This window comes from Paralichthys olivaceus, chromosome 17 (genome assembly GCF_024713975.1).
Source record: "Paralichthys olivaceus isolate ysfri-2021 chromosome 17, ASM2471397v2, whole genome shotgun sequence".
Classification (NCBI taxonomy): Eukaryota; Metazoa; Chordata; class Actinopteri; order Pleuronectiformes; family Paralichthyidae; genus Paralichthys; species Paralichthys olivaceus.
In genome coordinates this window covers 10,074,453-10,145,126 of record NC_091109.1, presented here as the reverse complement: position 1 = coordinate 10,145,126, position 70,674 = coordinate 10,074,453, and the positions used below count along the sequence as shown (strand labels likewise).

At 39.4% G+C, this 70,674-nt stretch overlaps 4 protein-coding genes across 8 annotated transcripts; 2 read left to right on the top strand and 2 right to left on the bottom strand.

Annotated features, from left to right (window-relative positions):
* Positions 1-321: 321 nt before the first annotated feature.
* On the bottom strand, positions 322-11,355 carry LOC109629521 (agouti-signaling protein-like). Its single transcript, XM_069513047.1, has 3 exons — positions 11,075-11,355; positions 1,359-1,429; positions 322-1,119 (listed from the first exon to the last, which is right to left on the bottom strand). The coding sequence occupies exons 1-3, from the start codon at positions 11,199-11,201 to the stop codon at positions 913-915; spliced, it is 405 nt and encodes a 134-aa protein (XP_069369148.1). The 5' UTR covers positions 11,202-11,355; the 3' UTR covers positions 322-912.
* A 22,339-nt stretch (positions 11,356-33,694) lies between these two features.
* Positions 33,695-52,505, bottom strand: snx16 (sorting nexin 16). 4 transcript variants are annotated; one of them, XM_020087779.2, is made up of 9 exons: positions 52,321-52,505; positions 50,133-50,651; positions 49,438-49,524; positions 45,783-45,931; positions 44,764-44,833; positions 42,653-42,789; positions 42,329-42,451; positions 38,093-38,135; positions 33,695-36,304 (listed from the first exon to the last, which is right to left on the bottom strand). In XM_020087779.2, the coding sequence occupies exons 2-8, from the start codon at positions 50,502-50,504 to the stop codon at positions 38,117-38,119; spliced, it is 957 nt and encodes a 318-aa protein (XP_019943338.1). In that variant the 5' UTR covers positions 50,505-50,651; positions 52,321-52,505; the 3' UTR covers positions 33,695-36,304; positions 38,093-38,116. The 4 variants fall into 4 exon arrangements, with proteins under 4 accessions (XP_019943338.1, XP_019943337.1, XP_069368839.1 ...); XM_069512739.1 differs by having other exon boundaries at positions 34,819-36,304; positions 38,093-38,132; positions 52,321-52,504; XM_020087778.2 differs by lacking the exon at positions 38,093-38,135 and having other exon boundaries at positions 52,321-52,504.
* A 3,049-nt stretch (positions 52,506-55,554) lies between these two features.
* LOC109629782 (leukocyte elastase inhibitor-like) lies at positions 55,555-63,024 on the top strand. Of its 2 annotated transcripts, none has more exons than XM_020087685.2 (10): positions 55,555-55,695; positions 56,980-57,161; positions 58,264-58,407; positions 59,050-59,190; positions 59,573-59,690; positions 60,232-60,374; positions 61,152-61,229; positions 61,929-62,018; positions 62,100-62,280; positions 62,375-63,024. In XM_020087685.2, the coding sequence occupies exons 2-10, from the start codon at positions 56,985-56,987 to the stop codon at positions 62,599-62,601; spliced, it is 1,299 nt and encodes a 432-aa protein (XP_019943244.2). In that variant the 5' UTR covers positions 55,555-55,695; positions 56,980-56,984; the 3' UTR covers positions 62,602-63,024. The 2 variants fall into 2 exon arrangements, with proteins under 2 accessions (XP_019943244.2, XP_069368591.1); XM_069512490.1 differs by having other exon boundaries at positions 59,029-59,190.
* A 574-nt stretch (positions 63,025-63,598) lies between these two features.
* On the top strand, positions 63,599-69,885 carry LOC109629783 (leukocyte elastase inhibitor-like). Its single transcript, XM_069512493.1, has 10 exons — positions 63,599-63,709; positions 64,142-64,323; positions 65,807-65,896; positions 66,422-66,562; positions 67,103-67,220; positions 67,993-68,135; positions 68,723-68,800; positions 68,980-69,069; positions 69,151-69,331; positions 69,475-69,885. The coding sequence occupies exons 2-10, from the start codon at positions 64,147-64,149 to the stop codon at positions 69,702-69,704; spliced, it is 1,248 nt and encodes a 415-aa protein (XP_069368594.1). The 5' UTR covers positions 63,599-63,709; positions 64,142-64,146; the 3' UTR covers positions 69,705-69,885.
* Positions 69,886-70,674: the final 789 nt, after the last annotated feature.

The window sequence follows — 70,674 nt, the reverse complement described above, 5'->3', positions numbered from 1 at the left end:
GTCAGTCTCTAATGAATGAATGAATGCACATAGTTGCACACACATTTACAGGTTCAATGTGTAGGATTAAGTGGCATCTAGTGGTAAAGTTTCTGATGGCAACCAAATGACTCACCCTCTCCTTGCCCTTTCCTTCAAAGTATTTATATACTTTACTATATTTAAACTATATGTATTAATAAGTATAGGAGCAGGTGACAAAAAATGTGAGAGATCCTCTGGAGAGCCAGTTTGTCCATTCTGGGCTACTGTAAAAACATGGCAGTGTGAAATGGCGGGCCATGGAAGACGACTTCTCCTGAAATAAACATTGAGACTCCATTTTTAAGTTTGTGAAAAAAGGATTCTTAGTTTCAAGTGATTGCACACTCTGATGAAAAGTTATTAAAATATATACAATAGATCCTACACACTGCACCTTTAAAAAATACACTTCATTTAAACCTAAAATTACTTCTTCTTTTTAAAACATCAGGACAACAAAATAGTTTCATGAATAAATACAGATACATGTACATGCATATCAATTCATTTGTTAAATATTTAAGACCAGACTATATTTCAATTGAACACATGATTGAATACATTCATAACATACATTTAAGAAACAGTGACTATTCAGCTCCACTTTGTACATCAAACTGCACAACAACTATACCATTACCCTTAAGTATTTTAACTGTAAGTTTCACTCCTGTGGGGCAGAAGCTGGAATAACACATGTTCATATTTTTGGCTCATGCATACTGTACATGCACCTAACACTGACTTTACCAGTAACCTAATGATAAGCAGTTTGCTTCCCAGTCTAAAGGTAGAGAGTTCAACAACTGCCTCTTCCTTATGTCACCAAAGCATCCAAAACGCTCCCAATCTGCCGGGACCTCCATCACTGCTGCACGCTGCTCTGTTTTATGTTTTCTTCACCGAGTTTCTTCTCCGGCAGAAGCAGATGGTGTTGAAGAAGCGGCAGTGGCACATGGTTTGTGGCTCACAGCAGCCAGACTGGGGTAAGCAGCTTTGTCCGAGCTGAGAGCACATGGGCTTCACAGGTCTGGGTACCACTTTAGATGGAGGAGGAAGGCCATGTTGAGAAATGTGAACCACTCTCACACGTTTCTGGAAGGTGATGAGAACAGAGATAGGGGGAGAGAGAGAGCGAACATCAACCTCAACTTCAAAGACAGGAGAGGCAAAGTGATGTATTCTCACCTTTTCCTTTCAACAACAACTTTTTTTATTGAAGGTGACACAGGCACAATTTTTTGAATGTGTTATAGTAACACATTTATTGTAGGAGGCACCATTTTCGTCATGCACATGAACAATAGAAGATGAACTGAAGCCCACCAGCTTACCGGCACACTCTGCCGTTCATACTGCCCCCTCCTCGCGAACAACGGCTTCTGTCTGACGGGTTTCGAAGACCCTGTTGAAAAAACATCAACACTATGTGGTTAGGTAAAAGAATGACAGAAAATGGTCTTATCTTCAGTCACCATTAGTTTGTATCTTATATATATCTTTACATGATACACATGCGGCTCACACATGTTGATTCTGTCAGACGATGTCATAATTACAAATTCATGATTACAGCAGAGCAGTGAATGCTGGGTAACAGGTCATCATAATGCGTCCGCGTTTCAGTTACTGTTTCATACTTGTTGTGTCGATTGTCGACAGAAACAGAAAAACATGTTAATGAGAAGCTTTATTTTGAAGTTGTCTGTATGAAAATACTGAAAGAGAGTAGGAGAGAAGCAAAAAGAGAAATTAATGATACTAGACAGGACGAATATGACGCAATGGCACCTTGAAAATGTTATTCAACGTATAACTTCATGTAGTGAGATTTAGAACTTCAAGGAGCTATAATATGACTATTACGTAATCATAAGACAACAAAACATACATTTATTTCTAAGTAGATTTATGTCCCTTCCTTCTCTGACCTCCAGAGGTCCTCATGCGTTGAAATACTGGCCACCAGGCACTGATACATTGTGTGTGTGTGTGTGTGTGTGTGTGTCTGTGTCTGTGTGTTGTGGGGGGTTTTGTGTCAAGATAATGAATTTGCCCACAGGCAGCCATCTCTAGAGCAGAGAGAGACAGGAGGTGCCCAAGGGCCTTGCTGCTGGTTGTCAGGCTTTATTACCTCAAATTTATTGCATTGTCAAATGTTTGATGGATAAATTCCAAGTGTTTAAGTGCCACAATAAATAATTAATTAAGAGGTGCAGTTAACAGGGAAGGTCGGCTTTGAGCAGTATATTTAAAGGAGTTTTCCTCACTGCTTATTTCCCCGAAAAAGTTATTTCTTTATTATTGTAATATCATGACTTATTTTAAATCATTAAAGTGTGACTTAATCTTTGCAATATTACAACTTTTGTAACAACTTAATGTAATCTAATAACTTTATAACTTCTTTCTCAATTACTTTATTTGTATATTATGACTTTCCTCTCAAGTAAAACTCAATTCTTACTAAATACTAAAATTGCAACTTTATTCTCCTAATATTTTGACTTTATTCTTGTAACATTACAACTAACGACTTTATTCTGGTTATTTTAAGAATTGACTCTTTCTCAGAATTAGTTTTCTTCACTATTAACCGTCTAAACATTTGGACAACTGGAATTCCAAACAATTGGAAATTGGACTAAAATATTTCACAGTGTGATCCAACCAGTGGCCCGTCATGGTGGTTAAGTCTGTGGTCCACTCAGTCAGGATTACACCCAGATGGAACTAGAAATTAGGTCTATATTAAGCGTTCCAAAAAAGCAAACATTACCCCCAGGGTAGAATTAGGTATTTATCCACTCACTGGATATCAACAAGAATGATTTGGCTACATCTCATATTGAGGCCCACTGAGAGCTCAGACACTCCAGATCCAGAAACTGAACCCCCCAGAGAGTCTCCTCTGTGAGCTGGTGCTTAGACTTACTGATCAAATATCACTAGTGCTGTTCAACCTCAGACCAACATTGCTTTCCAACCACTAATCAGAGGAAACCTTGATATTATATTTTCAAAAGATGCCGATCTCCATCACTAAATCAAAACCAAACGCAAAACAAACTTAATTGCCATCTGTCCCTAAACCATGAATATAAATTGGCGTCTCTTTACTGTCAGAGATATGGAACAGACACAGATCTGGACCAGATACAGACTCATGACCACAGTCTAACCATAAAGGAAGGATGACACAAGTCCTGGCTACCAACAGGGGAAAGAGTCTGTGGTCACTGCATGACAACTGAGGTAGAGACAGGGACACACGTTGTCTTCAAATGTAGCGGAGTGGAAAACTTTCTGAAACATGTTTTGTTAATCCTGATCTTCGGAGGACTTACATTGATTCATGGAGACTTATAACCTTAACCATATTGACTATACTTCCCTAATTCTAACCTGAACCCTACGTTACCTTAACCTTAAAACATGTGTCCAATTTAGAATTTAATAATTTATGTTTTTGGAACTTTTTACCCAAATGTACTTCTGCAACTAAGTGTATATAACAGAATTATAACTTCGCTTACATAACACAGTAGTAAATCTGGATTTTTTGTTTGTGTGTGTGTGTATTTTGTGTGTGTGTGTGTGTGTATTTTGTGTGTGTGTGTGTGTGTATTTTGTGTGTGTGTGTGTGTGCAAGGCAGAGTATATACGATTAACTTTTGGAGCAGATCAGTAAAAAGTCAAAGGTCAACAATGATACGGTCCGAAAAACCTATTTTCACCTTAAATAATTGGGCTACAGACACAATCTAAAGCTTATATTGATCCAAAAATTATTCCCCATCATATGATACGTGACATAATGAATAAAGTGAGGAAATGACATGCACAGTTAAAAAAAAAGCATCTGTTGAGGCATGTCTGAACCCTATAGGACTATAGACTTGACCAAAAGGTTAAATAGATTACAAATCTATGATCATATGGTAGGAATGACATCATCATGACATAACTATGCAGTCACACTTTCAAGTTCAAACATATTCATACTAAATTCCATTTCAAGTACTTATGTCAGGTAATAATGGCATAATGTCCACCACCTCAGCCATGTTGAAGACTTAAGATGGAAAAGCATCATGCAGGACACCCTCAGGTCTGATCAGGAGTCCAAAATGAATTTCCTTCACATCTGGGGTTTCACTATGATTCTAAAACCAATAGATAGACTTAATCCTAATTTACATAATTCTAATAACTGTTTGCTGTCCTGGCTCCCAAATGGTGGAACAAGTTCCCAATTGACATCAGTCCACACATCTCTTCCGACTACACCTTGGTTAAGAAGATGATGTCAGTCGTCAACTCTGGTGTTTACATAAAATAAATACATTTAAAAAAAGTTTACTTGCACTTATATATTGCACTTTTGCATTATTTAAAGCTAATGTAATTACATGATTCATGCTGTTCTGGGTTTGCACCCTCATGGTTTAATGCACTTATTGTAAGTCGCTTTGGATAAAGGGTCACCTAAATGATCTGTAATGTAATAAAAAGAACATGTGATACAGTTGTGGTCAGGATATGGACAACAAACTGACTTTGGAAAGAGTTCAAACTGACCAGTAACAATTTGTGCAGACGTTTAAAGAACTTAAAAGAAACATGTACAATAGTATCACTCTATAAAAAATTACCTATCAACAGTTAATTCAAAACTGGTTTCTGTCTTATCATTACTAAAGAACATATTTTCTATCCATCTCCAGTCAGTTGTTCTTCTGTTCTGGCTTGTTTCTCATAAATGTTGCTTTCAGACATGCACTGAACCCCGAACTTTCTCCTGAAATTATCTGGAGGGGCTGTATGTGAAAATGTCTGAGTCAGTTGCACTGAACATTTTCTGGATCCTTTTCTGGATCCTTTCCTTTTCTGGATCAGCTTCCTGTAGAAGCTGACGATGAAGTCAACTTGGAAAGAAGATACGATTTGAGAGCTTTTGGTGACAAGAAGTGACGCTGATGTCCACGTACTGTAGAGAAAAATATGGGATTTCCACAGCAGAATTCACATGTTATTGCCTTCTGCATGCTGATATTTCCCTTTCGCTGGTATGTTACAGACATTTTCCTGTTGCTGTGAATGTGTCTGACCTGGACAATCTCCTGCTGCGTTCTGAAACAGCTGCTATGTACAGCTCTAACACACCTGGCAATGAGGCATTAGCCAGGCGTGACTGAGCAGACCATATAAACACAGAAACAGGTGAGGGTGCAAAAAGGTTTTTATTTGGCCCTTAATTGTTCAGCAGTACATGATGGACGATCTGAAGAAGTCTGCTTCTGTAATGGCAAAGATATAAAACCATGATCACAAGGCCACAGAGCCAATGAAAAAGTGAAATGGAATAACCGATCAATAATCCTTTTTGGAATTTTCACACATGCAAGCGGAAATTAAATAAAGCATTTTTACAATTTCAGTTTCATCTTTACACTCTCATTTTTCATATTTACTGGTGCCAGATAGTGAGCAAGCAGCTGTGGTGTGGAGAGAGCCAGAGAGAGAGCAGCAGGGGTCAAGCAAGATAGAGAATGAATAGCAGTAGGAATGAAGAAATTGCAATGTTCAATTAAATTTCTTTATGTCATTTTACTTAGTGAATTATATTTAGATTTATTTTATTTTAATTGAAAGTGCAGCACTGGGCAAAACAAAGAGAGAGGGAAACTTAAATTAAAAAACAATCCCTTATACTTTTGTTTCCATTGTATTTGTATAAATCTACAAAATATATGTTGATTGTTAAATTATCCTTCTTTTATCTAAAAACCAAACTTAAAAAAAACAATTTGAGCGATAAGAACTACTATAAAAAGGGGACATGGTTTATTACCTATACTGCAACCCGCCACCAGGGGGCAAAAATATGTCTTGCCTTTATTATTGGGAGTCATCATGTCCCCCATCTTTATATACAGACACTGGTTCTCAAATTCATGTCTGCTCTGGAATTGATTAATTGTGTATTTAGTTAACACTTAGATAACGCTAGCTCATAAACAAGCCCATAGTTTAAAGACAAACATTTTTTTGTTCAAGTTGACATTACACACATTGATTGTATATTCTAAATAAACACCTACACTAACATATCTAGACACCAGTGCTTTATCAAGGCAAAAACTATTTGATCATCTAACGACACATATACAAAGGCTCTATCAAATATGAATATTTATACTCACCATCTGTTTGCCTTTGTGGAACACAGCAGGAAATGTCATGTCCTCTAGTTTCCTTACGAACTCCGTCCACCTCACCTCATCCCTCTGCCGCTGGAAGTAGTCCACGTTTATTTGTATAGTGCCATAGCAGTTCTACGGCCTCACCCTTTGTTGATAACTGGTCCGAACCCTCACCTCTTCCCCTTTTTCTTTTTTTTTTACACTTGTAACTTGTGAGTTAGATTAACTTTGACAACCCAAACAAAAATCAAAGGGAGTCAAGACAATGGACGATGGACTAACTTGAACTTTTGAAAACTTATAAAGTTTAATATCCAAAATGTGTCACAACAAGTGAAGCTGAAGAAGAAAAAACACAATCACAAGACCATTGCAAAATTTTACCACTCTACTCCAAATAATCCGAGAAACCACGAAGGATACTTTGCAACATGCAGGCCATTCATGTAAATAGTAAAAGTTTTCCAGTGATTCCAAAAATTAATATCTGTGCACTTTCTTGCAGCCAGATGTTAATTCTCAATATAATAGAGTTTTATAACATGTAATTTTATCCGGCACTGCATCCTGCATTACATGCTTATTTCAAACAAGATCTTATTAAACATAGCTGGGAGACAAGAAAGAAACACTTTTTAACAGGGGGCCTGTTGTGATTTTCCTTATTTTCTGTCATATATAATGAGTGTCACATGTGCCTATTAAGCATGACCAAATTTCAAATAAGGTGAACCTATGAAAAAAGAATCACTGGAAGACAAATCTCAGGCACCATGTCAAGTTTTTGTTCCTACTCTCTTTATCTGGTCATTTGCTCTGGATTAAACTCTTTCTCACGTTCTCACTATCCTTGAGTTGTATTATAGGCATTTAATGTGCTCCGGCGTTCGAATAACTGATAGTGCAGGATGACATTTTACTTGAAACCTTGGCTTTTTCAATTCCTGATAATAGATGTTTTCCACTTTAGTCGGCATTTTAGCTCGTTTTACACAAGTACGACTATTAACAGGAGCATATATAGGGATGTTTTATACACGCTTCTCAATTTAAAGACTGAATGGACCATTATGTCAGATTTTAAGTAGGTAATGCGTCATAATATTCACCAAACACAGATGTTCTGCTGTAACCTTTGTTGCTGCAGATGTTCGCTCTCTCCACTCCAGATTCAGGCTCCAACACGTACGGATGGATTTGAATCGGTTCAAGTTTCTGTTTAGCAACTAGTTACTGAGTTTTACATTTTGCTTTCAGATTCTTCATGCCTCCTTCAGACCACACACATCCTCATCTGCATCAGTCACATGTTTGCAGTGAAGGTGCTTAAGTTGTCATAAAAACTCAAAAGGTGTTTAGTTTGTCCAATCTGGACTAATTAAAAAACATGGCGGCCTCTGTAGAGAGGGTCCCCTCGATGTACATATAAAGAGGCTTTTCTGGGGTAAAGAAAACTAAAATTCATACAATTCAGATGAAATGAACTAGTGAAAACATCATGAGGAGTATTCTACATGAAATGTCTGCCAATAGTTCCCTTTCACCTAAATTACACACTGGACCTTTAACTATATAGCCTGGTTCAGTCAGAGGCTCAGCTGCCGTGTTGCATAACAGAAAGTCTAAGATAAATAAGAACACTGTGAATCATGTACAGCTATGAGATTAAAAATCTACACAGCTGGAAATAAGCACAGCAGGTCCCCTTAAGCCTTTAACATATTTTAGCTGTCTATTTTCCCAAAATGGATTTATTTAATTTCCTTGAAATGTATGGGAATTCCATGTGTATTAAAAAATGTAAAGACCTTATACTACTAATCTTTTCTTTTCAACATTCTTTTTCATAACGAATTTTGTACATACCAGCCCTTGAGCTGAATAATGCCACAACGTAAAAATATATAATCACAGTGTCAGACTCACACCTTACTACCAAAGCCGACCCACCATTACCCACGCCCACACCCTCAGGCCCAGAGCCTTCAGCCTTGCGAATGAAATGAATTGAAAAATAAAATATAAATGAGGGAGGATGACAACAACTCTAACACAAAAATGTCTGACACACGAGTTGGAATCATTACTTATTTGAAAATAAAAGGAGTTTATGGACTCCAGAAATGTTTGAAAACCCCCCAGAGAAAATATGAGATATAAACCTTCCAGTGATGGTGTACAGCCATCTAGTTGTGAGATGATGTTTCACATGGAGGTACTTGAAAAAGTGAATGTGAAGTAGCTCATACTGGGAGAACTGATCATAAAATATATGTTTAAAATGTTTTTACAGCCCTCTGTAAACCACATAGGTCTGCGATGACAACTATAAGGGTTTAAGTAAAGTGGGATTTATGTGAGAATTAGGGGTTTCAAAGACTTATCAAGTAGTCGACTATCAAAATGTCGAAAAATGCTATCTCGCAACATAAGTAGATTCAAAGGTAAATATTGACACAATCTCAACTTAAAGGGTTTCTATTGAGCCGGTTTTTCATTGGGTTCATGAAATTTGCAAGTTACAGCTTGTATTGCAATTGTTAGATTGCAACACACCTAGAAATACATACAAAAGAATTTGATCATAATTAATTGAATTATGAAGCAGTTTGATCTCATAGTTACGTGGACTATGGACTGCATTGGAAAACACCTCAAAAGGAAGCCGACAGCCACAAGACCACCTATGTAAATAGAAAAGTTAGACAATCGATGTCCTGAGAAGTCAATGTTTTGACTTGACAGATAAAGAGGTACTTCTTGGCACAGCTTTGTTCAGAAACAAGGAAGCTTACGAGACACAATAGAATGTTTATCAAGCCTGAACCAAAGTGATGTTTTTTCCATGTCTGAGAAAAGACTGAATATTTACAACAGAAACGATGCACAGGTGGCAGAATACGAAGAGCACACACACCGACACCAACAAACACCAACATCTGCAGCCATCTGTTTTACTCTAATGCATCCAAACCAGTTTTAGGTGGGATTAGCCTAGACTAGTTTGTTTGAATCCCACTGCTTGATGACATCAGAAATGAATCCAGGAAATCTTAAAACAAATTAAGCATTTTGACATTCCTTGATTTTGCGAAAGATGTGTGGACCAAGAACCAGAGAGAGAGCCCTGGGAAATCAGAAAATTGGTCTGTAAAGTAAGAGTGTTAACATACCATGGACATAGACCTGGTCTGTAGCTGAGTGGCGCAGTGATTCAGCATCGCAAATCAAGCAGCTCTAGTCCAATGATGTTGAGCAGTATTTGACTGACAGTACTCTAGTCCAATAAGGGTACACCAAGGGGGTGGGGGCAATCACAATCTATAGGGTGGGTGTTAAGGCAGCGGGCCCCCTTCCACCACCACTTTAGATCGTCCGTGCCCCTTAAATCAGTAAGATTTGAAATTAAATAAGAACAGAACAAAACAGAACAAAAGAGTAAAGGCAAAAGAGTATTATAGCCATTTCTGCACTATTACACAATTACACCAGTACTCAGACGCCATTACTACCAATACCAGTACTTTACATCAAGACTCTGTAGTCATAACTATCTACATTATTAAATAAAGACTCAGCACTCATTACTAGATTATGGCATTTCACACAGCAGACAGTCTGACATGTTGCAGCAGGAAAAGCACAGGTGTAAATAGTGATTTGCTGGCAGCGATGAATAGAACAAAGTAATGTTTTATGTTATCAGGAGAACCAGGGACGGGTCAAAGTGTCTGCTGTGAAAAAGGGTCTAATACTTCAGTACTCAGTATTCTCGGGTCAGACCACACCCATCTGAAAACTTTGGATCTCAACTACACACCTGAGAAGTTTTGTGGATTTATCTTGCACAGTTGTAAAGCACAACTCAGTGACAACCTGTGTCCGCAGAGCACAGACAGACAGTGAAACAAAGAGACGTATAAACACCTGCCAAAGTCAAAACCACCCCTGTGGTAGTTCCCACTACAGTAAGTGTTTCCAGGACCCATACACATACAAACACACAAACATGGTGAAAGAAATACCAGCGCAGCCATCTTGACTGGTAATAAGCAGTTGGTGAGGCTGAGAGTACACATTCAAAGAATGCCAAAAATGATGAAATTTAGCTCAGAGGGAACAAACTTCAGAAGTTCATAACTGCAAGTTATTGGAGTAGAGCTGTAGGATATTGAAAGGTTTCATGAATTTCGCGGAACCTTTTCAAGTCAATCCATGGCATGAATGTTGAAGTCAAAGGTGAGTTGCTATGGAACGACCCAAATGGTAATGGAGCAGTTATACTTTACAATGTATAGATCCAGTAGACTTTTAAGAGTTGAGGAACAAATCATATACTGTATGTGTCCCTGCAGCATGACAAAGGTATATACAGTACCACGATGATGCAAATTATAGATTTTATTATTTTTCATTTAAGATGAGCCTAACCATTGGCTATCAACCCCACCCACAGTCCAACCTCAGGCATTTGCAACGTATTGTACATATTGTACAAATAGAGGAGGTCTCTATGGGCCCACTGTATAGTCATCACAACACAGGATTTTAGGATCTATTTGAAACATATTTAAGAACAAGATCAACTCTTAATCAAAAACTACGTTTCATCTCATATTTATATAATATGTATAATGTTTTATTATCTATATAATATATTTATAATATAGCTTTTTAATCTTGCAATTTAATTTGAATTTGCAGATTTGGAGAAATTTGATGTGAAGAAAGTAACATAATATATACACGACAGGTAAAAATACAACATAGTAGTTTTGAATATCGATCAGCATGAGCCATAAACAAAGAGTGCCAGTGATCCACTGGAACCATTAAACACTCACCTGTGCTCTGAGTGGTCTCGGCCTTGCGGCTGGATGCGGTTTGTTGCAGCTCTTTGCGGTCGAACAGTCCGGCGTGGACCAGAGCCACATGCACGAGGACGCACAGACACAGGAGCGACACCTTCATCCTCACTTTGTCTCTCTCCTCCGGTGCCACAAGACGAGTGCAGCTGGTGGGGGGAGTGAGTGTGTTGTGTCGGTACACGGGGTCTGAAATTCTACTTGTTAGTCTGATGTCCTGTTCTCTGTCGCTGCTTCTCACTCCACTCCGACTTTAATTTATTTGAGAGGCAGGCTTACACATGTAGGAGTGAGTGCACGCCCCTCTTTGTCTTCACGCCTCTCAGCATCATAAACACCAGTGACCTACATGGTTTTTTTTCACACGCATTCTAACAATTTGTTTCATACAGTGGACTTTGTGTATTTCAGAGAAAGCAGTTATAAGATAAGATAATATAAGATACTTTATCAGTCCCACAATGGGTACATTTGCAGTATTACAGCAAGAGTCAAAAATGCATCAGCAAGTAATAAGTAACATGCTATACTTAAATGTAAGGAATATAGAAAATATATAGAAAAAATATGAATGTAATTAAACAAATGTATTCAGTGTAAATACAGGAAAAATATATGCAGTCTGTGAATGGATTGTACATGAACCATTGATATTACACAGACAGATGAATAGAGCACAGTGAATATTGCACAGTTGAGAGTGCAGTCCATGATGGTGGTGCATGTAGTTTTTACTAAGAGCAGAGCAACTAACTGTGACACCTAACTGTGATACCTCTCCTTTACGGTGAATCACTCTGTTGCTGAAGGAGCTGCCCAGTGCTGTGATGGTGTCCTGCAGGGGGTGGGACTGTTTGTCCAGAAGAGAAGCCATCATCTTCCTCTATCCCACCACCGCCACTGGGTCAAGTGGTTATCCCAGGATCAAGCTGGCCCTCCTAATCAGTCTGTCCAGTCTCTTCCTGTGGAAGAAATTTGTATGCATATACATATTTACATACATGCATACATATACACATACATACATACATACATGTTCAGTGTATATTCAATTTCACAGCCTTATATACAATATATCCAGTGCATCATTTACATATGCATTCATTACTAACTAATGCACAGCTCATAATGAATTCATGTGACTAAAGCATTTTACTAATGCTCATAATTGATTAATATAAATCAACTGATTAATTTGTGAATTAATGAATTCCATATCAACATCTAGCATTAGTTAAGCCTTTAAGTGCATATGTTAATTATCCAAAGTTGGTTGAAGCCATACATTTCAACAACCAGGTCTCTGCACCCGCAGATGTTCCTGGAGCAGATCAGGTGGCATGTCCGCTATTTTGTTAATGTGAAAGGAATATTCCTCAATGAAGGGTCTACGTTTCAGTAGTAAAAGCTATCCTTCTGATTCTGATGTTGGCGCACAGAGCAACTAACTGGCCCTTCAAACACTTTCTCTGACATCGTAGTCACAGTTTAACTTCCCCTGACCTCAGAACATGAAGAGACCGTAACAAATCATCAGCTACTGACTTATTACAACAGATACTGATTATGACTTCACGAGTAGTCGATGTCAGATGTCAGGACAGCCATTACTTCACAGTAAAAAAAATACCTTGATCATTGATGACTGGCGTTGAAGTTTGTTGAAGCCATTTCCAAACCCATTTCTGAACCAAAGGAAAAAAAATACAGAGTTCAAACACGTAAAATAAGAAGGGAAATTATTTGTAAATAAACCGTAATAATGACAACAATAAAGAAAACTGCATAAAGGTGAAAGACAGAACAAGAAAAAAAATGAAAGTAAGCCTGCACACAAAAAGAGAGAGAGAGTAGAATCATACAAATGTTTAAGCACTCAGTCATGTATTCCTATGACAGAGTGCTGGGTGGCTGCATTCAGTCGTTATCCCAGTAGTGGAATGAGTTATAAATAGAATCCATATTTTTACTGACCTCAGCCTTCTTCAATCCTCTGGGTAAATTGAAATGTTTTCTAGTTTCAGATGAAGCATGACATCCTACATCCACCTGGGATGGGATCAGGGTTTAGAATCTTTACAGTTCAACAGGTTCATCAAACAAGTAAAGGTGATGATATGACCAGATGTTGACCTGGGTGCATACTCAGGTTTACTATAGTCTGGCTAAACATTGCAGATGTCAGATGATCTGGCTCAACTAATGTGTTGTAGGTTTCTCATGATCAGAACATTTGAACTAACGTGGCTGTGCTGATGTACATTGCATTTGCATTTAGAGATGGTTGCCATACTGGTAGGTCGGCTCAACTACCTCCACATCAAAACGTTTTCATTTTATTATTGCATTTCCAATCTAAACGTTCCCCGTCCAGATAAGCATTTTAGCTCCGTTTCAGAAAAAGTCTTTGTCCATGCTAACACACCAGAAAATGCATGACCATTCATGTACACTGCTCATTTGTGTTCAGGAGTAACATGAAGCACACTTAGATTCCGAAAATACATTGAACGAGAAACAGCAATGGTGAAGAGTAAAAGCAGGGATTTATTTTCTTGGATGATGACACAGTGGAGCTGTTATTGACAGTAAAGTTGCTTTCAGATATTCACCTGAACTCCAGATGATCTCCTGAAATTATCCAGAGGGGATGAGAATGTAAATGTGCAAGTCAGTTGCAGTGAACATCTCTTATCAGCTCCTTTGTAAAAAAAAACTCCAGATGATGTCAGAGTGAGCTTATGTGAGATAACAGAAGGAGATACTGCAGAGAACACACAAACAGAGAATCAACTGCTGTGTTCTTCATATTTGAAAGGCAAACTAGGCACTTAAGTTTCTCATCCAACTCCACAGGTGAGAAAATGATTGCACATTTGATTGACTTGTGTTGCAGGGCTACCTTGTTGCTCTTTGAATTTTTTTATTGGCCAGATGCTTTGCCAAGTTGGACGTATTTCCCTTGGTCTGCGTAGGTTTCCGTCATCTCGTACAGAAGGGCTTTGTGTTGTCTTTGACCGTCTTACATTTGCTTCTTCAATTAAACTGTGGATGGTCTGCAGGAGAGCTCATATTAGGAGCCGTGTCTCTCATCTTGTTGTCGCCGGAAAATCTAAAACAGTCTGTACTAGCTCCATGCCTGCAGGGAGTGGAACCAGAGCACAGTGCACACACAGAGACACACACTGCCCTGCTGTTGCACATTGACGGAACTCATAGGAAATACGGCTGTTAAACACTATTATTTTTAGGGCACCAATACCAGTAAAATGGGATATTTATTATTTTTAAAGTCAGGGTATTGCAGTATTTTTCTAGTGTCTACTCTATAATCCTTTGTCACCCAGCCAGTTAGTCCATTCACTGACTTTTTTCTGTTCCCTGTCATCAAAGTGTCTCAACAGTAAACATGTACTGTGGTCTCTCTCAAGATCCTGGGTGTGGGCCCCACTGTGGGGATCCACACGCCACTGCTTTGAAAGGAGGTGTAGCCCATGGCAGCTAATGTGCCTCTATAATCTCTCCATCCATCAGTGGACACACATGTCTGAATACTAGTAAAACAATATTTTCCTGTCCTCTTTCGAGGTCTTGGGACTGGGACTCATCCCTCACTCAAAGAAAACCACAAACCCCTTCATCTTTATGGTGTAGCTCTCCTCCTTTGGCCATACTGTCCCAAGAGTTACAGTAAACTATCTTACATAGTTGATCTTCAAACAATTTCTTGACACAAAAGATAAACCCAGTGGCAATAAGGAACTAAAAAGATGTTAATAATAGCTTTCAAATTAACATTTACATTTTAATCACAAATACAGGTTGGCCTTGGCACAGATTCATCTGCCCTACAGCAGGAATGGGGATGTATAAAGTGCTGCTCACGTCATCACGAAATTTGTATTTATTTTAAAGAGGAGATTAACTGAACCTTTGTTGACAATGAGCAAAATTAATTATCTTCAACAGAAAATTCACCTTTTGTCAAATAAATTGGAGATGTTCTAACATTTTTGTTGTTTGCAAAATACAACAGTACATATGGCACTTCAAAAGCAAAACAGGTCTTGTGCTAAAAACAAATGTACAAACCTGAAGCATAATTTAATGCCCAGGGAAGCAGGAACAAATTAAAAAAAAGAACAACAAACACAATTAAAGGCAAAATAATATAAGTGGGTCTCGAGATGTGTCTTAAAAGGAAACCAGAGACTCGGCCTGTCTGATGGCCTCTGGCAAGATATTCCAGAAACAAGGAGCTGCTTCAGAAAAATTCCTTGTCTGTAATGTTTTTTCCACACATAACACATAGCTGACATGTTATGGTGGGAGGATCTAAGGGGTAAGGTGGTGCTCTGAGGTGAACTGTTCTCAGATATAAATGATGTAGGATTGATATTATGGAGAGATTAGTACATGATTCAGATGCAACGATGTGTCCCATGACAGACAGGAGCTTGAGGTAGATGAAGTTAGAGTTTGGATATGACAATTGAATTTAGCTGCCTCTTGAAACTATCAAGAACACCATCCAGGCTCTTAGCACTTTCTCTGATGTAGAGAGAAAGGTCTGGGGAAATAACGATGATATAATGTAAGGGTCCAAAAAGTAATTCTTGTCCTCAAGTAACTGAAGGGACAGCATGTGCCAACCAGTCTTTAATAATGTAACTGAGTTATATCAGTTTGATCTTTAGGACTGAGAGGAAGTGGCCTGCATAGGGGTGAATGGAGATGTTATTAGTTTGGATGATTCTTTCCTATGGCAGCATGTTAAGAAAGAAAAAATCATATATTATAAGAAAGTAGAAGTGGACATGTCAGCTTTGGCAGGTGGAATTCAGAAACCCACTGAAAGCCACAAAGCAGTGTGTTAGTCTATGTGACAAACACTGTAGGCTATTTTCAGCTTTCTGGACATTATGTACAGATATAGGTAAATGCAATGTTAATGAGTTTTTCTTTAATCCTTAACTTTTCAGCAGCAGCCTTGCACCTTTTGTGCAGATAGTCTCACATGCTTACTAATCCCAACTAACTCCGACTTTACGAGTGTTTCACTCAATGTGACTGAAATTAGATTTAAGCAAATTAGAACATGTTTTACATTTTTACAGCATCTTTTTTATTTCTTTCAGACAACTTTGATGTGATCACTGTGCTGAAAGAAATCAAAAAGTAATTTCACATAGACTGCTGGCTGAACTCAAACCAATCACCAGCTTAAGAAAGGCCAGTGATGTCCTGGGCCGAACAGACTGACATTTTATGCATTTGAATTAAGAAGATCACATTTTCAATGCAGTGTCCTGCTGCCTACGCCATTGAAAATTAGCATGTGAAAGAAAAATATGATTTGGGTGCGGCACAGAGCGACTGAGTTCAGACATTGCCGTTGGAAAGATTCACAGGTTCACTATGCTCCAACAATAATAATAATTATTAAATCAATGTAGAAAACATTGAGCTGCAGCTTTAATTTTTAACCGGTTATGAGTGTTGCTGTCGTCAGTAAAAATAACAAACATAATCGGCAGTTATCGGCATATTGTCTGTCACTAATTAAACTTGGCTGCAGTCAGTTTGTGTGCTCTCTGCACACTGTTGTCAGTACTTGTCAGAGTTTGAGAGACAAGAACCTTCACTCTGTAACAACAGTGTACAACCAGGAATAAACTGTGATTCTCCAGTCACTACAAAGTGAGAGCCACAACCTCGAGTATTTAAATCAACAAGTTAAAAACAATGAAGTGTGGGAGAGTAAGTTACAAAATCTACAACTGAGATTTAATACAGCAGATATAGAGGCTGTCAAATCTAAATCTAAATTTAAATCATGTAAATATTATCATAAGATCAGTCTACAGATTAATATCACAAACGTCTGTTTGTGACAAACTGTTCATCTAATTGGCTTTATACTTGGCATGACTATTGTAAATTGCCTAAAGAAGTGCAGTAGTGAGTTTGGAACAACTTTGACATGTGATACATTCAATAATAATAAAATATGAATAAACAGGAGTCAGATTCACAGAGTAGCAGTCTGTGGACTGAGTTGAACATGTTTTCTTCTAAGACCTCAGATAAACTACAGCAGTGGTAAACAACTGGGACAAACCGCAAACCAGATCATATTGAGAATTCAATTATTTTTATTATACCATATCAGACTGACGCACAGATACAGACTGTTTGGCAATTTGTCTTCAAAGTAATAGCAAAACCTTTGCTTTATTCTCTCAGTGCTTCATACTGAGCAGAACTGCAGAGCTTTAATATTGAAAGGTTCTGAATTTAGGTCTGAAGATTATGTCGGTTGCCTAACAGACCTCTGAAATAACCAACATTTCCCCTTGAAAACCTTAATTTGCTCTGATTCACTACCAACATCCCAAACTGCCCCACAGTGACACCAGTGTCTCCAGTCTCCCCCGGATGTGAATCTATGCAGTGGGGCTTGCTTGCCTGTTTCCTCCTGAACAAATGAGAGTGGGTGAGTTCACTTACTGTGGTCAGACCAGCCATGGGTTCTCTCTGTCAAAAACCAGAGGGTCACAGTGGAGATGATGGTGAGCACAACTTTCTCACCGAATACAATGACCGGCTCCTCTCTGGTGGAATATTCGGTCACTGTCCTTATCTACCCTAATGGAATATGGGGCAGATGAAACGTTTTATTGTAAGTCTAAAGGTACAATAAAAATTGAGCTGGTCCCCAGGAAGCAGTCTTCATTTTTCTATAATTTTTCTACCCACTCCTCCTCCTGGCCTTGTCTCTTTTTATCAGGACACTATTGTCTCATTTGCTCTTTCCTGAGAATTGCTGGTGGCCAATATTTCATGTTTGTATTTGTGAATAATGATTTCAACTTAAAATATAGATGCAACAAGTAAATATATTCTCCAGATAATCACTGTGGACAGATCTGGTTCCACACCATTTGGTCCTTGGAGACATCATTCAATATAATCTATCTGCAGATACAGTATAATTCAGCCATTGTATTGTTCTCTCCCTCCTGGTGCTGTTTTTGTTTCATCCAACAAATGCCTGCATCCCTCTTGTCTATCAATGTTTTAAGAACATCTCTGTCACAACCAAATATCCCTTGTCTTTCATTAACTCATCTTTGGAATCCCTCCGACAGTCTTCTCCAAGATGGCTCTGAGGGACGTGTACCACCTGGTTCGTTTACAGATAAAACCCTTTTTTTCTCTCAGGAAACTCCAGGAACACTCCCTCCATGTCTTTCAAGTGCAGCAAAGGCTCCCAGACAATAAGTAATTAATCAAAGCTGAGAGGTGTGAATTCCGTCCCCAGTGCAGAATTTAACTTTCTGGAGTGTATCATGTAGAGCGGGCTGGTGAAGTCGGGCAATGGTGAAGTGGCCAAGACCATAGTTCAAGCAGTTTCTTTGCCAGATATTAGCACTGTTTCATTTGAGATGAGAGTCGATTCCCGGGCTTGCTCCTCAACTCCTTTTTCCTGGACCCCTGAGGCTGCATTCACTGAACTAAAGAAATGCTTCACAGCGTCTCCTGTTTTTGTCCAGTTGGATCTCATCCATCAGTTTATTGTGGGGGTGGTTTACATTGGGATGGGAGCAGTGCTCTCCCAATACTCCATCCCTGACAAGAATCTCCATCCCCATTCCTTCTTTTCTCATCCTCCTCTAAGCACAACTTTAATTTGGATAATCTGAGTGTGCTGGATGTAGTGGCAGCAAAACTCACTTTGAGGGAGACATCTTAACTCACGTCAAGCTTGCTGGGGCATGTTCTATGGTTGATTTCATTTCACTCAGACCCACTGTCTGAAATTGTTAAACCTGAAGCGCCAGTGCATCCAAACACTGTCCTCCATCATGTGACATGGCTGCTGTATCCTGGGAGATTCAATCGGGTGAAAAGCTAATGCAACAATACCCAAGTGAAATCAAGTCTTTTTGCCTCTATCTGTTCTCATGCTCTCCACTGGGATGCACCTCTCGGTTCACCTGTCCCTCAGGAATGGGACGAACTTTGTTACTCCTAAAGCAACCTGGTGGTTTGCAGGATGTTCCTGGTCTCATATTGCAGTGGACCTCGTCTCTGGCCTGGCTGTGCAAACATTAAACAGAAGTAAACCCTTAAACTTCCTATTGTGGATTATTTCTTCATGTTTACTTTGTGGCTCCCCTAAACTCCAAACGGCCAGTGAGACTTCCAACCTTCTAGTTTATCACAAGGTTTTCTGATGTGGTGTCTGACTGTTGTCCTCAGTGAATCTCACAAGCTTGGAAATCCTTTTGTCAAGTCTGCTGAGCCTCTCCTCAGGTTTTCATCCCCAAACTGTGGACAATTGGAGAAAAGAAGATTAAGGAGGGTGATAAATTGAAACAGGTGGAGACCATAGAGTTTAAAGAGGAGAATACGTCTAAATGTATATGTAGTTATATAAATATATACACATGTATGAACACATGCTGTATAAACTGAATGAACACAATCATACATACACACTATATACTGCATATGGTATTTTCAAGTTAGTTCAAAGAATTGTTGAATAACTGTTATTTTTAAAAAGCACAGTCAGTCCATCACCGTGCTTCACTCAACACTAGGATTTCTAGTTTTTTCCATCCTTGATCAGAATGAGAACATAAAATCAACTGCCCATATATTCTAGGTCTGCTTGCTCCTCACCTGAAGTTTTTTTCATTTAGTATAATTGTATAATTATAGCCTGCAGGAGATTACATCACTGACATCTTTCACTTTAATATCTGTTGAAGACAGTATCTGTAGGACATGTCACAAGCGTGAAAAAGATGTATAGCCTATATGACTTTAATTACCATTACCATTACCAAATGTTATTTTAGAACAAAGTGGAGGCTACTTTGCAGTCATCATAGAAACCTCAACATATAATTATGTTAATACGTTTTTTTACATATTCACATATTTATTATTATGATGAGATACACAGCCCTATACAAACACACACACACGCACACACACACACACACACACACACACACACACACACACACACACACACAATATTGTTACAATATTGGCCCTGTAAGTATTTGGGCCATATTGAACCTTTGGGGAAGGATTTCATTGGGAAACAAATGCGTTGCCTCAGTTAATCAACAGGATAATTCTGCTCGACCAAAATAATCACGTCAGAGATTAATGTACTGTCGATTGAGACATTTTTTTCTCAGGGCATGAAGCAGCACAGCATTTTCAGGTTAACATTTTTGCCTTCAAGGGTTTTGCTTTGTCTGCTGTCCCACTGCACAGATTAAGCTTCCCTGGCACTCCCTCTGAACCAAGATACTCTGCTGCACCTGGTCCGATCCATCATTTAAGATGACATAAAACAAATATCACTATGAACAGTTTAAGCAGGATCCTGGGTGACAGACTGTGGGTTCATGTACAGTTAATGGAGTATTGTTTATATCATACAACATGGCTTTGTACTGATAATTACATTTCAGATAAGGTTTTCTCAAATTGCAGCCCCCTGCTTTTAATTTTCTGCCAAATTTCCAACATCACCTTGGCTTTTTAAATAATTTTTCCACTTTGTGATTTCAGGCTTTTTTCAGATGGTTTATAAACTGTGAGAGGTGAAGAAGCAGTATACACATGGATAACTTGTATTAGACTGCTGCTGTTCTGGTGCAGTGTGTCCATGTGGAGACTTAATGACTCCGTTTAGAACAGTGGCATCTTTAACCTTTGATTTGTCCCTTTTCTTCTCACTTGAGGAGCCTTGATATATGCTGTCGCAGGCTGTCCATTGTGATCGGTGCCAAAACCTAATGTGTGTTTCCCGTGGCCATTTCCCATCAATGGCCAATGGCTTTAAAAAGGGAGCAAGGATCCCTCAACTTGTGATGAATATCTGGAATTGATCTGCTTTACTGGAGCCATAGACAAAGAAAGATTTTTTATTTGGGGAGACTCAAGAATGTTTAAACTGGAGATGGCTGAGGAATCAGATGTGATGATTGAGGCTGCTTGATTTGGAAAGACGATGGATAAGGAGACCGGTGGTTCTTTGTCAGGGGCAGATTAGTTGGGGGCATCTAAAGTGGCACTTGAGAGGCTGTTGGAGATAAAGGAGGCTGGTGTAATTGCATGTGGTTGGAAGGGATATCAGATAACAACACTGTACACAGTACATCAGAGCCAGGACAGTGGGATGGCAGTTCTGAACTGTTAGGTTTATAAAGAACCAAATTGTGAAGCCCACCAGCAATCATCTGATGACCAAAAAGCATATCAGGGCAAGTAAGTTTTTTTTTTCTCTCTCTAGGTGGGAAATTGGTTTTCTCAGGAAGATTGAGTTGAAAAGATGACTTGAAAATGAATGGACTGAGGGAGAATAAAAACTCAATGTGGTAGTAATGTAGCATTTGGACACTGACTGCTGTGAAACCTCAAACAATCTCCAAGAGAGCAGGTAGAAAAGATAACAAATTTAATGTTGTGGGCATGTATGGCTTCCTGTCAACAGACTCACAGCTCTTATAAAGGATGTTTTTAATTTACCCAGGGAACATTCAACCATCAGTTACCAAAAAATAAAAAATAAAAAAATAAACTAAGTAAAGAAAATGATCGAGTGAATGATATTCAGACATTAGCATATATATAATTTCCAAAGTATTTGTCAAAAAAATATATTTTTAGTGTATATTTAAATGAGATTTAGTGAAACATTTGTATTTTGTTATGACAATGATTGTGTAACTACAACTTCCTCATGCTTGTTCTTCACCATGACTCCTGACGGGACAGATGTGAAAGAAAAGGAATTTACATTTATGGATTTGGAGCTCAGCCAATCAAAAAAGGGTTTCCATAAGTTCACAAGTATGTCACAAGAATAAAACAGATGTTTTGCTGTCTCTGTATTTATGTGGGTCACCTACATTGTTGTAAGGAATTGTGGGACAGCATCATCTCTGCGTATCCTAAGCATTTAAGCTAATTTTCTCAGTATTTAGATAGCAGCTCTTTATCATGTTTTCCACACACACATTGAACTCCGGACATTTTCCTGAAATTATCCACAGGTAAAATGCCTGGAAAATGTGCTAGTGAGCACATTTGAGGATAGAGTGGGTGTATGGATGACATTTCTAAAACTCAATGGAAACTAAAGTGAAAGATCACAAGTATCTCAGGAAAAAGAGGACCTATACATCGTGCAAGAAGTGACGAAGATATCAACTTGGAAAGAACCAAATAAAACCAGAGCTTTTGATGAACAAAAACACTGCTTTCCACTGAAATCGTACATCATGTCCTTCCCCCTGCATGCTCTACCCTTATTTATACTTTTTATACACAGTCTATGGCTCTACCCAGGCACCACCCCTCAGTGTTCTGGACATTCTCTTATTGGTACACTCCAGAAAAGATTCCAGAGTTCATTTCTGAAAATAGATACTGCAGGTTGTTTCACTCAGTCAGGAAGATTTCTAATCAAAGAAGACTTATTAATCCTCGGCACCAGTTTTTAGTTTGGTTGTGTTGTGTTCTGGGTATTATTTACTGTTTTTATTTATCTCTTGTCCGCATCATATTTTCACACTTAATCCACTTACACATCCACTCACTGATCGATACATTGCACAGTAAAACAGTGAAATCCTTACTATTAGTTAAATACATTTAATGTATATTAGTCCTTGGGTGGTCTCCCTTGTTTTGTTTTGAATTTGAACTTCAAATTCAAATCTCAAGACTAAAAACAGGGGAGGAGCCAAATGCAGACATCACATGAGGAAAGTTCTAATACACTGACTTTAATCAGACAAAAAACTAAGCTGATGGTTCAAAAACAGAGACAGGGAATAAACAGTGTGAAAACGCAGGTCAACTCACAGAAGAAGTGGCAAGAAAACACATGGAGTAAATAAGTAGGTGAAGACTGACACTGTTGAGACTAATCAAGGCGTGTAATCAACGAAGGGCCGACAGCATTAGAGTTGGTTCCTGAATCAGAATGAAGGAAGGAAGACCGGACATCATTTTCTCATTTGGCATTTGTTCGTTGTCTTTAATTCAGTTGGACTGGACTCATATATATGCACCACATGTGATTATTATTATACCATAAAAACATTGAATCAAACTTTTGTAATTAAGTCAAGTTGCTGTGCTGATGCTGTTTCAATGCTGGTCCCTCTACATGTTTGGCTAAAGTCCAGGATATGGTTCATCTTTCTCGTATTAACCATGTACTGGATGTGTAATGATATCCAATTTCCAAGCTGGGAAAGCAAATATAATTTAAAAGGAGGCAGCTTGTCTTTAACTTTGGCTTTACATTGCCCTCCTATACAACTAATTGATGGTGGAAGTTTTCCTATAGGCCATCAAAACACATACTATACTGTTGGGCTTCAGGGCTTTCTCCATCTGCCCCAATTCATACAAAGACAAAGGAAGCCATTATAGTCGCCTGGCAACAAATTGATTAGATTTCAGTCAGTGATACATGGTTAAACCTTTTATTGTACAAATGGGAATACAGTTATGCTTGGCCCGGATGGCTCCATTCTTTTGATGTTCCCTGGATTATCCATGCAGCATGCTAAGAAGACAGGGAGCACATGCAAAAAAAAACAGTGGGCGTAGCAGGCAATATACATGGAGAAATGAGAAGGAGCTGAAGAAGGGGGCCGAGGGGGACAGACTGTGACAGAACGGAGTCATGCATGGTGAGAGCCATTCTTGTTATTGTGCCCACATTTCATTGCCCCCACCTTTATTGACCTGGGCTTGACAAAATGTCTCCATCCAGCCAAAAACATAGAAATGTCTATAAACACTCAGAAGCATCCCGGGCAAGTAGTTAGTGATAAAGTCTACACCAACAATCCTTCAAAACACCAGAGACATTATGAGCATGCTCAGTGGGTGAGCTTGTTGTTTCAGCTAATGCTCATTACACTCAGGGACAGTGAAGTATGTGCGAAGTAAGCTGTGACGTCATCGTTTCCTCACTTCGCTTTAACATATAACACATAGATACACAGAAACCAGAGATTTTGTAATAATCCTTGTTTTAGTGACTTAAAACTTTGTGTTCATTTAGACGAGAGGCCCAAACAAAGAGGGAAAAGTTTGTTTTGCAGAGTTTCCATATCAGTCACTTTGTGTGTGTTTTGGCAAATTCTAAAATGAGCTAATACTAATGTGAACATGAATTACATAAAATATGTTGTTTGCACTACTTATTTAAATTATAAATCTATAACAACAGACAATTACTTCCACTTCCCCTTAATTGAGGATAAAATGAAATAGCTGTGTAGAAAATAATCCTCATTATCTCACAAAACAATATGCAGTGACAGTATCCATAGACTCTCCCACAGCCAAGCTGATTGTACTTAGATATATTCTGAATGGGATGCTTTGAGTCTTAGTTATCTGTTCCATATTGTGTGCTAATATCTGTATCACTGTGAAGAGAACTGCAACACACAGACATCAAAAACAAATTTTAAAGCATGATAGACGCGTCGTTAAATGAACGAAAACATAATCAAGACCTGTCTAACATTTATTTGAAGTATTTAAGAGCCTAAAAAATACAACTTTTTCTAAGACTTTTAGGAATTCCTGTTATTAATAAAATTTTGTTCTGTTTTATTCCATTAAGAGGCAGCTGAGCAGACACAGACCAGGAGACAGGGATGAAGCTGAGAACTGGGAGACTGGGTAAAGGGCAATAATTGTTGAATTGTTCAATTCAGGGGGGAAGTGTGTAAAGCAGGGATCCAAAAGGAAAGCAGCAGGTTTGGACAGGTGAGGTGGCCGAAACAGAGGCCAGGGTGAGAGCTGGCATCACTGTAGTGGGATGAGAGCAGGAAAACAAACACCAGAAGAAAGAACAGAATGCTTAATGTTAAAAATGTAAGCAAACCTGACTGGTAGCAGAGCATGTGATCTGACCGTGTGTGGAAGTTGAAGGTCTGAGTGTTTTGTTGAGCTCTTGGTTGTGGAAACAGGTGGCAGCTGGTGGAGTTCTGCTCCGACACCTCCAGGCAATCATACAAATACACACATTGAAGGAGCAGCACAATGCGAGAGGGGGACTGGAACTGGAGGTGGAATGTGTGGCTGATGACGTCCCAGGGGGCAGATGCAATATTAAGGAACGAGAATATGAGAATATTATTTGTTATGTGCCTGTTTCACACAGGCCAAAGTTCTTGAATGATAATCAGTTACACATGTACTCATTTAGCTCAAAAACACAAAACTGATCAAAGTCAGGTCTGTGGGTTTGCTTGTCTCACTCAGAGTTGTGAAATCATTTGTTTGGTGTGTAAATGTGCTTTGGAGTTGGAATGTGGAAGACAGACAAAATGTGTTGTATTTCTGTGTTTAATGCGATCAAACAGCACACATCTTATTATTTGCATTAAAATGAAGAGCAAGAAAAAAATCTGATGTCACAGGCATATAAATCATTTAAAACTTGCACGCTAATTATAAAAAAGTCTACATTGGCTAAAAAGTCGTGCTTGTGAGAGATGGATAGCAGTTTGGGAGTGACAGAAGTGTAACATTAAAAGTTGACAGTGAAGCTACTATTTGGAACTGATTGTCTGATGATGTCAGCAATACAGCTTGTGTACCAAATGTACCCAATTTTCCAGGTCTGGAGCAAATTCCTAACAAATAATTCCTAACAAATTCATAATAATTCCTGATTATTTCAACACCATGTGAATGCACAATAAACACCCTGATACATTTCTAGTAAATGGTTTTGTTTTTGGTGTGCGGCTGCAGGGGGGTGTGCAGGGGGGTGTGAGTGTGCGTGTGGCTGCAGGGGAAGGGGTGTGTGTGAATGCACGTGTGTGGCTGCAGGGGGGGGGGATGTGTGCATGTTGCTGTAGGGGGAGGTGTCTGTGTGTGAGTGACAGCAACAACAAAACAGTGCTTTGTTCACACTTTTGTTTCCCTCAGACTGACTCTGTTGTAATGACCACTCTCCTCTGGAGAGCTGTGCAGTTGAATTTGTATGTACTTGTTTGCTCAGTCACATGCTCTGACCCATTATTGGGCCTGTGGGGCACAATGACTCAGTTCAGTGACTGGAAGAATTCAGAAAGTGAAGCTCTTTTAGATATTTTTTTTTAAAGACAGAAAAAATACACATAAAATTGATTAAAATATACACTGCAATACAATGTTCATCTAAGTATCAGTCTAGGTCTGAGGTGACAGCAAAATGTGTCTAGCTTTTAGATATCCTGTGACGTCTGACCTTGAGAATGTTTTTTAAAGACAACTTCTCTTTCTTACCTTTATTTGTCTTCCAGTTTAGAAGTAGTAAGCAAACACGTGTGTGAATGTTTGTTATTATTACTACAGTCAAAGTACAAGGAAAGAGAAGAGAGCACTGTCTTTTCCCACCTCATTCTTCTCAGACAAAAAAATGTGTTTCTTGTCATTTGCCTGCATCAGCCTGCACCCCAAGACAAATATGGCCAGCATGTATTATATGCTCCCCTGTGATGAGAATACATGTTTGATGGACAAACTGGAAACTCGAGTAACTCCAGCAGCTGCCACAAAGCCAGTCTGATAATGATCTCTGATAATGATCGCTCTGGTTCTCTGTGGGACATGTTGCCTTCCCCACATGGGAAACCAGGGAACAAGATTACTAATGTGGAAACACAGGCTGTAGCAGCCGGACACAGGTCTGATACCATTAATGAAGAGGCAGGGACTGTTGCTGGCAGGGAGAGGAAATTGCGATTCAACCAGAATGGAGGGAGTGACGGCCACGTAAACAGCACAGCTTTTCAGATCGGCAGAGGATTTCAAAGCATCCTATACTATATTAAATGTTACATAATTTTTGTACAGAATATTTGGACTGACCTGACTGGTTTGTACATGTAAATATTATTCAAACTGCTGAGATGCCAGAATAAGCCACAACACTTGTCAGCTGCCTCTGGCTCTATATTCCAACTGTCAGTAGTGGTTCAATGGTTATTGTGTTTATTATTGGGGCGAACTATTGGGGGTGTGGTTTTGGTCTTTCCCATAATGTGAGGACAAAACAACAAGCTATAAACATAGTGCAAGAAACAAGCGTGTGGTCAAATCAAATGGATGTGTAATAGTTTGACATTTTGGGAAATACCACAGTGGCCCTGAGAGCATAATACATAGTGACTTCAGAAAACACATGCAAATAATGACACATGCTGTTTTTCATGTCTATGGTGGTTTTGATGCTCAGCAGCACATTTTCCAAAAGCTGCACATGTGTTATCAAATTGATTGAGTAAATGTGTGTTTTCACTGCTTAAAGAAAGGGGCCACATTTGGCCCACACCACCTCTGAATGCGTTTTCAGATCTCAAACGATGCCAAATCTTTTCAAAGGCTCTTTGTTTAGAACTGAAGAAACCGAATCGTAGGTTACTTGAGATGTCCCTTTAATAATTCTGCCCAAATTTTGCTGCCTCAAGTCCACGTCACCTCCTTCCACGTGAACAGTGAGATTACAGGATCCCTGTCGCTCCATAGGAACCCCCCCCCCTTGCATTCATCACATTGATTTGGCATCAGCTTGTGTATAGTTTACAATGCAGATGATTGACATTAAATCTTGCAATACAATTAATTCAGTGGTGTTAAATCAAGTCCACACATGCAACAAGATTGGTGCTATGTCAACGATTGATTTTCATCCAAATCGTTTATCATTATCCTATAAAAATAATAACCCCTAAAAAAAAGCAGAGAATGATGAACCCTTCTATTGGAAAAAATTCCAAGCCATAAAATCCCTTACAGGAGCTGAAATTCCCATCTCTGCTGACGTAGAGCTGTCCACTGTGATCCAATCACCTGAGATGCACAGTGGGAACAGGGCGAGTGTGAGATGTGAAGATGACCTTTCTCATGTCTGTTTGCTAAATATGAACCTTAGGTCAGTAGCTAATTTAATGTTATCCTGAATGATGAAGTCTTAAAGTCAAGAAAAAGTGTAACATCAACTTTTTACAAAAGATTTTCTGTTACACTTTTGACAGAGCGATCTCCTTTTCTCTGTTTCCAGTCTTTATGCTAAGCTAAACAAACCAGCTGCTGGTTTTAGAATCACATTTAGCAAACAGACATGAGAATGGTCAGTTATGTATTTTTCCAAAATGTCTTTGTTTTTTTCAATGTTCTATGCATCCTTGTGGATGTTGTAACCTGCCTGGTGAGATCAACTCTGCTATGGTAACGACGAGGTTCATTCTTGGAATTGTGACATTTTTGACCAGAATACCGACACACTGATAATTACTACTGACTGCAGATCAATAAATCTCCTTCAAATGACAGCATTCCCCAGTCATTCCCATTCATGTTTCTGGCAGCAACACATGTCCTCCATTTACTAGAAAGATTACAATAACATATAAACATTCATTAGGAGATTAAGCTCAGTAAGTTATTGCTGGTCACTCACAACCAAAATACATACTGAGGGGGGACCGCTGTAAAAATACACTTTAAAGATCCAAAACATTTCATACTCTTTCATAAGGTATAATTGGTTGTAATTTATTACGCAACATTAATTATGTAGGTGGATATACATCAAGCCAAGCATGTTTAATACCATAGAAGACATAGCTGAACACACAAAATCAAACTTGAAGTGTATTCCACCAGATAGACGTACATTTAGACATAGGTCAGAGGAACCATCATTAACTGTCAATAACAATAACTGACCTTGTGGATATTGTGTAAAACCAGTCAGAGAAGTATTTCAATCATTCATTTTATGCGGTTAAAGACACATGCATGTGCTTCTGCATCAGGAGTCTGTGAAAAAACATTGTGCACCTCAGGGCTCAGAGCACTAAAGTGAAAAAAGAAAAACGACACAGCCGGCAGCAGTGGGTTCTGACCTTTGAACGTCCAACTAAAGGAAGCAGCTCAATCACTCAAAATTAAAGCCGCGAGTAACAAGGTCATTAAATTCTGTTGGAGTTTAACAAAGTGTCTGTGTGAAAGCACTGGGATATAAAACCTATTTGAATGTAAGAGCAGGTAGTGGAGGACTTTGCACATAATGATGTTCAGACGTGTGCATGACATGCAGTGTCAGTCAGCGTACAGAGATCAACAACACTGCGCTGCCTAGCAACGTGTCTGTCGGCTGCAGCTGCTGTGGTTTCATGTTGTTTTAACGTCTCTTTCTTTCTTCTCCTTAATTTTGCTGTCAAATCTATGAGTGACAGCTATTTGATTTATGTAGCTTCCATTATTATATCTATAAACGCTTCCAGTTGTGCATGTCTGACTATAGACTATAAAATAAAGATGTAAACCTGGAGAAGTCAGTAAATTTCAGTTTTATTATACATCACCATAATTGGCTTTTACTTCTTCGTTAAAAACGATGAGCAGGATTTGTCTGTTGAATTTCATGTTGATTGTACTTCTGTTTTCAAATAGGTTCATTTCAGCTCACAGCAATTTGAGCATTAGCAAGAGTACAAAAACATTATGATAATAAAAATCAGCACAAACAGGTTCTCCTGTTTTAGGGTTAAAAAATAGCTTTACTGCACTTTACTTTCTATCACACAAGCTGTAGGCTTATAAATATAGCTTGACTTGAAAATACTAATCTAGTGTTTGTCAGTATAGTATTGGCATCAGTACATAATAGAACAGAATTATACATTTGTATATAATTAGAGAGGTTTGTGTATCTAAGTGTCTGCAACTACACTGTAACAAATTGCTGTAAATTTACTGCAGGATTTCAACAGTATTAAGGCGTTTTTTTTAAATGCAGTGCTTTACTGTTAATATTAAAGAAAATCTGTTAAATTACAGTCCATTCAGTTTTTTTTAACAGAACTGTAATGTATTCCTAAAATACAGCACTTTACCATAAAAGTATCTTAACTAACACTATCATGCTGTATTTTTGGCATTCTGGGAAGAGCATTGCCTGAGCTGCACATGTGAAGCTAGATACCTGCCATTCTTGATCCATCCCCATCTAACTAATTATTTGGTGAGTATAGCAATTTTATTTGATTGTTTTATATTATATATTTATATCATTGTTTTATTTGATTGTATTTGTTTTGTTTGCATTGATGATTACTGCATGTGCACATCGTGCTATAGAAGGATTTACCAGCTAGCTAAATTTTCAAAGATAATTAATCAAACAACACAAGGAGCATATTTTAATTTCTACTGAGTTAATGTGTGTTGACACCTGCATTTTGCCAGTGAATTCATGAAACTTTATGATAGTCTTGTGTAAACATTTTACCGTTTAAGTCACTTCGACCAATATTATGTAAGACTACAGTGCATGCTAATTATTGTGTGTCACAGTGCAGATTCAAATAAAGGCAATATTATTTTCAAGATATTTATTGGATCACAAATTAAGTACTGAAGAATATTTGTTTTGCTGTAACCGTGACTGTTTCTCCACCTTGCGTTGTGCAAGGGACTGTTCATTTGTATTTAGATTGATTTTTGACACATTTCTCTGATATTGCAGATGCAGTAGATGACTTTACTGCTGCCCTACTGATCATAGTAAGTAGCGTACTTGCATGTTCATCACATGACACAATTAATCAGTTAATTAAGGCGGGATCATCATCAAAAGCACCTCCAACTGTACCATGGTTGTATGAGCATCAAAAAACACAGCTGTACTTCTTTCTGTTGCAAATCCAACAAGATGCACAACAACTATTCTGTAACAAGAAAAATGTAACATCTCTCCATGTGCTTTCAGGTGACATGGCAGGAATTCAGTGCTGGATGGTCAGCCTTGAGGGACACATTATATGTGAGGGGATTCAGCCCACGTTCCTGACAGGGCCTGCTCCCCCTATTTTCCACGTATTACACCTTTAATCTGGAATACCAAGAAGAGGCAGCATGCACTCTCAAGTTCACCCAGAGGTTAGATACTTTAAGTAGAACCTGAATTTTTCTTATGTTTTCAATCCTAACTCTATACATTTTCTGCCTTTTATTGTTTTATTTATCAGATTCAGTTCAACACCTTGATTTTTACACATTGAATAAACACTATAATTTTTCAGGCGTTTCGTTGGAATAAACCCTGAGAGAGGCACCAAGACTGGACGAGGCAGAGTCGTATCCAAGAAAACTGGCAAAGTTACAACCAGAAAGAGAACCACAGTGAACCCACGTGTCCACTCTGCTAAGGAGACTCATGGATTTTGAGTGGGACTTCATTTGAGATGGTGAGATTACTCAATCCCATTTATCTATTTGTCAAGACACCTGATTGTCTCAATCTTCTAATTCTCTCTCTCTCTCTTTTCCTTCATCTCTCTCTCTGTCTGAGCTCCTCTTTTCTTCTCTCTCTCTCTCTCTCTAATACTTATTATTTTCTCAGTCATTCTTTTACTCATAACACCTCTTTTTCTTAAACTTTGTATTTGTTCTGCCATTCTTTCTGTGTTGTTGTGTTCTGTTTCTGAAACTACACATGAACTGCTTGGATGTTTCACGTTGGAATGTCAGTATGATAGGAGGGAATGAGGGGCACGAATGTAAATTTTGTATGCATGTTGTATGTTACTTTTGTATGCATTATAAGTTGTTTTGGATCTGATCTCTCTCTCTCTTTCTCTCTCTCTCTCAGGCACACACACACCACACACACAGCTACCAAGGCTGGATTGAGAAACCTGGTGTCTTTGAATGAGTCGTAACTCTCCTGCCAATGTTCTTGGACTTCCACACTAACAGTAACTACAGTTTTGTAATATGTACTGTATAGTGATGTTCATTATACTGATATCTTTTTTAATTTGAACTGTTTTGCACAGACATTATATTTACCAAACCTTTTTTTAATTTAACATTCATTCATTTAACATGCAGTTGTTCTGCATGTGAAGGTTTTGCATGTCAACTTTACATTCAAATAAAAAGTAAAGTGCAATAAGAAGCTGTGAAGGTTTTTCTCTTACATTGCAATCACAGGATTGAAAAATCAGTAGGTTTATTTTATTATGGTGCGCCATCTGTATGTAGCCATGTTTCAAACAGAGATTTTGTGACAGTGACATCTATTAACATGTTTTCCTTAACAAAAGTGCCTTTAATTGTATGCAATCATATGACTATTCATGTCTTAATATATTTTTTTAAATAGTTTATTAAAATGTATAAATAATACAAACTAAATAGACAATTAATTGTAAAATACTGTGAAAGTAATTTTAAAAACCAATTCATACTGTATTTTTCATGAACAGTACAAAACTGAAAAGTAAGCAACAGTAAAAAGATGTTCATTTTACAGTAACATAATGGCAACCCAGCTGCCTGTTGTTTACTGTTTTTTTACAGGAACATTTCTAACAACCACAAACAAGAGTCAAAGGGTCGTCTAGCTGGGATTCCTCAACATGGGGCTACATTTTCATCAATGATCTGAATTTACGGGACTTTTTTAATAATAACGTGTGATGAGTATTGCTGGCTGAGCTCATACGAGGGCTGGGCTATAAAATGATATCAATAAATATTGAGATAAAATGTCATCAAAAGTAATATAACAGAGGTTAAATATATATAGATATGTTGCTTATGCATTGTGCAAACACAGATTAATTGCAGTGATGTGTAAAGTTATGAAGATTCATAAAGAGCTCTTTAGTTAACCCTCCTTCTCAGCTTTAAACCATGCTGAAGGTAAGAGGTGAAACGGTCACTGTAAAGATGGGAGGGGGTCACACGTTCCCCTGCACATGTAAAAATATTGTTTTGCTCTCTCTGTGCACGACTGCAAACTAGTTCACTGCTGTAGGATGGGAGTCGTTCCTTTTTTTATGCTTTACAAGCATACGGTTGTGTCATGTCCTCTTTGGTTTGTAACTGATCATAACAGAAAAATGGGATTTCCCTTAATAACCCGCATTTTCTCTTGACCCAGCATAAACTGTCTGTAATGTAGCATGAACGTGTCTGACCAAACGTGCCCCCTCCCCTCCAGCCTCCTGTTGTTGCATAAGTAAACAGTGGATGCGCCATGTTTGAGGTAACGTCAGCTGTATGAGCGCTTGTCAACCCCACTTGGAAACACAAACACCTCCCATTAAAAAGAGAAAAGAATGGCTGGACAGCACTACTGTCACAAGGTAAACAAGCAGCAGCATCTCCTGTTGGCACAGATGTATGCTCTGTGCCAACAGAGCAGACTGGCTGCTACAGAGCACTGGTTGCATGTTATTCAAAGGTTAATAATATTTAACGTGTCCAAATTGCACCAAATGTGACACTGCTTCTCCTTGGACCACTAAGAATACACATACCAGGTGTAAGGTCGATAAGATGCACAGTTTGCTAGATATGCGCTCCACATAGATGTTTTTGGAAAGCCTAACACTGTGTATCTGTACCAGCACCCCCTTGTTCTCTCTGCAGAACAATTTATTCCACTTACACTTCAACTACTGACGACATGGGACTGAATGAAAGCAGATTTCAAACATGAGCCAATAAGTACAAATACATGTGTTTTTAATAGATCATCTCACGTTTAATTGCATGTGAATATTTCTCTCTGATAAAGCATGTGTTCCAGTACTTACAGTTTCCACTTCAAACCAGATTTGTCGGTGAATTATCCCGTTAAATCCAGGGCCATTTATAGTGATACCAAATGTTATTCGTATAAATCTTTTAATAGTGCAACTATAGGTGCATATGTGAACTCCATATTATTTCATTTACCATCACAAAAACATGTCATTCAGTCTATTCTAAGCAATGACTTATACATATGAGTTTCATTTAAAACAATATTTTCAACATTTTAACACATTTCATGTCCAACACAAATCTATAAAGCTATTCACACACAGAAAAAGACAAGTGAAAGATACCGAAGGCACTTAATATTAGAATGTGTGACGAGAATTAATATAGAAAAAGATGAACAAAACTTCATATACATTAAATCACATATTCACAAAGTTCCGTTGGTGATGGAGACAGACTCAGTGAGTGAGAAGGCACGTTTCTGTCTCAAAATAAAAATGAAAACTGAAAAACTATCCTAGCGATCATGCATCACCATTCATCCATAAAGTGCATCACACGACAAGATCGAGGCCTTGAGATAATTCAAAATAAGATGTGATTATAATACACTTCATTAATCATCATCAAAGACAGAGGAGGAAAAAAAAACACAACTAGTCGGCACACATTTAGTGAAAACCTTGAATCCTCGAAAGTTATTTGCGTCTGAGAATATGGCTTCTGGGGATGATGTAGGTGTGGTAACAGTCTTCATTGCTGATTCAGTGCCAACACGTCTCAATAATGTTTATTTGCCACTTGCGTCACACAGTGTTTGGTAAAATACCCGTTCTATGGCCTTGATTTCTTAAAACCCAAGGCCGTGTTGTTAAAATGAAATGACAGGCCCTGCTCTAAATATCTACGCTCCCCCTCGTGTTTCTCCCAGGTGTAACTTCTGGATTACTTCAAATTAGCACCACTGTATGTTTTTTCTGCATTCTTCGACTGAAAGTAAATATTTGATTGACTGTTTCCAAGTCTCTTTATGGGTACATTTCCGGAAAAGAAAAGTAAAAAAAAAAAAAAAAAAAAAAAAAAGACTTGCTCTTTTACTCTTTTGGGTTCTTGCCTTGCAAACAGTCCTAGTTTAACAATGTGTAAGCAGACTTGGAGACAGCTGGCTCTGAAACTTCTGCCGCTTCACCGATTGTTACTCAGTAATTTGCAGTCAACATCAATTTCACTGAGAGCTATCTGTTGATTAGCCTGATTAAGAAGAATGAAGTTACTGCTGAGGTTTTCAAATTAATTTAAAATACTTTGAGCACCGTAAGCAGCAATTCCATTCTGTTGGATTAAGATAGAGGCAGAAATTTTAGAGGTAGATATCTTAAAATCTTAAGCAAATAAAGCAAGGAGACAATCCAGCAGGGGTAAGAATAAAAAAGTGTCTTTTGCAAATGTGTCACAATAGAGCCAGAGGAACCTGAAACGAGTCCTGGCAGACTCCCACTCTGTTAACAGATAAGGCGCCAGAAGAGGTTTAGTGTTGTAAATATTTAAGCACTCAAATGGGCATAATGAGCGCCTACAAGCAAACCATTAGGGTAATGTACAGACACATGCATGTGTATGAGTGTTATTGCACGGCGACTGGGAAATGACTTGATTAATGTACACACTGGCCATTACATTCCTCAAAAAGAAACAATGGGCCACATTTCCGTGGCTCTCACTTACAGCGTGTTAGAGTCTTGCAGGACAAATGACGCATGGCACTAAAAAAACGAGGGAATTTCGACTCCAGGAGTTTGACTGAAACTGAAAACACAAGTAAGGAGGTCTGTCTATATCAAGGACAACTGCTGGCAGTACAACACATAGACATGTAAGTATTAGGGAACAGCAAATGGTCAATCCTCTGTGATACCCAACGCTTCTGAGATGTTTCGGCAGCCACATGGACGTATGTAGCTTCACTGATTAGACATGAGGGCCTCTGGTCGCCATTAAGGCAAAGCACGTCTGCAGAAACTGATGAAATGAGGGTTCAGGGTTTCTGTAGATTGTCACAGTTGTGAAAGTCATCAAACCATCCAGTGGTGTGAGTCTTAATCTTTAGTTTTCTTATTATTTTGGTCAAGAAGCCAAATTTTGGCCACAGTGGGAGTACAGAGAAATCCTCACGCAGTTTAAAACGATATAAACATTGAAGGTGTAGGGTAATTCCCAAAATGATTCCTATAACAAGGTCTTCCGACAGAAGTCTTCTCTAGGTGCCTGATAAAATTATAGGCGCAGGCTGTATCGGTAATCCTTCTCCCTTTTAGTCCCATACATAGATTTAGATGGGAAGGCTGTCTAAGCAAGCAGTTCTAATCTGAAAGATGGGAAGGGGAGGTTGGAAAATTAAGCTTGAAGAAAGGCCAGAACAAACAAACAAGGAGTACTTAATAAAAAGGGGAGAGAAACTAGTGTCCGCCTCAGTGTTCCAGCTTCTGCTGGTAAAGCTGGGTGACCTGGATGACCGGAGGAGAGGTGCTGAGTAATGGCCCGCACCAACAGGCAGAGGATCTCACCAGCTGGACCTCACATCTGCCACTGGAGAGAGGGAGAGACACATTACCTCACTGTGATTCAATAACTGCACACCCCAGACAACATAAAGACAGACGGACACAATCCAGGAAGATGTGAGAAGCAGAGATCAGATGCCTACAGCCTGACTTGTGAGGCATCCGTGTAGAAAGAGGCAGGTACGACATGTTATTAACACCAAGGTTACAGATTCAAAAAAGACAGTGCAGGAACACAAGTTTTCTTCTCTGACTCTCTCCCATCTCATACAGCCTTTTACATCCACAAATTTAACAAAAACACACAATATATCGTACACAGTACCAGGAATCAACACAACTTATGATAAGCTGGGACACAAGTCTAAGTTTTTATCATTATAGACTACAAGACACGAAATGATGAGCATCTGTCAAAAAACATCATTCACATCGTAAGATATCTGATGCTGTGACTATGAAGACCAGGAATGGGAAGAGGAAACAGGAAAACTTGTGATCCAACAACCTACGACGCCCACGTACACTCGCTGAGCACTTTATTAGAAACAACTGTACACCTGGATATTCATGCAATTACCCAACCAGTCAATCCTGTGGCAGAAGTCCAATGCATTAAATCCTGCACATGGTGGTCGGGAGCTTCAGTTAATGTTTTCATCTAACATGAGAATGTTTTGATAGCACTTTGTTTCCACCAAATGAATTTCAGCAGAGTGAACCAGCCAAAACATTGTAATGAAGGATACATCACTATTATACTATCAATATTAAAGTGTTTGTTCTGTACCACCTTCTACCACCCATCTTTCTTTCTCTGACAGTTTCACACATCCCTTTTCAATTGTTGATTCCTCCATTATCACTGTCCAACTAGTAGAATATGTCAAATGTACTGACTTAGATATAAGTTGGTTCCAATTTTAGACAGAGTTTTCAGGATCCCAACCAATTTCTATTTGTTCAAAGTGGTCCAAATGATAACAAATTAGGTTCATGATTTGCACATGAAAAGGAATCAGTTTCTGTGATTGTTGGTATCAGACGAGCTATTTTGAGTATTGCTGACACTGCTCATCACCTGTGAGTTTCACTGACAATAAATCCTAATAAAGTGCTCGCTGAGTGTGGTGAGCACACACCACCATGTGAAGGAGAGGCACTAACACCATGTGTCAGTCACATATAATGCAGGGGAGCAGAGTGGCACAGACAAAAAGACACACAGAACATTGGAGTACAATGAATACACACCTCAGTTGGGGACAAATCATTTTCAGATCACTCACAAGAAAAATGGAAATAACACAAGCTGGTCTTGTGTTTGACGAGCTGTTGTGACACCGAGCCATCAAATTTAATTTTGTGACCTGGAATTCTGTTTTTTTAAATAACTTAAAATCCCAGGCCTCTGGTGTTACACACCTTTTGACCCCTTTTTAAAGCTCTGCGTTTACAATGTACGTTAGCAGTTTCCCTTAATTATGAGCACTGAAAGTGACCTCACCCCAACATTGGCAAACAAGTAATCCAAACAGAGTGGATTTTTTTTTCAAGTAAATTTTAAGTACAAAACCCACATGACATTTTTACAGCCAGTGTGGCCAGGATGACAGCACATACGGCATGTGAGCAGTGTATTAACAAAGACTTGAAAATAATATGGACCTACTCTTTGGCAGCCTGATAGAAAAAACACTACACCTCCATTAAAGTAAAGCGGTTAACAGTGGGATGCATGTTACTGCATAGAAGGAAGTCGAGAAAAGTCAGCATGCCATAAGGTCCACCTGCTGAGCTGGTATGTAAGTACCTCACGTTACGGGGCTCGTTTTTTTCAGATTGGAGCAGCACTGCTGTGAAATATGAGGGCAAGAAAAACACAAGAATGGAAGGGGATGTTTTTTAAGAAGCAAACTACCACCTGTGACTTTACTTTAATAATAATATTTTCACTCAAATCATAAACATACAAAGCAATTAAACATTTTTAAAGGGCAAAGAAAGAGACTAATGTGTTTATAAAGACAATTGCACAGTCCCTTGGATTTGGGCCTGAAATCTATTAAAAGAAAATCTTTGGGTTGTGCATTTCTTCTTTGAGAAAGCCAGAGACATGATCCCATTCAAAGTCTAGTAATAGGATCAGTTGCTGTGAAAACTGATATCTGGGCATCATGTGGAGAAACACATTCTGTTCCACTAAATATGGTGTCAGTGGATGGCCATCAAGAAATTACACAGTAACTTTAATGCATCTCTCACTCTGTTGTCTGTAGTAAATGGGAAGAGAAGCTGTGTCAGGTAAGGAATAATACATCAAAACAGTGCATAAAAGGAGGCTGGTAGTTGGAGAGGACTTATTCAGCCAAAGGAAATGTGTTGTTTCCCCCAGAATTAGATTTAATCTGTAGCTGCCAGCTTAATGAGAGCACTTTAGTTTTATGTGCAACAGAGCCTAAAGTGACAGGTACACCCCTACGTCTGGCTGCTGCCTGCCAAGAACTGGCAGGGGGAATGCGAACATCTACAGATGAAACTATGCCTGGGTCTGTCTGCCGTCCACGATGGTAAAAATGTTATGGATGATTTGACAGTTTCCAATGCTGCTGATGGAGAGAGCAAGGCAAAGAGCCCTGCACAGAGTTCTACAATGATGCAATAGCACAAATTCCATAATCTTATGTTGTGTAAATGCAAAAAAAAGCTGATGAGTATATCAGATGGTTTATCAGAGCAACCTGAGATGACAAAAAAACAGCAGGGAAATGACCAATAACAGGACCAGTGGTGCTGACCAGTACCTGTTATTACACTTCCTGCTGTAGTGTAACCGTCCTGCATTTTAATACTTTTCCATTGTTCTACTGTTACTTATGCTTAGAGTTTAAAAAAACACTTTCCCCATCATAGGTACAAATTAAATGTATTAGTTTTGTGCCTGTTTGAGATCAATGCGTCCTCCTCAGTCATTTTAATAGGTTGTAGAGGCCGAGGCAGGAGAAGCTCACTCTGCTCAGGACCTGTCAGTCAAGTTGAGTACCATAAAGAGTCATTTATGTCAAGTCCTGAGAGATCAGGCCTTGATTTCTTCCTGCTTTACATTTGTACATGTGAAGGTATTTCAGTGGGGAGCCTCCAGGTTTTTCAATCTGCTCTGACTTGCCATGTTAACTTGCTGCTGATGTAAACTCAACTAATCCTCTACCTGAACTTTTGAGCTGTTGGGTGTACTTCACTTCGAGAAAATTGAAGGAACCAAAATGTGTTTAGCATTTGTTACCGTTTATTTATGTAGGGTGCACACTTCATGTTTAAATGTATGGCAGATATTAGACAAGGGGGGCGAGTGGGGGACTAAGATTTTCTTTTGGGTGCCACTTCCTGCTGTGAGTATTCAAGTAATGCCATAGTACTTTTGTTTTGTTTTTTAATGAACAGTTGAAACACATCTGGACTCCAGTATTGACAATAGATCAGACACAAACTGAGAAACATTTAACAGAACTGTAGAGTTTCCTCAGCAGCAGTTTAAGAGCCATAGTAGAATTAATAAGATTTGTTTGAGCCTGTCTGAAACACTAGGTTTTACCTCCTGTCTCTCTAAGCCCCCCCTCCGGGTTAAGCCCAGTCTCTTCTAACTGGTCAGGTGGCCCACTCTACTGTGAGTCTCTACTCTTGCTTGTGCCTGATGGGAATCTGGAGGATCATGATATCACATGACATCGCTGTGCTGTGGAAGTATTAGCCGGACTACTGATGAGGCATTTCGGCAGCTACAGGAGCAGCATTTTATTTATAAATATAACCACTGGGTGTCTGACGCACTTAACACAGCAATTAACAAAAAGCCATGAATGAGTGTGCAACAACTTCAGTCCACTTGGTGGTGTCAATGTACCGCTATGCTGGTTTGCCAACGATAATCATTAAATCTTCATTAAATATATATCAGGAAAGGAGGAAAACAGGAAAATTATATTTAGTGACTGTTTCAAGTGAATATTGTTCCTGTCACATACAATCCCTTCTCTTTATTTTTTTGCATAATGTTACATCCCATCTGAGTATTGTTTTTAGCAATGCAGCGAATTAAGTGAATTGACAAGAGGCGATAAAATTGTTAGGCGTGGAATGTATAGCAGGACAGGGAGTCAAAGTCAGTTGCCAAGTCATTAGAGTGCTTTAACACAAAGCCGATGTTTATGAGATTTCATTGTAATTTTTAAGCATGTTTTGTTTAAGACATAAATGTATCCTGTTCAACATTAAGTTATATCCATACAAAAACATAAATGTTAATGTTTCAATTCACACAGTTAACAAACAGCAAAAGCTGTTAATAAAGAAACATAAGCTTTTGTTTTCATTCACAGTCCACAGGGACCCTCTCTCACTATGGCTGAACTTGAACATAAACATAACATAGAAGCCTGTTTTCTTTTACATATTTCACAACCAGCAACATGTGCCCCTGTTACAGAGAAGCTGAACTCTGTATTTAAACCACTGATTTCATCTTCACAGCTCAGAACCTGAGGCACATTTCAGCCTCCGAGTTTTCATTTTCTTAAACCTCTTCACGCTTGTTAAGTGATATTTTTATTTCCTTTAATCATCTTGAGTCAGCTGAAGGTACTGTACACATCACGTGGCCAGGAAGGTTCAACTCATTTTGAGCCTGGATAAACCCTGAGATGATATTAATGCTGTAGAAGGGGTTATGCACTGTAGTGAAAGGACCATGTGAGCAAGCTGCTATTTGAGACTTGAATCTGTATCATCAAAATCACTGCACTTCTGAAAAAGCTTCAGGTCACGTTTATGTGCCTTAAACACAAGTGAGACATGAGCCGTTACTGAGTCATTGAAAAGACAGACAGCTAAAGGAAAAACACTAAAGATCCTTGTGTAGACTGTTAAACTGACAGGAGGAAGCAAAGGTCTCCTCAAGATGATTTATGTGCAGCATGACACGCTGACAATAAACACCCGGGGTTGCTTGCTAAGAGCATTAGAAAATTCATTTTGGCAGTGTTTCCCACAGAATTAAATTCAATTTGGGGAGGTAGTGGAATCAGTGTTGGGAGGTAGGGAGTGATTCACTTCATCTGGTTTGTGCTTGTAAAATATTCAGTGTCTTTCAATTGTCAGTTTATGGACAATTGCAGATGCTCTACCATGATAAGGACCGTGTCAGCATAAAGAGCTGGTACGAGAGGGGTTGAGTGAGGAGAGATATTTAATTATTTATTGCAGATGGTGTTGTTCTGACTGACTGATAAAAAAAGTATACATAGAAACAGATGAATAAATAAGAAATGCTAGTTCTATTTCTATGGCAGCAAAAACAACAAATAGGAAAATAGAATTCCGTTTCCACTGGTCAAACCCACAATCTTTGTCTACAATGGTAAATAGATACAATCAGTTTTCAATCACAGGCCATATGACTCTGCAGCAGACAGTCTTTACCGGCTCTGGCTCTGAACAGCAGTGATGGAAATATGACATCTGTGTGAAAGTGCCAATTTCTGCTTCTCGACGCTGATGCTGCACGTTTCATGTGCAACGTGATGACATGCATTGAACTTCGGGGCAGTAGCGCGTATCTATCCATGAACATTTGTGTTCTTACTGTTTTTCACATTTTAGGATTAACGTGAAACCGTGTTTTTTTCTTTGCATCAAGTTAAATGCAACACTGACAGTGTGAAGAATGAGCTTCTCAATTTCCGGCACGTTCTTGACATTGAACAAGACTCACTGGGGGAAAAACAGAGAGGCAAACTATTCTGTGGCAATGGGAAATTAGGGAATTGCCTTTTTAGGAGGTTTACCCACATTTATATACACCACCTAATTTTGGTGTTAAATAGGTATTAATCTAATTAATGATTTATCCGATAATACTTAATACTGTTTCTGATTTGATTGAACCTGAAACTATGTTTTGAGATTGGTTTGTGTAACCGATCGACGTCCTCCATGTGTGGTGTTTGTCGTTGGATGTTCTCCTTGTGCTGTGTTTGTGTGTGGTTTTCTTTACCCAGTATCGTCAGGCATGTCCTGATCAGCCTCTGCGGCGGACGACTCAACATCTACATCTGCACTGCTCTCGCTGCCCTGAGCAGAAAGTCCAAATGGAGACTCTGGACTCACACATTCGCCACTGGGACAAAGACACACACAAAAACAGATGGTCCAAATTGACTTAATCATAACATTCAATGTTATTTCAGATCTAAGGACGTGTGTAGACTACAATTACTCGTCATTTGTCCTGCTGATGTCCCTACGATGCAGCACATGGTGTAAAACAGATGTGACCTGCACATGTGTCTCTTATCGTTATTCACGCGTCTCTACTGACTTGATGTGTTTCTCCAGTAGCTGGATGGCCTGCTCCCTCTCCTCCAGCCTCCTCTTCAGGGAGGCGATTTCCCTCTGCTTCTCCACCAGCTCCTTCTGGAGACGATAGTTGCTCTCCTCCAGAGTCTCACAGAATGCCTGGAGGGAAGGAAAAACAAAAGGAAAAAAACCCTGATATTTGTGGACAGTGGAGACAAATGGTGGATAGCAAAGACAGGCAATAAGGGAAAGCTGCAGCAGACAGCAATACTTATTTAGGACTGGGATCATTAAGTAAGCCTGAGGCCAGTCTGCATGTTCATATTTCTGAAGAATGTCCTGGTTAAATCAAGTCCTTGGTTTTGACAAAGGCAGCTAGAGGGGACAAGTACATATATATTTACAACTGGTATACTGAATGAGCTCCAGCTCATATCCCTGTAAAATCTTGACCTGGTACCACTTAAAATCTTTTTTACGGAGGGGATATGAAACCTGAGGTTTGGTACAGCAGTAACTTAAATTATTACAAACATTTTAATTGTTTAATGGTGTCATTTTACTAACAACTACACAAGAACTTATCTTGAATAAAATTGTTATTGACTTACATCCTCCAGAATTCAAGAGCGGCATTAAAATGTCATAAATTGAAAACATTGCACATGGCAATTATTATTTAGCAGCACAAAATATGAGAGTATGCAATGGCAATGGAAATCTAAAAATTTCCACCTTTCAGAACCACAGGTCACTGTCTGAAAATCAACAAACTGCATCTGGGCCGTGCTGTGGACCTAGTAAATATCCAGCTAAAATGAAAAACTGCAGTCAAACAAAAATATTTGCCCCTGATGGTAAGATTTAGTTAATATCATGCTGAGAAAACAATTTCGTGAGGACCAAGTTTTCCTTCCTTCCCACTTTAGACACAACCATGGTCAGTTCTCAGAAGTTATACCTATCTCATGACAATAAGGTATGAAGGATAAAGGTCAAATGGGTGATGTGCTTTAGTGTCCAAATACTGTTTAAATAAAATATGGAACAATATAATCCTTAATAAAAGGCATATATAGGTGCAGTACCATAGATACTTGAAGATGTCTCACTCTGTTGGATTTGTTGAGACTGAAGAAACACTTGTGGTTATACAGTGGTGTTAAAGAGTGGAGGTTCTTCTCTCACACATGATCTTTGCCATGTCAAGAAAAACGACATTCACCACACAAACCCACAGCAGTTTAGTCAAATTCACGACAGCTGATATGTTGAACCACCTGCGGTTTGTTGTTTTAAACGACGACAGCGACACTGAATCAGGTAAGAATGAGAAGCAGCAACTGAAGATTTCCTGTAAGGATTTGCTTATGTTTACTATTATAATAGTGAAACTCTGCATCTTTCCAACCTCAGTCACTCACGATCGTACCCAAACAATATGACAAATTAGCTAATATTCACTGGCTTATGCAGCATAAGGCTGTATGCTCAATATAATGAGTATGTACATAACAACACAACAAAATAGTTATTAGTTCTAAATGCCAAAAAAGTCTTCTGAGACAGGGAGGACGTCACTGGTCCAGCAGCTTGCAGGTCGTCTGACTCGTTCGGAGCTGAGAGAGTGATCCATGGGAAATAATGTAATTGTTTTTCAGTGGAGTAAATTTGTACAATAGTCACTAACCGCTTTGTTGAAAGAAAAATTTATAAAAAGATGATGCTGAATTTGTTGTTAGCACATGTGCTCCAAATGCAAATGCAGGTTAATGTGTTGCACTGTGGGCCCTGAAGTGATGTCAGACTTTTGGACCCCACTGTATGCGTACAGGTCACACTATCTGCACAGAGGTGAGGTGCACCCCATTCTGTACCAACAGAGAGATGCTCTGGCAGGTTTATTAAAAGCATTTATATTTGAGCCTATAGCACACGGGTCTGAGCCAGAGTTATGCGGAACTACACAGTCGTCCTGTCGTCCATCAAAGTCTGGCCTCGCTCAGTAATGATAACAAAAATGGATTTGTTAGGAAGGAAAGCTCACATACCAGGTTGATGTTAATGTTTCCAGTAGAGTAAACATGAGAAATAGGACATGTGAAATTCCCACTACATTATTCACACACTCACCCTGCTCTCCTCCAAACTATCAAAGGGTCCTGGTGGGTCATCCAGACATAGAAACTCTCTCACTGCCATGCTGTCAAGGAGAAGAATGGTGTAACAGTTTTGACAATTATTAAGACTGTGGCAGCCAGCATAGAGTCATCTGTCCAACCAGATTCATATTGCAAAGATTTAAGTGAAAAGTGGAGTCATACATGTAAAGATACTGAAGAATATGTCTAAGAGAGTTTGTGGTGATAAGAGCTGAGGCCGGCGTCTGTGTGTTGTCAAGAAAATCATGTGATCTCCACAGCAGAATAAATTCATCACGTCCTGCCTCTGCCTGCTGCACCCGGCTGCTCCACATCTCACCTGAATAATGTGGAAGACTTGTATCTGTTGTGAATGCATCTGCATCAAAGTTTTATTCACATTAGGCAGCAAACTGTCGAACTAGCAGTGTGTTTTTGCGATACGTCTATTGAGCTCGTTGATATCGCGATGGCGATAGATTTTCCACGTATCGTGCAGCCCTTGTTTGGATATGTTTGTCTGTGAGTTGGCACAAGAGAGCGAGCTAGAGTGAGGAGGTGGTGAATGAAACTCGTGCAGCTATGCTGTGAAGAAAGATTATGCCAATTTAAGAAAAGCATCAATCATTATGTGGTGGTCAGTGTTTATATTGTGTTGGTGACAAACAAACAAATCAACATATGGGCATTGAAAATCATAAAAAATACATTTTATTAATTGTGAAACTGTAGCAGGTCAGTTGATGTTAGGTTAGAAGGCCGTACTTCAAATGGGCCCAGGACGGATTTGCGTTAACAAAAAAGAATGTGGCCACATATCCAAGACCACCTGTGAATGTGGTTTGAGTGATCAGATCTCAGCATGCATTCAGACCTGTACTTAGTGCTGACCACTTGTGATCGAATCACTCAGGACAGACGTTAAGGGCAGGTTTGAACTGGTTCATGGTTTTCCAGAAAATGCAAAACAATGCCATTTCAACACTGTAATCACTGCATCACGTCACATACCAGTTGGAAATGTCTTTATGTGCAACCAGGTTTTGCAGGAAGGCCTGTAGTCCCAACAGTCTGTCCTCCAGGAAGTCGCTGTCATAGTTGTCTTTGAACCACCGCTTAGGAGGCAGCGAGAGCCGGAAGCCTGGAAACATCTCCTTCAGCTGGCAGCACACACACACACACACACACACACACACACACACACACACACACACACACACACACACACACACACACACACACACACACACACACACACACACACACACACACACACACACACAGGCACTGTGAGTATCACATGATCTTCATACAGTTACAGCAGTTATAGCAACAGAATATAATTCAGTGACAATGATGCTATTGACATAACGCTTAAGTTGAGAGTTAGTGACAGTCAATACAGAAACAATGAGAAACAGCTGCTGCTGCTCCCTGAAACACTCACACACACTTCTGTATTACATGCACAAACAATCTTCCCTGTAAAATGTATCTGTAATCATGTGTCCCAAAGACTACTCTCACATCTGTCTCTCTCCAGTGCCGTTTTATGCTTCCATATCATCTACCTCATTTCCCTTTCACCCCCCACATAAACTGGCACCCAGAGAGAACCCACTGCACCTCCAGCCTGCTCAGTCCCAGTTAACATGATCAACATCTCCACCACCAGGTCTGACTGGGCTCCTAGCTCGTGTCATCACAACTACTCAGCTTCATTTCCTCAATCTGCTGCAATGCCGATCATTAATTATGTGGTATAGAGCAAAAACCCCTCAGGCAGTTGTTTAAATTTTATTGTTTGCTAAATCTGGTGTGTAAAAGCTTGTGTGTGCTGTTTGTTTTCCTCAACAATGTCTTCACAAGAACTTTTAACATGTGTTCGTACTGTTTATGAGACATTGAGGTCTATTGCTGGAGTGGGTTAAATCCACGTTGGTACAGCTGGCATGTGGATTATAGGGGCCACCCCTACTCTCCCAACGAGAACTTATTGTACTGAGTTTCTCCCTTCATGTACTGCATTAACAGATCGTTAAATTTTTTCTCTAATTTCTAGAAGTAAAGCTTCTTATCTCTTGAGTGCTGATACAGTTTCTGTTTCCAAAACATAAACATCCATAGCCTAACCTTATATCCGCTTTACCTGTGGCAAAACCACAGGTAAAGCGGATATAATCCATTAAGGACGACCAAAGTAAAAAAATCGCATTATCATGAATAAAATGTATGATTTTTCTAGGTTTGAACAATGTTGGAATGATTTTGGATAATAAGTATACAAGTCAACAAAATATATAACATAGGTCTCCAGAAAATGTAATAAAAAATTGTCCTTAAGTCCTAAAATTGAGATTATTGAATTTTTTATTTGAAAGATTTGTTTCTGATCTGTAATTTCCCATTAATTGTTACCCGACATATATGCAAGTGCCATTATCTGTGAAAAGTTAACATCAGCCAATTATAATAGCAGGTTGCCTCATTAGCCTCCAGTTGCTATTGTGCATTGATTCAACTTTCTCCAGATCTGTTGCTTCCCCTTCAAATTTATGAATGTAGACAGTAGCCATTAACAAATAAGGTGTACCAAATGCAGTTTGAGTGAATTATACAGGAGAAACACTAATCAAATTGTTAGAGATGGATCTAAAATGAAATTGAAATAATTATACCATGCAGTTAATTGTACAAACTGTTCCCACAGTCACAGAGCTGAGTGAGACCACATACACTGCCTCTGCTGAAATGAGGAGGAACATTCACCCTAGTCTCCCCCACAGCTGCTCGAGGGCAGGGGGTAAAATCTGACATTAAAAAATTTATCTTCATGAGGTTTACACTTTCTCACATACGTCAGACGTTTGGCAAAATTTTGGTATGGAATTTTGGTTTGGAATAATCCAATTGGGATGGAATGCAGAGCAGAGAAGCAGATCACGTTGCTGCAGCAGTCTGAGAAGTTTGTATCGATTCCTGAAGACGACAGCTTAATCACTATCCCATTATAGAGGACCTGAAGCAAAATGACCAGAGCACACCATATACTTTTTATAGCAAATTCCTGAGTCTACATGAACATGATGATTAATAAAAGCTGTTTATTTAGGATGGTCAGGTTACTTTTTTCTGTAAATAGTCGCTATTAGTTATTGTCGGGTACATTTCAAGACGAATATTGCTGAGTGTCTTTTTGCATAAACCTGTTGAGCTGCTGTGTACCAATCTTTTGACAGAAGTCTGTTGATTGTCCTGCACCGTATGCTACTGCTGGAGCCGATCGTACCTAAGGTCACCTTAAACATAACCCATCACGAAGATGCAAACTTTCAAGAAATGTTTGGTAATTAAAAGAATTTTCAAAAACAGATGTATGCGGATTAAAAGAAAGAAAGTTCTGACTAAAGATCAGCTTTTAGGGAAACTGTGTTGGCCTGTCAGTTTACACCGACTTGTTTTCACTCTTACAGTAGAGCAATGTTGGGTGAGCTCCAAGCTTCAACAACTTCAATGTTTAGTGCCAGCCACACATTAGGAAGGCAGCTCTGCATCCTGACAACCAAATAACTTATGGACCATGCTATGCATATATACTGTCATTTATCTCAATTACATGTGCGTGTTTGGCTTGTCTATTGGGTCACATGCAGCATAACTCACTCGATAGCTTTTTCGCAATACGTCTTAATAATGTAACATTTGTATTGCGTGCAGATATTTGTGCTTGTATGCACCTGAGGTTTCAACAATTCCAAGCAGTTAAAGATTACAGCTGCCTCTGTGGAAAAGCCACAGGAATGGAGGAAAGGATGTCCCCGCCCTCTCTGTGCCCTCTATATCCTCGCTGAATGTAGGGTGTTCCCATGTTTCCATTTTTCTCGCCTTGGATTACTGTGTGTGAATGTGTTCCACCTGTTTTCCCACTTTTATGCATGAATTGTGAGAAGAAAAGGAAAGGCCAGATTTTATTTTCATTGTTTCTATTCGCATGTCACATGATCTCCACATGTCTGCACATATAGTTTATTTTTGTTTCACAGAGATGACTGAAGCATTTTGTTGTTGGCTACCATGCATCAGCTATCTTGGATTGAGTCAGCAAACCTTTTTTTTTTAATAAAAGATATTGCCTACAATATTGCTGTGCATCTACTGATACTGCCCCCTAGGAAAACTCTATCATGATAAACTAACCCAAAATGGGGTTAAATTAACCGTCTACAAATGTGGACACTGTGCAGGAAAAGCCTTGCATTGATAGATTTAATCAAGAGTCTGCAGGCCAGCTCTTCTGTCCGTTTGTTGCCACTTTCTAAAAATCATGTCTTTTTCCTCAAATTGTATCATTACATGGCCTAATATTTGTCCCTTCAATAATCTACAGCAAAACTGTCCCACAACCACGAGAGACCCATTCACTGACTTGGCTCACCCTGTTGGGTGCTTGGAAACAGTAGGCTTCTTTGTCCGGCTCTAATCACTTCCACAGTCCACCCAAAAACAAAAGAAACCAATGCCCAAAACAATGAGCTGACAGTCAAAAACAAATGTGGATGGAGGGTCACAAACCTGAGCAATAAAGAGTCTTGGAATCAGGAAATGGCCACAAATTTTCACACAATCAAATACTCTATATGTAGAGAGGAACAGGCTCGAGTCATACCTTATCGTTGAGCCGGGAGAAGTCTGCGTACCTTCTAAAAACAACCCAGCTCTCATCTGGAGTCTTCCTGACCAGGATCTTGTAAACCTACAGCAGGGAAAAGACAACACAATCACACAAACTGATGGACAAACTTGATTAACTTGTGCCAAACCAATCACAACCAATTTTCACAAAAAAACAACATACTAATATAATAAAGACTTAACAGAGGAAAGTCTTATCGTCTCCTTTGCTGAAGTAATAAATAAGGAGCATTCAAGGAGTTCACTGACGTGTTGTAATACAGTTTAAATGTTTTCTATTCTCCCCTTTTCTAAGATAGCTGACAATGACCGAAAGTGCAAATTTACTTGTTCCTTTGTGCTTTTGCGAAGTGTTTAAAACTGTAAAAAAGTGTTTGAAAATGATTTGTTTGTATCCAAATAACAAATGTCTGTGTGCTGAGCCTTAGGCTTTAATATCTAATATACATCGTGAGAATGTTTGTCAATCCCAGTTAATAAAGTGTCCTCTTGTTACTATAGCTCTAGGCAGACATACAGTACATGTGTTCACATGCTGCCAACCTACAGGTCATTATATGCTAAATGACATAGCTTTTAATTTGAAATCAGATGTGTCATATGATGTAAAAACACAAAGTCCAAAAGACTGTTAGGAAACAACTTTAACTGATTTTTCTGGTTTCATACCGTGAATTTGGCCCTCTCCTCCATGACTTCATACCCCAGCACAGTGGGGGTGATGGGTCTCTCTTCGTCTTGCTGGCTCCCAGCTGGATCTGATATGGAGCGGGGGCAACTGGAGAACTCTACAGAGGCCTCCAGAGTCCCATTAATCCTGGCCCGTGTCACAGGGCTCTGGAGAGGCGGCGGCGTCTGGCTGCGGACGCCCTGGTCCATGCAGCGGGATTGGCGCTGTGAACCCAATCCTCTTCCGGGGTCTTCCAAGCTGCTGGAGACGCTGCCAAGTGACGAAGCTCGCTGTGGCCGTCTCAGCTTGGTCCTACCACCTGACAAGGCTCTGTCCATGGGCACAGGGACAGGCACAAAAGGCGAGGCCATCTTCCTGAGCTCTGCACTCCTGCCCCGCCACCGCAGTTGTCAACAAAGGGTTTCCACTCAGACACTGACCTTGCTTTGCTTCAGCTGTGGTGTGTGATGATGGAGTGAAGCAGTAAAGCTCTCCCTGGGGGGTTGACTCTAAACATCCTGCAAAAAAGAATAATTAGAGGTCTACTTCTGTTAACTTTTACTAGAATTTAATAGACTGCATACCGAATTCCCTGAAACGTACATACAATGCACAATCATTACCCTAAAATAAGATAAGTCTAATTATGAGGAACTTTGCCGTGTTACAGCAGCAAATGAGTGAAAGTAATAATAACTGAACAAATTTAAATCAGGCGATATAACAAATAGCAATGCTTCATACAATGTAAACAGAATATATATATATATATATATATATATATACACAATGTGAATAGTGTGAATAATGTGAATAGGATGAATAGGATGATGAGATATTAAAATTGCACAGACAGAGAATGAGTATTGCAGTTACACATGAGTGGATTTGTAGTGCAAAATTAAGGCTACCAGACTGTGAGGGCAGATGAATTATTGACATAAGCCACATGTCATTCTTAATTTATGGATTCATACACTGTGTAAAATCCAATATGGAAAAAGCCTGTAAACATCTGTATATAATGAGTCAAATCTTGTTAATTAGCTCTTCATCCACCTCTCTGCGCCCTGGTGAATGCTGGTCGTATGAACCATTATGCTTAGATTTGAGGAAAAGGAACCTGCATGTTTAGTTTTCATGGTAGACTGAAGCCTGAAATCAATTCCCGCTCAGACTAAGAGGCTGAGAGCTACCTGTCAACCATGGGCACATTAGTTCAGCATCAGTGGAGCTGAGGGAAACCAGCACTCCTCTGTGAGACTAGATATGTCAATGTAAATCAAATTTTATTTGTATAGCCCAAATTCACAAAACACATTTTGCCTCAGAGGGCTTTACAATCTGTACAGGAAGTGACACCCTCTGTCCTTAGACCCTCGGTTCGAGTGAGGATATGAAAACGATAATAACATGTTGATGACTTGCACTGACTAATGGGGCTTTAGAATTGTTCAAGAAGCATGTGATTACAAAGAGGATGACAGAGTTAATACAGGGAGGTGACACATCATTAGAGCTCTCTTACTTCAGACTGCTATTTATGTGCTGCTGCAGCACATGACTCCAGAGCTGGGACCAGAGCCAGCATAACAACACGCTGGCTGCCTAATGGTTTAGTGAGGGAAGTTAGCAAGGAAGCTAACTGCGATCCAACGGAGCAGTGCTAACTCCATTCACAAAATGTCACATTGTAGTCAGGATCAAGGGCTCCTTTGCTTTTCGAATGGCAGCGACGACAACTGAGAGTTTGAGGTAGCAACACTCATGCGGAGGTGTTAGAGTAAAAACTGCACATGGAGTTCAACACTTTGTGTAGAAATTCACAGACACAGCTACAATCGAAATGCCTCCCTTGTTACAGCTGCTTGTCAGTCACAACAGCCCAAACAAAGTAGGCGAACTAAAATATTGTTAAAATAAAAGGTGCTTATTATATCATATTCCGTCCGAATAGAGCAGCGAGTCCCAGCAGCTCATAAAATGGCTTCTGATTTGTATATCTCAGGTAATGTACCAATAATAAACATGGTAACACGTAAACAACACATTTTTGAACGGCGTTTGGCGTCTGTCCCACTCAACGAGACCCCGGGCTAACGGCTATCACTTCAAGCTCACGTTAGCTAACACAGCTAGGAGCCCAGGAAGCTAACAGGACGCGTGTTGACATGGACTTTCTCTTACCGTAGGAAAACTGAATCCTTCCCGTTCATAAAACGGGTTTAGTTCACACATGGAGTCTATCGTGTGATTGTCTGGTTGCTGTTTGTCCGCGGCGCCATCTCCTCCCCGGTGCTGCTCATGTTAGCCTGCTGCTGTTAACAGCGCAGCGGCAGCAGTGCCTGGAGACGACCAGGCGAGGGCGCTGTAATACACCGTGATAATGCTGCTGCGGGTGAGAGAAAGTAGAGCCACAAACTGTCCTTTAGATTTCACTGCATCAGATTTTGCACTCAAACATGTATGAAACTATTTATATGTAGTTGTTCAAATACATCTATGGTTTCACTTAATGTTCGTTTTCATCGTCCTGCTATCTGAACCCATGCACACAGATATAAATGCTGCAGAATGAGAAGCAGCACTGATGGGAGGAAAGGATGTTCCAGCGATGCAAATAACACTAAACATATGGTAAATGTATAAGTACATATTTACAGTACATTTTTACTTTTAGCCTCAGTGTACCCCTCAGGATCGGCCTGCATCGGTGATTACAAGGCCGACATTTTTTTTACTGTTTCTATGTGCACACATGTCCTAAGAAATTAAAATTTGTTCCACAGTATGTTTTACACACACGGCTGGAATGACAAAAAAAAAACTTTAAACTTGATCTAGTGGCGACAATTGTCTCCAACTAAAACATCCACCATTTAGGTTTAGTTATCAATGTAAAATCAGTTTTACTGGTCAGAACATCTTTAACCCCAGAGAGTAAAGTCAGACTTTGTGTTGGTTGATTCCTGTGTAACCCTGCAATTTCTAATCCTTCTGTGGCCAAACTTACTGTTAGTATTTCAAACCAAGAAAACTCGTACAACCTGTTCTCATACTAAAGCCAAATAAACTGATCCTTCTTTGAGTCGACAAAAAACCACAAACGCTCTGCGTACACAGACAAAACAAATTAACCATTCAAGCTGGTTCCAGCCTCAACGCTTTATATTCCTCACAGAAGCCAAGAGGCAGAAATTACAAAACAATACATGACCAATAATAGTAATTTTTTAAGTTTCAGTCATGTTGCATCTGAACCACTGATCTTTTTCTCTGATGGCAAACATGTAGCACTCAGACCGTGTCTTACTGTACCAATTGCACTGTTTTACCTGCCACACCTTTCGTATTGCACCTTTTGGCATCTTACACTGTTTATTTTCTTTCTTCTTTGTTTATATAAAAAAAATTTACATTTAGATTTTTCTTCTTGATTTTTGTTCTGATTATATAAAAGTCAGATAAATGCTGCTGTAACAAGAAGAGCTGTTAAAACAAGTTTTCACTGTTTTAATGTTGGTGACAATGTTGAACATTGACAATAAAGGATTCTGTTTCTGATAAAGTCGGCATCCGAGTACAGTTTCAAAGCACCATATACAGTATGACATCAAGACACCAGTCAGTGTGTAGGAGTAAGTGACATATGGACTACCTCTCCCATCATCCTTCCCTCTCCAAGTGTGATGGAGAACCCATGTGACCTTCAGGTAACATAAAGACCTTACAGAGCTGGTTTGGTGGCTAATGTAGAAACATCTTATCTTATTTTCAAAAAGGCAATTATTGTTAGTTTCAGGTGAATATACACTAATAAAAACATCACTATGATCATTGTATTGCATTTCTGCTGATAACTCCCCACATCATACCTTTAACAGATACATCTAAAACAATAGTTCACTAAAACAGAATATATTAAGCTTTTACACATGTATCAAAACAGAATAAAAATGAGTGAAGTGTTCATAGTCTTATGCAATCCACCTGCTACACTGAGATGGCTTGGCTGTTAGGCAGCCTGATAGCCTGTGTTGGGACTGTGGAGATTTGGCTCTGTGTTTGGTCCGTTTACCATGAGTAAGATGGAATATATTCGTGTGTGTGTTTCCTTGCCCCTGCTTTGCTTTTTCTCCCCTCAGTGTGTTACCTGGATGAGCGTGCCTGCCCCTCCCCACCAATCACTCCACACTCCTAATCTGCATCATTCACAATCAATGACTCACCATCTGCAGAATCTGGCCTCTGCCTTGATCCCTTTGCCAGAATGTACAATAGGATCACCCATGCTTACCTGCTCAGGCACGCTCAGCCAGCGCCCTCGTCCACAATCACTCTGCCCTGCTCCCCAGGATTCACCCACACTGGCTCATTGTTCCGTTACCTGGACTCTAGATTTGTTGCCTATTTCCCCAGCACTTTGGTTTGATAGTTTAGAGACTGTTGTGTTTACTCACATTATTTGCATTTCCACCTGTAAATACACTGTTCATTCATATAATAAATATCATTGCTGAATTGTACTATGTGTGTGAGAGTCCACAACCCTTTGCCAGTCTGTGGGAGAAACCTCCCGCTTGTAGAGAGGCTGTGAGGGTTCCCTGTCAATCCCCTCTGTAGAAGCCGGTTCCAGTGAAGCTCTTCAACAGAGGGGAGGAAAATTTAGATTTTCCCAGCTCCACATATTACTTTCTGCAGCTTCAGGTATTGTATGTTTGTAGAAACCTGATTACACAAGAACTACAGGATGGATGACCATGAAACTCACTGGAAAGATGTGGTGTGGGTCAGGGAAGATCCTATTAAATTCGGCTGTGTATCTGGATCTGATTTATTTAACATTTTAAGCATTCTTGACATTTTCACTGAAATCAGGTAGGGGAGTAATATCTACACATATGTGCAATTTGGTGCAGCTCGATTGAATTTAAATGTACTATTTGGCCTTGATGGAAGTACATGCTCTCCTGACGTAAACGTTAGTGAAAGTTAAGATGTTGTTTGTTTTGTTTTACTGAAAAAGTGCGATCTCTGCTGAGCCTGTTTGATCTTTATATACAGTCTATGGTTTGACCTGATCGTGCCCGTGGACCATGTGAGTGAATCTGATATCTTCACTCCAAGGGGAACTTAATGATCTCATGCTCCGCTGCAGAGCCACTGATACCGATGGGTGTGTGCTGAAACTGCGTCACATTGCACAGATTCATAGTGCGCAATGTTTCTATATGTATGTTTCTGAGAATTACTGCTCAGTCAGCTGTTGATTGCACTTCACCTTTACATCCACCCATGCATCTATTCACCCATGCATATATACATAGCTTTTCTGTCTCACTTAATTAGTTCAGGGACGTCTTATCTCAGAGGCATCTCCGCACCAAACCCATTGGCACAAGGCGATGGGTGTGATTTCTCTCGACATGTTCTCAGGCGGCAGCCGACTCCTTGAGTTTGGGTGTGTCAGCCTATAACATGACAGAGAGCTGACTCAAACAGAACAGTCGCTGCTGTAACTGAGAGCTTACGGATCGCTTGGTGACTTGAAGAACAGTGTCTGTGAGTAAATACAGGATCTTGTCTTATTGTATGATTTCCATAAGAAAGATAAAAGAGATCAATCAGAGAGTTGATAGAGTTAACAACTGTTTCATGTGATTTCATGTGCTGGAGATGTAAGAGAAAACAGCAATGAGGAAGAGAATCCCAAAGATTTGCCCTGCAGGATGCTCAACTTTTAAAACAATATATATACAGTATTTAACAGATGGCAGATGAAACCAAGAGGCCGAAGACTTGAATTCCATGGCGACAATGTTAAAGTAGCAGCGTCTCTATAACACTTTATTATTCTCAATAAAATGTGTCTCATAAAAGAGACTGAGGTCTGTGCCACCATAACTCTCTGACATACACATCATTTACCATCACCATGTGTTGCCTTGGTGTGCAAGATCAGCATGGACTGTGGCGCTGCAAACAAACTGATCACCATGCCACCATTTGGAAGGCAGTGTGGACGAGTCCTCTGAGCAGGTCATCAGGCTACTGAACCATAACATTTATATTTTGTATTCCTTATCTCTATCAATTTCATTGTATTTATCTTTATTCTCTGCATTAAAATCTTATTGTTTCCAATTTAATATCATATTGTTTTTTAATTACCTCCACAAAGGAGGCTATGTTTGTATTACAGTTTGTCTTACTGTGAGTGGGATTACTCAAATAATTACCAATTTTATCAAAACCTGGCGGAGGGGTGGGGCATGGGCTAATGGAGAACCCATTAACTTTTGAATTGGATTTGACTAAGGATTGTACCAGGATTGAGTTTTTTTCACTTTCTTCAACATTGAAAGAGAGAGCATTTTTCAACAAGAAATATTGCAGAGATCTTTATGAAAAACTCAGGCATCTGTGCAGTGCTGATACATATGAACATTTTGGTGCAGATCTGGATAGTTATTCAGATTTTGTGAATCAAAAGAAATCATTTTTGGGGTTGATCTTTATTCAGTTACTAAGGTAACAAAGAGAGCAAGAAACCTTTGACATGTTTACAGTATGAGTCTGCAAATATCAGTTTTTCAGTGTTTCATAAACTATTCTCCTTGATTTTGAAGTTTACTTGTTTGATCTTTTGGTAAAGTAATCTCCTTTAATGTGTAATTCAGCACAAATGGCATTGTTGGTTGAAGGGATTGGAGTAACATTCTTCTTTCTTTTCATGTTTAACATAATCAGGGGGACAGCATTTTGGCCCACTGTTTGTGGGAGCACAACTTATAAAGTCAATCTTTAATTCTGGGATTAACGTCTTGTCGCCGTCTTTCTTTGTAGACACAATGGCATCATCAGCCCCTCTGTCCAAGGCCAACACCAGCTTCTGTCTGGATCTGTTCAAACAGCTGAGTGACAACGACAAGACAGCAAATGTCTTCTTCTCTCCTTTTAGCATCTCCTCAGCCCTGGCTATGGTGATGCTGGGGGCCAGAGGCAACACACAGACACAGATGTCAGAGGTACAGCACGCACACACACACACACACAAACATAAAATTAATTGCACAGACATAACTGTTGTTGGAGACATTGCGCTGTCACAGCAAGGTAGTGGATCTGGTTCATGTTACATCTTGAATTTGGATTTGGATTGGAGAAAAGGTGTGGATTCAGATTGCAAGCTCTGTCATGTTCACAGGGTACTGGTTGTGTAGTCAACTAAAACTATTACAGAAAGAAAAGGTCTCTAGACATTCATTTCTAGTTTATGTTAAACCAATGGACACATCAAATTTGACACAAATGTTGAACAGCAGTGTGTACAGAGGCAGTTTTAACTATGAACATGGAATCTTGATATAAGTAGTAAAGTAAATGACATGATCCTCGGCTTAATTTCAATGGCGGAAAGTAATGAATACATTTCATCAAGTACTGTTCTTTATGAGTAAATGTTTTCAGCTACCATACACATTTTCCTTTATATTAATTCAATTATAATGATTGAATTGCATAGTACATAGTATAAATTCACAGATGCCACTTATTGTTGTCAATATGCTTATGCTGTGGGATTATTTGTTGAATTGGTGCTTAAGTAAGTAAAAAATCTGAATACCTGTGTGTTGTTTCAGTAACGTTGGATCTAAAACACAAACTTTCCATCATACATAGCTATAATCATTCTATCCAGATAGGAATATGAATTACATTTGATCGATTGGATAACACTGCACTCGTAGCGAGCAGATTTGGATTGATCATCTGTTGTAAACAAAGTGTGGATTTACTTCCAACTGTCAGACATAGTGGCCTTTCAGATGTGAGATTGATGGATGCAGCTGAACTGCACAGAGCAGAAAGGCTTCACTTGTAATGGGTGTGGGCAGTGTCTGAGTAACATTCTGATTTAGTAGGTGTAAGAGTTGTCAGTTGAAATGAAGAAAATATATCTCTGTGCATGCATGTCTTTGCTTGTATGTGTGATTGTAACAGTCGGTTGCAGAGGGATTTCCTTTCTCTGGATACACACACACACACACACACACACACACACACACACTCACACAATGTTGAAATTGAGATCCTGACGTTAACAGAAACTACCATTTGCACCTCAAGGTCCTCTGCTTCATCGAGACCCTGAAACCAAACCAGGCAAACATTCGAGAGGATTCACCAATGCAGTCACAGATGCAGACACGCCTTCAGTTCCAGACGCAGTTACAGCAGCAGTCCAGACTGCCAAACTATCTGCGCAACATGGTAACAAATCCAGCATGCAAGGGATGATTAACAATGGGGGGATATTTTGCACATAATTTCCCACTGCATTGCTAATTTACAATCTTTTGCAAGTACAACAGTACAAGTGCAACTAACTAAGCAGATGTGTGCAACAGATGGAAAATTCAGTGTCCTCACAGTCAACCAAAGCAAAGCTTTAGATCTCTCTGGTCCTCTTTGGTCCACGCTGATGATGGGTAAACAGTGGGTAATTGAGTGTGGAAATACTTTGTTCAAACATGTTTTATATTAATACTTCTGTTTGGTCTGTTTTTGCCTTTTCCACATTCTCTCCTAAAGGTGCTGGGGGTGTCATAAAGAGGATTTAAACTAAAGAAAACCTTGTGAATCTCTGGGGTCAAAGGTCAAATGATGAGAGCACTGACACCAAAATCAACCTGTTTCAGAATCATTTGACGTTAATTCATGCCGGCACATAGAAACTAAGTGTAAATGTGATTCTGGCTGATTCATGGTGCATGAGCAAGAAGATTTTTTACTCCATTCTCATCATTTAACAGGAGAACAATGATCTGCATTCACTTAACACATGCTTTTCTTTCACCTGTTGCTGTCTCAGTGTGTTTGTGTAACACGCAGGTCTTCTCTGGCTGTTTGCAGTGCATGAAGCCCCAGGATGGTCAGGACGACGTCCACACCAGCTTCAACCAGCTGCTGAGCACACTCAATGCGCCAGACATTCAGTTTACCCTCAGCATTGCTAACAGACTGTACGGACAGCAGTCCTACCAGTTTGTTAAGGTACGTGGCAATGCATTTATTCAGTGAGGGCATAATCTGCAGTCCTAGAATTTGGTGTCAGAATAAAATGTCAGCCACTCCTCACTGTGTTAATTGAAAGAGGAAAGAGTTTATAGAACTGGCATTCATGTCTGCTTTGGCAGAGTTTCATTGATTATGGAACGTACAGTACTTATGTGCTGTGAATATTAAACACCCAAAGAAAACATTGTACAGCTGTTTCCACAGACCACACATATTGAAAAAACTGACCTGGATAAAACCCTTACGTCCAGCAGCAATGAAAAAGTGCTAACTGTAGCAGTTTGTCAGTCATATTGTGACTGAGTGTTTAACAGAACTGTTGTCTGTGAGAATTCAAATGAGCTGCTTATGATTCCAGGACTTTTTAGAGGAAACCAGGAAGCACTACGAGGCTGAGCTGGAGTCTGTGGACTTCCAAACCAGCTCAGAGGAGGCCAGGGTCAATATCAACAGCTGGGTGGAGGAGCAGACACAAGGTATGCGTCAGAACCTGTTAAACAAATTTTGAAACATCCCTTTCACTCACGCAGCCACTCCTTTACTTCTACTTGTTTTATAGTAGACTATAATTTAATCTCACTGTTAATAACCAAACAGTCACAAAGCAAAGTCCAATACATTTCTCCCACAGATTTATTTTGCAGGTTTACAACTACATAGTAAACTCTGCATCATTTGTGAAATTCACCTGACCCGAATTCCAGCCCATATTCCATATATACAATACAATAAGTGTGCTGGAGATATTGCCACCAGGCAACATTTGTGTTTTGAATTTTATGGCTTATGTGGGGTTAGCTCATTAACATAAAGTATGAGGTCTACCAATTAGGCCTCTTCTGTGGCTCCTATGTCTTAGACGGAAAAAACAAAACTGTGAGTCTGGCACAACCTGCTGGAGGAAATTAAAAAAACACATTGAACACGGGTTTGTGCATTTTTAATGTTGGTCATTTTGAGGATAGATGAGGAGGTAAAACAACGATGATGGTGGTTTTGCTTTTTACTGTTCATCAGGTAAAATCAAGGACCTGCTGGCCAAGGATGTAGTGGACAGCGCGACTGTGCTGGTGCTGATCAATGCCATCTACTTTAAAGGCAGCTGGGACAAACGGTTCGAGGTGGATTCTACTGTTGATGCTGCGTTTAGAATAAACAAGGTAACGCTGGAGTTTGTAAAATGATGTTGTCTACAGTGCACAGTTGACCTGAGCACTGTAGCTGACAAGGTATTCTGATGGTAGACCATGAAAAAAGTATTTGAAACAAAATCACCATTAAACAAAGTCACCAACAATACTAAAAATAAATGTGACGATTTGATAAGAATTCTTATTTTTCTAAGTTTTTTGGAAGTTCAGTGTGCTTGAACAATTTCTCAAAGTATACTTAGTGATGTGTGGCTTTGTTCAAAGCTGTATAACTAACAGTAAACGAGGAATGACTTAAAGGGATAGTTCACCCAAAAATTAAAAATGTCGATGGAGGGGTTGGTTAAGTTTTTGAGTCCACAAAACAATTTTGATTAATTTCAATCATTGTAATCCATTTGTACTTCCACTTTTGTCTATTCCCCAGGTCCCTGGCAAATTATGAACATATTCAAATAGGCTCCACCTTGACTGGTTACAACATGACACTGAAGAACAATCAGTGCGTCAATAATTATAATCCAATAATATACATTATTCTGCAAGGTTTTTTATTTATTTTATTTATTTTTTGAACTTTAATTATATTTTGATGCGTTTCCTGGATTTCTTGAATTCTATATAATTTATCTACATCATAGTGCAGGTCAGATCTATGATTAAGAAAAAAAAACAACACAAGACTCATTATGCACAGAGGACATAATTATCCTAAGAGAACGTGAGCTTTGAGAAAGTGATGACCTCAACTGAAAAATGTCTTGTTTTGTTTCCTGTTGTCTCCAGAATGACACTAAACCAGTGAAGATGATGTGCCAGAAGAGTGAATTCACTTTCACCTCCATTCCTGAGATCAACTGCCAGGTGATGTCCATGGTTCTCAGTGTGCGATTGTCAGTGTTCACAGGTTTCAGTGAAACAAACTACTGATAAACTACTGATGATCTACAAGGATTACAATGAGTTTCGCTTGAGGTAAAAGGGGTAGAATGGTAAAGGTAAAGTGCTGTGTGTGTACTGAAAGTAGTTGTGTGAGTTTGGGCGGGAGGATACAGGATATATATAACATAATTAATATCACATTGAGAAGGCATATTGAAATAGATATAATGCATTTTAAGTACCTAATCAGAAAGATTGTTTGCATGTGTGTAAACTTGAGTGTGTGTGAAGATGTTGACTTGAAAAGACAATGAGTTTTGAGAGCTTTGGGTGATAGGAACACCAGTGCCAATGTCCCATACATAAAACTTGATTAGCAGAATGAATACATCATGTCCTGCCTCCTGCTCTATCAAGTCACCACCTCTCAACTGAATGCTCCCGACATTTTCCTTTTGATGGGACCGCGTCTGATCCAGATACTGTCCTGCTGTATTCTTCACATGTGAAAGGCAAACTCTGGAGATTGTCTGGACCCAATAGTCCAGATGTTTCCCAGATGATGCGCCTGAAAACACAGTTATAGATGATCAGATTTTATTTTAAATACCAACTTGTTTTTTCAGGATGAGGAAAACATCTGTGAATGACGTGAAATTCAAACTGAATGTTTTTGATCAGATCTTAGAGATGCCTTATAAAGGGAAGGACCTGAGCATTCTCATCTTCCTGCCCAACGAGATTGAGGACGATACAACAGGCTTGGAGAGGGTATGACATGAATATGCACTCACTAAAAAAATGCACATTTTTAAACCAACAGCCTAATGATTTGTATTTTGTCCACCTCAGCTGGAGAAGGAACTAACCTATGAGAAATTTGTGGAGTGGACTCGTCGAGATTTAATGGGCCAAACCAAGGTCGAGTTGAGGCTGCCTCGCTTCAAGATGGAGGAGACGTACAACCTGAATGATGTCCTGAAGGGCATGGGCATGGTGGATGCTTTCGATGTCGCAAAGAGTGACTTCTCTGGTGAGACACACATTATAGTACGTTACAGGATTGTCTGTAGTATTAAGTGAAGTGTTGTCTTATATTTCAAATGCCCTCCATCCTCTGCTGACAGGCATGTCTCCAGCCAACAACGTGGTGCTGTCAAAAGTCGTCCACAAGTCTTTTGTGGAGGTAAATGAAGAGGGAACCGAAGCTGCTGCCGCCTCTGGCTCCATTTTACCGGAGCGCTCTATAATGATTCCTGCCACGTTCATCGCAGACCACCCCTTCCTCTTCTTCATCCAACACAACACCAACAAGGCGGTCCTCTTTGCCGGTCGATTCTGCTCCCCTGAGTGAACCCCCGTGCCTCTTGGCAGTATGAGGGTTACATCTAACATGTCTCAGGGGTTTTCAGGGTTGATAATTCATCCTCTGCATTACTCTAGCTATAAATCACATTCCCCATCTGTTTGACATGTAAAATCCCATCCTATATTTGCAGGCGCACAAATCTACAGGAAATCTAAAAGGAAAAGATGGCGCTGCACAGTGATCCCTCACATTAACCTCTAGGATTACAAAACAAAGTGTCTGCTGCCCAGAGTCTGTTGCCTGCATTAAATCCCAACTGAGCTATTTCACTCACATATTTCAATAAGAAAAAGGCTTCTATATGTAACTTGACCATATATCGTGAACATTAAATGAAATATTAGTAACTATCGAAACAGCTTCATGAAAGTATACATAAAAGTAGTGAATAAAATATAATAAACACTATGTGCCATGTTTTTCCATTTTTTTCTATATTTCCTTGTGTTATAATAAAGTTGCTGCTGAGTTCCATCAGGCTAACAGTATTTCCTTGTGTTGGAGAAGGAGGCCAGTAGAGGAAGCTGCTGCCTCTGGAAATAAAGTGACTTAATCATCTGCTCTGCAAGTTGCAACAAGCCTCAAGTGAGGAGACATTATGTGATATATGACGATGATGAATACATCAAATAGTTACATTCATGTGTTTAGTGCTGAAATAATTTACATCCACAATCAAAATGGACTGTATTTATCAGCACTTCCAGAATCGGGGTTCACTATCTTGTCAGACACTGACAGACAGGATACAGGCTGGAGAAGCGAGGGGGCAAACCTCTGGTATTCTGGTTGCCACAGACAACAAACCTGAATCAGAGCAATATTTCTATTCTTGTCATTAAGTGACACGTGTGTAAGATACTGAACCTAGAGTTTCACCTGTCGGCTGTGTCAACAGTGTGCGAGTGATGTATGAATATGTGAGTGAATGGGTGAGTGGAAAAAACTGTACTGTGAGGATAAAAAGCGGAAGACAGTTTATGTGGGTGTGTCAGCACCGCCTATAAATAATGAACCTGCCTGTTCACAAAGAAGTCAGCTTGAAGTCACTGTGTGTTCCAGAGAGACTCCTGAACTCCTGCTGCTCTGTCTTGTAAGTATATACAGAGATCATAGCACCGAACTGTTTAGTTTGTACACAGTTTCTGCTCTGAGTTTACTACAGATGTATTAGATTTGGCATTATTTGTAGAATATAGTTTATATAAATAGGATTTGAAGTAATATAAATGCAATGACCTGTATGGTTTAAAGATTGAAATTTTCCGTCTGTTTTACACCATATTCCATTGAAAATATGTACATTTTACATTGAAGATGATGCTTACTTCAGTCTTAAAAGTTGACATTGTCTTAACATATCATTTATTATGTTTTTATATTAGAGACAATCCATTTAAGTCTAAATTAGCTACTTTATTTCTGGAGTTTGGCACAGCAACAGAGGGATTTATAGCTTGTTATAGATATAAAAGCATGATTTAAAATGAGTTATGTTATAATTAATGCTTTGCTTTCTTTGTAGAAACAATGGCATCATCAGCCCCTCTGTCCAAGGCCAACACCAGCTTCTGTCTGGATCTGTTCAAACAGCTGAGTGACAACGACAAGACAGCAAATCTCTTCTTCTCACCTTTTAGCATCTCCTCAGCCCTGGCTATGGTGATGCTGGGGGCCAGAGGCAACACACAGACACAGATGTTAGAGGTACAACATGCAGACACATGCACACTTATATTTGGTCCAGTTTGAATTTCTGATGTTTGTCATCTGACATTTCTGAAAGGTGTCCCGCTTCTTGTAATCACTACAAACTGCAGCTTCAGACACTCACTGAGACAATTCTGCATAGGTGGCTATTATGTGCACAACTCCACTTCTGGCTACCTGGAAGTCACTCTCAAACTTTAGTCACTTAATGGATCACAGATTTTACACATTTAATTATTTAATTAGGAAGTAGAAATAGGGATTCTCAGGGAAAAAAACTTTTTAAAGCTTAATTTATGTCTATTAAATAATTTAGCATGTACAGTGATATTCTTCATTTGATTCACAATAAAATCATGTGAGGGTGCCCGGCCAGCAACAACCAGTACAATGAGACATTCAGTGGAGGTAACTGATATGTAGGCTACATAGAGGTCACAACATTGTGTGAAACAAGATGTGAAAACAAGGACGTGGGAGTGAGGGTGTGTCAGTGTGCAGGTCCATGGGGGTTTTCATTTCCTTGTTGGGCACAATAGAAAATTACTGCAGGTTCATTGACACAAAATTTTGACATGTGTTATTTTTCTGAGGCAATAATCCTGCCAGGGCAATCATGTGTTGCAGTAATAAAACTGTGTGTGCATTCTTATTGTGTAATTGCATGAAATTAAAAAACAGATATAATATTCTCATGTTTGTGCATGTTGCTGTGAAGATGAAAAAACAGCAGTTAGGCAATGTAATCTTGTGCTGGCAACATCTGCTCTATAATTACTGAAGTTGTTTGATGGGAATAAGAAATTAGAGCCAGGAGTGTGGTTACCTGAGTTAATTTAATATATTTGCATATGGCTGATCGCCCTCTGGCTGTTGCAATGGAGGGTGGAGGGCCAAATAAATGTCAAGATAGAAACTTTGATTACTGTTTTGTCAACTTACGTTTACTAGTTGACCCTTCCAACTACTAAGATGTGAGCTCATATCCAGTGACCTGATTTATCATAATTAACAAAACCCCTGCATATGTAATTCTATCATAAATAAATCTTGCAGTACTTTTTTCTATGAGTGTTTTTTTCTGACTGGCTCAACATTTTTAAAGACCATCTCTTTGGCCAATGTTCAGTCGGGGGTCTGGCCTTGTTGCTCTGAGTTAGAAGCACTTAGTCAGAGCGTCTGCACACCCAGACACAAGCACCTCCACTCACCACCACACAGGAGGACATAGAGCCACAATAAATCCATGACTGAGGATGCCAATGTGATTTCTCTCACCAGTTTTCCAGTTAATACAATTTATCTCTGATCAGCTGTTTGAGCTGGCTCCATTTTTGATCCACCAACCCAGTCTAAATGTGTGTGGGCCCACAAAATACGACACAACCCAAACATCCCTATGCTGCGATGTTATTGTAACTTCCAATACACGACATCTGATGTCTCACTGAACAGTGAACATTACTAATTGTACCACTAGGTCCTCGGGTTGTGTGAGGCAAAGAAGCTGCAGCCTGAAGAAGCACAGCAGCAACAGCAACAACAGCAGCAACAGCGACAACAGCAGCAGGTGAAGTTCACAGTGCCACAGCAGAAACTAACAAACATACGCTCTGTGTGGTGTCTGCTAGTCTCCAAAATTGGTGGATGTCTTGATATGAATTTTAGAAAAAACACAGACACACAAAGCAATGTGGGGCGTAGCTAGACTGAAGGTTAAGTGTGTCTCTGAGTGGTACATAATTCAAAGGAATGTAGTCCAGGATTCTCTGTTTATAGATACTTGCTTCTGTGCTATTCAATCCTTAATAAGCAGTTGCAGGAGATCAACATTTAATACGATTGCCCCATCAAGAGGTTTCAAACTATGGCAACCAATCAAAAGTGTATTGGGCAAATCAAGTACACTGGAATTAAGCCGTTTCCTTTTATTAACACTGAATGTTGATGAAACCAAATTTAGCAAACATAGCTTTAAATATGTTGTTGATTTGGACACACACCAGGCAAAATATAGTTTCCTACATTTTTGAATGTTTATTAGACATATAGGTCATTTGCTGGCTCAACTCTTCTTTGTCTGCTTCATTGACAGTGTTTGAAGACCCAGTGCTCCCAGGACGATGTCCACGCTTCCTTCAATGAACTACTGAAAGCACTGAACAAGGCGGAGGCTAAGTACTCCCTCAGTGTTGCCAACAGACTGTACGGGGATCAGTCCTACCAGTTTGTAGAGGTGAGGTGTGTGTTCATGATGGGGTGTGGTCTGGATTGAATGAAAGGCTCAGATATCCTTCAGATTCAAGTAACACAAGTCCTCAGGGGATGACGTATCCCCCCAGCACTGGCAAACTTTGAAAGAGCAGATAATTTGGTGTTAATGTTCCCCTCTGTGATAAACAACAGAAAATGATACATCAAATTGTCATCTCCTGAACAGCCTCTCATCATTGTTTTATACATTGTTTGTTAGTGTTCAGTGATGAGTGATCCTGTGATTCAACACATACATATGTATGCACTGTAGCCACAAAATGATAACAATTTCAAACACAAAATATCAAAAGGTGCCACTTCACCGTCTGATTACTGTGAAGTTCTATGAAAAACTTGAATGGATAAAGATGCATAGACATACTGCTCCCTTTATCCCTGTGCACTATATGGGGTATACTGTACCGAGGTCAGGAAACAAGCAAGCAGAGTAATAATAGTGAAAATGTTGGCTGTAATGAGTCTCCACAAAAATATTGAAATGTGTTGTTCATGGTTCCAGTATTTCTTAGAACAAACCAGGAAGTACTACAATGCAGAGTTAGAGTCTGTTGACTTTAAAATCAATCATGAGGCTGCAAGGCTGAAGATCAACGACTGGGTGGAGAAAACCACACAAGGTGGGTCACACACATCAATCGTTTTTATCTGTTTTTATCTTTACCAGTATGTTAAAGTCTGAACTGCTGGGGCTTATTCCACCTTCTCAACACTTCTTTGGTCCTTAACATTACATTTTCAAAAGGTTTGTCATGAAAAAATGGCCTTAAAATGCTTAAATGAAACTGAACACCTTCTTACCTCATATCATGACGAGGATCTATGAATACGCTGATTTAACATTTTAACTCCACCCTCACCTGCAGCTGAGGAGCCGTTTCCAGCTACTGAGCTCCAGCCACAAGTTGACAGGATTAGTTTCTTTGGTTTGTGACAAATCCTGCCTGTCTGGATCTATTTTTTTTAAACATCGTCTTATCACCTCAAACTCACTCGACATCTTCGTCAGTGTCTTCTACATGTCTGCAGAAATTCCAAAGGCTTTCACTTGAACATTTGCATTCACACAAACAACCCCTGCAGAGAAAGTCCAGAGAAGCTCTGGAGTTCAGTGCATCTATGTAAGCAGCTTCAGATTCGCACACTGATGAAAAAGCCACCAGGGACAATTTTGGGTTCAGTGTTTTTCCGAAGGACACTTTGGCAGGTGGACTGGGGGAGCTGGGGATCAAACCACCCAGTCTACCTCATGAGCCACAGCTAGAAATGAGAAATTATACAGTAAATAACCCTGAATTTGAATCATATAAATATGATTTAACTTATTTCTACATCAGGGAAACATCTGTAAATGTTATCCTTGTTATTGAAATTTGTGCTTCAAATTCTTAGGTAAAATCAAGAATTTGCTGGCCAAGCCTCTGGTGAACAGCACGACCAGTATGGTGCTGGTAAATGCCATCTACTTCAAAAGCAACTGGGACAAGCAGTTCCAGGAGAATGACACTAAAGAGGCTCTGTTCAGAGTCAATAAGGTAAAACTGTACAGAGAAAATGTTCCCTCAGAGTAAAAGAGCTACTCAACAAAAGATGGTTGAAGTGATATTGTTGCTGGATATTCAGTATTGGTATTTGTGAGTTTTGTGTCAGCCCCCAAAATTATGAATGTGATGATTAATTTCTGTGAGATCAGCAGAACCAGGTTGACAAAGTGAAAAAGCCATGTTTTGCCTCCTCAATATTGATGTCACAGTGTAATGTTAATGAGACTGAATTTATATGTTGTTTTTCTAGTCTTTTCAACCATTCAAAGCAGCAACCATTCACACACCCTTTCATAAAGCACTACTATGCACTTTTTCTCGCACACACCATTCACACACTGCAAGCACAGCTGTTCAGGGCAATATTGGAGTTCAGCGTCTTGCACAAGGACACTTAGGCATGTACAGTGGAGGAGCCTGGGATCAAACCACAGACCTTCTGGTTAACAGACATCCCGTTCTACCTCATGAGCCCCTCCCCTCAGTCTGGTCACTACACCCTGCTGTACACATCTACTTGACTGCAACAAGGTGACATGAATATGCTTTCAGCTGGTGTTTCTGTTTGCTGATTTCAGAATGAGACTAAGCCAGTGAAGATGATGCACCAGAATGATGATTTCCCTTTGGGCTTGATTGCTGAGATCTCCTGCCAGGTAATTAACCATTTAATGAGTCAGTTAATAATTAATCTATCAGTCTGTCAATCACCTGTTGACCAGGTAACAACTCAACTGATCATTTATCCCATGAAATATAAATGAGCAGATTATGAACAAAGCCGTGATCTATTCAGTATATATTTGTTTTATTACGGAAACACACTGTTCTTCAGGTCCTGGAGATGCCTTACAAAGGGAAGGAGCTCAGCATGTTCATCTTTCTCCCCATGGATATAGACGACAGTTCAACTGGTCTGGAGAAGGTAGGACATGCACACACATCCATCACTTCCACAGAGAAATCCACAAGACAAATTAATAATTAAGTTTGTCTACACCCCCAGCTGGAGAAGGAGCTGACCTATGAGAAGTTTGTGGAGTGGACATGTCCAGACAGGTTGACTCGCTCTGATGTGAAGGTGGGCCTGCCTCGGTTCAAGATGGAGGAGAGTTATGACATGAATGATGTCTTGGTCAGCATGGGCATGGTGGATGGCTTTGATCCAAATATGTGTGACTTCTCAGGTAGGACATGAAACAAATCAAAATCAGGAAATGTCAGGGAAAAGAATCCTGAGGTTCTATCAAATCAATGTGCATTCCTGTCATGTAGGGTGAGATCAGGTAAGTTTGTTTAATTTATTCTCTGTCTCTCTTTTCTGCAACAGGCATGTCTCCTTCCAACGACCTGGTGCTATCAAGCGTTGTCCACAAGGCTTTTGTGGATGTCAATGAGGAGGGTACCGAGGCTGCGGCAGCCACTGCTGCTATCATGATGCTGACCTGTGTACTAAGGCCTAGAGGCACCTTCATTGCAGACCATCCCTTCCTCTTCTTCATCCGACATAACCCATCCAAGTCTGTTTTGTTTGCTGGCCGCTACAGCTCCCCTGAGTGAGCACTACATTGCTGAGAAAAATACATTGTGATCATGTTAAGTGCAGGTATATGTAATTGCACTACACATATAAAATAAATACTAAAAAGAACAAGAGTTTACATGCAGTTTTAAACTAAGACCTGGTCATTTTTGTGTTCTTTTGCTTTTACACATGAAATAAAAGTGTGTATTTACCAAATATTGTATGTCAAGTTTTTTTTTATTTAATCTGGTTCAGCCAAGAGTGACAATAATATCATAAAGATTGATTATTTCTTGTAAAAAATAATAATAATCCTTTTATAGTAATATACATGATTTGACATGGGGGGAAAATTGTGGCTGGCTGAAAATAAAGCTCGAAAAAATTTGTATCCCCCTGTAATTTAATAGAAATGATGGACCTACTCCACATTCACTATAAGGTAGATACTGCATATGATGAGAAGTATTCACTAGATCGGGGGGGGGGGGGGGGGGGGGGGGAGTTAGTGGATATGATCTGAAATACTCACAAAATCAAACACTTGATTGTTGGTCATTACCTGTGCAAATGTTTTGGAGGGGTGGCATTTTGTGGCAGTTTGGAATGAAATAAAAGCTCAAAATCCCACAGAATTTATGGAAGCTCCGGGTTGCAGCGGGGGTGTATGTGCACTTGCAAGTTCTCACACGCAACAGATTCTGACAGGTGCATATGTAGCGGGCCCCAGCTTGGTCCCCGCTGAAAGATATATAGATAATATTACTGCAACACATGATTGCCCTGGCAGGATTATTGCCTCAGAAAAGTAACACATGTCAAAATTTTGTGTCAATGAACCTGCAGTAATTTTCTATTGTGCCCAACAAGGAAATGAAAACCCCCATGGACCTGCACACTGACACACCCTCACTTCACGCTGCAGGTGAGGGTGGAGTGAAAATGTTAAATCAGCGTATTCATAGATCCTCGTCATGATATGAGGTAAGAAGGTGTTCAGTTTCA

Coding starts and splice junctions, on each gene's coding strand:
- LOC109629521 (XM_069513047.1), bottom strand. CDS start 11,201: ATGAAGGTGTCGCTCCTGTGTCTGTGCGTCCTCGTGCATGTGGCTCTG. Junction 1,430..11,074: donor CGAGACCACTCAGAGCACAG/GTGAGTGTTTAA, acceptor TTTTTTCAACAG/GGTCTTCGAAACCCGTCAGA. Junction 1,120..1,358: donor ATGAACGGCAGAGTGTGCCG/GTAAGCTGGTGG, acceptor ATCACCTTCCAG/AAACGTGTGAGAGTGGTTCA.
- snx16 (XM_020087778.2), bottom strand. CDS start 50,504: ATGGCCTCGCCTTTTGTGCCTGTCCCTGTGCCCATGGACAGAGCCTTG. Junction 49,525..50,132: donor AGGAGAGGGCCAAATTCACG/GTATGAAACCAG, acceptor TCCCTGCTGTAG/GTTTACAAGATCCTGGTCAG. Junction 42,790..44,763: donor ATAGTTTGGAGGAGAGCAGG/GTGAGTGTGTGA, acceptor CCTTCCCTCCAG/GCATTCTGTGAGACTCTGGA.
- LOC109629782 (XM_069512490.1), top strand. CDS start 56,985: ATGGCATCATCAGCCCCTCTGTCCAAGGCCAACACCAGCTTCTGTCTG. Junction 58,408..59,028: donor CAAACTATCTGCGCAACATG/GTAACAAATCCA, acceptor TGTAACACGCAG/GTCTTCTCTGGCTGTTTGCA. Junction 62,019..62,099: donor ATACAACAGGCTTGGAGAGG/GTATGACATGAA, acceptor TGTCCACCTCAG/CTGGAGAAGGAACTAACCTA.
- LOC109629783 (XM_069512493.1), top strand. CDS start 64,147: ATGGCATCATCAGCCCCTCTGTCCAAGGCCAACACCAGCTTCTGTCTG. Junction 65,897..66,421: donor AACAGCGACAACAGCAGCAG/GTGAAGTTCACA, acceptor CTTCATTGACAG/TGTTTGAAGACCCAGTGCTC. Junction 69,332..69,474: donor AAATATGTGTGACTTCTCAG/GTAGGACATGAA, acceptor TTTCTGCAACAG/GCATGTCTCCTTCCAACGAC.